This window comes from Cavia porcellus, unplaced genomic scaffold (assembly GCF_034190915.1).
Source record: "Cavia porcellus strain 051 isolate PalLab524CR breed Dunkin Hartley unplaced genomic scaffold, mCavPor4.1 scaffold_25, whole genome shotgun sequence".
Lineage (NCBI taxonomy): Eukaryota > Metazoa > Chordata > Mammalia > Rodentia > Caviidae > Cavia > Cavia porcellus.
The window spans coordinates 1,033,712-1,094,659 of record NW_026947508.1 but is presented as its reverse complement, the minus strand read 5'-3'; the positions used below and the strand labels follow the sequence as shown (position 1 = coordinate 1,094,659).

At 62.9% G+C, this 60,948-nt stretch overlaps 3 protein-coding genes across 4 annotated transcripts; 2 read left to right on the top strand and 1 right to left on the bottom strand.

Annotated features, from left to right (window-relative positions):
• Window positions 1–1,695: 1,695 nt before the first annotated feature.
• On the top strand, window positions 1,696–3,105 carry Hes5 (hes family bHLH transcription factor 5). Its single transcript, XM_003461501.5, has 3 exons — window positions 1,696–1,856; window positions 1,948–2,113; window positions 2,222–3,105. The coding sequence occupies exons 1-3, from the start codon at window positions 1,803–1,805 to the stop codon at window positions 2,494–2,496; spliced, it is 495 nt and encodes a 164-aa protein (XP_003461549.1). The 5' UTR covers window positions 1,696–1,802; the 3' UTR covers window positions 2,497–3,105.
• A 1,635-nt stretch (window positions 3,106–4,740) lies between these two features.
• On the top strand, window positions 4,741–16,585 carry Pank4 (pantothenate kinase 4 (inactive)). 2 transcript variants are annotated; one of them, XM_003461502.5, is made up of 19 exons: window positions 4,741–4,898; window positions 8,693–8,775; window positions 9,065–9,279; window positions 9,432–9,615; window positions 9,785–9,877; window positions 10,189–10,342; window positions 10,660–10,841; window positions 11,399–11,480; window positions 11,684–11,784; window positions 12,173–12,328; window positions 12,843–12,955; window positions 13,114–13,201; window positions 13,713–13,864; window positions 14,678–14,733; window positions 14,912–14,961; window positions 15,340–15,444; window positions 15,711–15,811; window positions 15,908–15,976; window positions 16,135–16,585. In XM_003461502.5, exons 1-19 carry the CDS (start codon window positions 4,775–4,777, stop codon window positions 16,346–16,348), a joined length of 2,322 nt encoding a protein of 773 aa, XP_003461550.1. In that variant the 5' UTR covers window positions 4,741–4,774; the 3' UTR covers window positions 16,349–16,585. The 2 variants fall into 2 exon arrangements, with proteins under 2 accessions (XP_003461550.1, XP_063091406.1); XM_063235336.1 differs by having other exon boundaries at window positions 16,118–16,585.
• Window positions 16,586–18,327: 1,742 nt separating this feature from the next.
• On the bottom strand, window positions 18,328–39,061 carry Plch2 (phospholipase C eta 2). The gene is made up of 22 exons (XM_063235337.1): window positions 38,923–39,061; window positions 37,522–37,668; window positions 35,894–36,136; window positions 35,624–35,754; window positions 32,954–33,124; window positions 31,428–31,521; window positions 31,120–31,323; window positions 30,894–31,014; window positions 29,552–29,723; window positions 29,356–29,463; window positions 28,143–28,301; window positions 26,993–27,085; window positions 26,676–26,758; window positions 25,691–25,788; window positions 25,421–25,603; window positions 24,978–25,085; window positions 24,507–24,631; window positions 24,335–24,419; window positions 24,022–24,168; window positions 23,684–23,763; window positions 21,372–21,669; window positions 18,328–19,942 (listed from the first exon to the last, which is right to left on the bottom strand). The coding sequence occupies exons 1-22, from the start codon at window positions 39,044–39,046 to the stop codon at window positions 18,627–18,629; spliced, it is 4,290 nt and encodes a 1,429-aa protein (XP_063091407.1). The 5' UTR covers window positions 39,047–39,061; the 3' UTR covers window positions 18,328–18,626.
• Between the last annotated feature and the right edge of the window lie 21,887 nt (window positions 39,062–60,948).

Here is a 60,948-nt window from a genome sequence, read left to right as displayed (position 1 = left end):
CAAGGCTCTGGGTTAGCAATGCCAGGCAACAGGCACTGGGGACCAGAGCACCCTGCTCACCCCACCCCAGCACAGCCCCAGGACACCCAAATGTGTGCTCACAACACACTATGAGAAGTGGCTTGGGTGACCAGAATATATCCCCCAAACATCTCAGGGCTACACATCATCAGGTGCCTGAAAGCCTGTAGGACTGGCCTGACCCCCAGCCCCGCAGTGCCAGCTGCAGCGGGTGTGCAGGGCTGAGGTGTGGGCATGTGCCTCCGTGCTGCCTCCTGGGTTTGCCAGCACCCTCTGCACCTCTGCACCCAACAAGGGCCAGAGGGCTGTGTGAGACTCCCTCCCCAGAGGGGAGTCCCCAGTCAGAGTGAGGGGTGGCAAGGAGAGTGGGCAGGCTGCCTTCCTGACAGTGACAAGCTGGCCAGTGGGAGGGTCATCCTGTGCTGTCCTGACCACCAACGGCTCCACGCATGAGGGATCCTGAGCCAGGCCTCGCGGGCTGCTCATCACACAGGCACTGCCACACCAGGCACAGTTCTTGGGGGACCTGCCCAGCCACACTGTGCATAGCTGCCAATCTCCCAGACAGCCTGGCTCCTGGGTCAGCCTGGCCAAGGTGCCCAGGACTGGGTGCCAACTGCCTCTGGGGAACAGCCGGGCCCCACAGACCCTCAGCCACCACAGGACATCTGGATTCCTCCTGGCTTCAGAGGATAAGAACAGAGTGCTCCGGGGCCTCTTCTAAGCTGCCCAAAGCCACTGCTGGCCCTCTGTGAAGCTGGCCAGGTACCCTCTGGGGCCTTTGCTCAAAGCCATCTGAGATGTCATACACTGGAGCAGGGCTCAGCTTGCTACCTGGTATCCCTCTCTGCCCCCTGAGGATGGCACCTTACAGGTGCCCAGGTTGCACAGAGGGCTAAGTGTGGCCATAGCTGCCCACAACCACACACAGTGACCACAAGAAGCATGCCAGCTCCTGCTCTGGGGATGCTGTCTGTGGCTGACCTCCAGGGACATCCACTGGTCCCAGAGCAGCCCTGATGCCACTGCACGGGTTTAGGGAGCCCTGGGCTGCCCAGATGCCAGGCCGATGCTGGGCATCTCATGTTACCCAGCTCCCAGAGCTATCCAGAACTGGCCGGGGAGCCCTGGAGAGGACAGAATCCCAGCTGACCAGCTGTGGATGGCAGGAGGGCTGAACTTAAGAGCCCAGCCCCGCTCTCCCCCTGCGGTCAGGACAACAGGAGCACCATTCAGAAAAAGTGTGGCCACCTCTGTCCCCTTTCCCCCGGGGCACCAGGTCTAGGTCAGGGAGGTTGTGGGTGCCCCCACTCCCACCTCCCTGGTGGCCACTGGGCTTGCTCAATCCAAGAATCCAAAGCTCTCCCTTCTGTGCACGTGAGCTGGCCTCCGCCAGCAGCCTGGGGAGTCGCGGAGAGGGGCGGGCGGGAACTCCTTCCTGCCCCCCGCCCGCAGCCTGGGAAAAGGCAGCATATTGAGGCGCGGGGCTCCCAGCACCAGGCCCCGGGATGCTAATGAGGGCGAGCGCGTTCCCACAGCCCGGACATTGTGCTGCGCGGCCCACCTGCTCCTCGGGGAGCGCCCATTGTGCCCGCGCCAATTCATAGGCAATTTAGCGTGCGCTAATGGGCCGGCGCCTTTGTGCGGCCCGAGCTGCCATTGGCCGCTGAGTGTGGGAACGGCCGCGGTGCCCGGACCCCAGGCGCCAGCCCGCCGCCTGCGCCTATATAGGGGCTGCACGGCCCACAGCACCACCGGGAGGGACGCTCGCCCACGCCAGCATGGCCCCCAGCACAGTGGCCGTGGAGCTGCTCAGCCCCAAGGAAAAGAACCGAGTAAGTGCATGGCGCGCCCGAGTCCCCGCGTAACGGGTCCCGGGGTCTCGGGGTTCCTGCGTCCAGCCGCTGACACCCACTCCTCCCGCAGCTGCGGAAGCCTGTGGTGGAGAAGATGCGCCGCGACCGCATCAACAGCAGCATCGAACAGCTGAAGCTGCTGCTGGAGCAGGAGTTTGCGCGGCACCAGCCCAACTCCAAGCTGGAGAAGGCGGACATCCTGGAGATGGCCGTGAGCTACCTGAAGCACAGCAAAGGTATGCATCGGCCGCGCCCGGCGCCCTGCGCCTCCTCGCACTCCAGCCCCTGCGACTCCCCCAGCCCACCCCTGTGTCCCACCTCATGCCACTCTGCTTGCCCCGCAGCCTTTGCCACGGCCGCTGGCCCCAAGAGCCTGCACCGAGACTACAGTGAGGGCTACTCCTGGTGCCTGCAGGAAGCCGTGCAGTTCCTGACCCTGCATGCCGCCAGCGACACCCAGATGAAGCTGCTCTGCCACTTCCAGCGGCCCCCCTCGGCCCCCACTGTGCCTGCTAAGGAGGGCCCCATGCCTGGCGCTGCACCCCTGCCTGCGCGCCCCTCCTCCAAAGTCTCCCCTGCTGCACGCCCTTCAGCCTGCGGCCTCTGGCGGCCCTGGTGACTTCCCTGCCACCCACTGCCACCACCACAGCTCAGGCCAAGCGGATGCACCCTTCTCTGGAAGCCCCTTCCCAGGCCAGCAGGCTGGAGAACGCACCGCCTGCAGAGCCGTGGCGTTTGAGGACAATCAGGGCCATCTCCTGCCCAGCGTCTGACCCCGTGGGGTTGTTCTGTGTTTGCATTTCAGCAAGTGACTTCTGGGAAGTCCCCAGCTGCGGGGTTCTATGATATTTGTAGGGCCAGGGGCTGGACCTGCCGGCACCCAGGCCTGTAGAGGACTTTCTTCAAGGCCCGTCACTGCTGGGCACGCACCTGCAGGCGGGCATGCGTGCCGTGGGCACATTGCCTTTTGTGAAGGCGGAACTCCAGGTGTATCTTCATAGGAAGGTACTCAACCTGGGTACCGGCCCAGAGGCCCACGTGGGCTACATGGGCGCTGGCTCGCTCTGGGCTGCTGGGGGAGGGTGGGACCTCCACTACGATCCTTAAAGGATTCCTCAGTGTGGGTGGGTGCGTGTGGGCACACTTTGTACTTAGAATTTGAGCTCTCTGTCACGTGGGTGCCCACGGACTATGAAGTCTTCTAATAAAATCCAACTGTCAACCCCTCCGCCGTCTGTGCCTCCCATCTGTCCTGGGCAGCCAAGGGCTGGCTCTACAGCACACAGTACTATGGTGTGGGCACCACAGAGTAGGCAGCCGTGGGTGGAAGGGGTGCTTGCCAGTGACCTCCAGGCAGGAGAAAGACCTGGGTTTTGGCTGAGGGAGAGAAGCAGTTTTGCTTCCAGTGCAGACCAGGTTTCTGCCCCCAGCTTTTCATCAGTTCTCCATGGATATTCAAGGGTGGGACAGCTCCAGGACCTCGGGCTCTACAAGGGAGGGATCCAGGCACCACAGTGGACCTGACCCTACGGCAGGAACAGGCTTAGCCAAGGCAAACAACAGGAGAAACTCCTGGTCTCCAGCCCCAGCTCCTGCCCCTGACTTGTAACATCTGTCCCCAGAGGTGCTCCCAAGGCACCTGCTGGGCTTGCCCACAGGGCTCTGGCCTGCTGAGTCAGGTGGCGCTGGTCATAAACCTGCCCAGGGCAAGCCCATGTCTGGGAAAGGGCATCTATTTTTAGACAGGCTGTGGCATGTTGGTTGAGTCTGCAGGAGCCTAGAACCACAGCTCCCACAGACAGAGTGGGAAGGAGCTGAGTATGTTGCATGTTTTCTGAATGACAGTCACAGACCAGGGCTACACCCTGCCTGCTTCCTGTCTCACCTCCTTCAAGCTCTGTCCCTTTCTGTCTACTCTACAGGAAATATCTCCATAGGCTATCCCTCTGGCCAGCCCAGAGCAGAGAACAGAGAGCATCCCCATTCAATCTGCATAGGTCTGGGTGTCCAGTGACAGGAGCGTCCCCCTGAACACAGCAGCCCAGCCACTCCCTCTCAGGAGAGGGCCTGCCTCCTTGGTGAAGGTTTACCCATCCTCTGTCCCCAAAGCACGTGCAAGGCTGATTCTCGCAGCAGTCTTGTCAGATGCTCTGAGCTTGTGCCTTCCGATGGGAGCTGGCCTCACAGCCAGGACACCTCGGCCTGCAGGCAGAGGCTGAAGACCAGAGACAAATCCACCTGCTTAGGCCCTGAAGCTGCCTTAGCATCGGTTGTGTCTGGTTCCAACCAGGCTCTTTTCCCAAAGTGCCCAGGGCTCCAGGGCTGCACCCTGGAACCCTGTCCTGCCCCTGCCCCAGCCTTTCGGAACTCCGGTCTCGCCAGAAAGTGGCTTTGTCCAGGCAGCCTTCCCCGCGGCACATCTCCAGCTACAGGTGCGGGAGCCACTCTGGCTGGGCAGGGTCCTGAACTTTTCCAGGGTGCGTGGGACTTCTGGCGCGGAAGGTCCCACCCCCCTGGGGAACCGGATAGTGAGTCACCCTAGCAGAGACTGGGGCCAAGCTCACAGCACGCACGCAGGCCCATGTGGCTCCCGAAAGCCGGCTCGGCAGGCTCAGAACACTGGAGTTAACATCTGGTCAGCTTGTTAAACAAGAACATCCAGATATTCTGTTCTAATACTGCAACTCTATGGAATAACGGCCGCCCCTCCGTTGCCTCGGCCCCTGGAACCTTGGTCCAGGATTAGCGCCGGCGTACCTGGGGGCGCGGGGGTGGGGGTGGGGGGGACTCGCAGGGCCCAGAGCCTCATTAGCATAATATATGCTCGGGTGCGCTTAGCAGTCAAATACATGCGCATATATCTCCATGGCTGATGAGGCTGGCCGGGCACTTTCAAAATGGCGGAGTGTGGAGCGAGCGGCGGCGGGAGCAGCGGAGACAGCCTGGACAAGAGCATCACGCTGCCCCCCGACGAAGTCTTCCGTAACCTGGAGAACGCCAAACGCTTCGCCATCGACATAGGTACCCGCAGGCCGGGTGCCTAAATCGGCGTCGCAGAGGCGGGCGCGGGCGCGAGGGACAAGCGGGGGTGGCGGGAAGGACGAAGGGCGGGGGTGCGGGCCGCGCGCACAACCTCACGGGCCGCTGCGCAGCCTCATGGGACTGGTAGTCCTCGGGGCGCTCGCGTGCACTTATGCAGCGGCGGCTGGACTGCAGTTCCCGGTAGGTATCACGCGGCGGACCAAGGCATTCCGGGACTTGTAGTCCACGTGCTGCCCCCCGCGGTTTAGGGTCGGGGCTTGTGGCCCGCGGCTTTTTCGGTTGTCTGATAGAGGACTCGTTCTCTGTCAGTTGACAGCTGGCAGGAGTCTGCCGGACGGGGATATGAGACCTGGGGACTCGCTTCCACGACTTCCCTGTGGCCCGGGGGGCCTGCACAGCGGTCCCGGACCCGTGGGCTGACCCCTCCTCCCGGCAGATAGCTGGCGCCCCTCGCACTGACCCTCCCTGGGCAGACCCACATCCCACCACTCTGGGCACCGCAGCACTACTGGCGAGCCGCACGAGCTGCTGACCTAGCCCCTGGTGGACTAACTTGGCCAGGGTCACCTGGTCAGTAAATGACATGGCCAGGAGAGGACCCAGCCCGACCCCTACCCACTCTGCCGCGCCATTTTGAGGTGTGGGAGCTCCCACGGGGAACAGCTGCTATCTGCTGCAGGTGCTTGATGCTGGAATGAATGGGGTGTGCAGCGGACTCCTGCTTCCTTGCAGAGGCCGAGTGCTTCTGGGTGCACAACTGCTTGCATCTGGAGTGTTGAGCATAGTTACTGCTGCCCTGTGGTCTGGTTGCTTGAGGCTAGGCTTGGTGTTTCACCATCTTCTGGAGGTGCCTCATCCTGGGAGGAGCGCTGAGAATAGAGGTTGACCCGTCTTTCCACCTTTTAGGGGGCTCCATTGGGGTGGTCTCTGGGCGAGGTCAGCCGGGTGGTGGTTGAGAGAATGTACGTGAGAAGCATTTGGAGGGACACTTGGTTGGAGTTGGTGATCAGCTGGACCCTCCACGATCAGCCCCTTCCAGAGGTTCTGAGGCAGAGGCCTTCAGGTTCTGAGACCTTCACTCCAGTGGGACGTGTGCCCTGAACGACCCTATGGCCCTACACTTGAGGGTTCTGTTCAGCAGGGACAAGTCGGGACTAAGTGTATCTGAAAGTCAATTGAAATTGCATGTCACTTGGGGCACAGCCAGGAAAATGGGGCTTGCCTTGGATTGTCCATGTGGCTACTGGCCAGCGAACAAGTGCAGAGCCAGAGTTATGGTGGGAGGGCTACCCTGGCCTTAGGGCCCGGAAGCACCCAAGGCCTGCTCTTTGGGGCCAGGCCCAGAGGAATTTCACGGCAGGGCACTGCAGAGGTATTTTTAACCATCAGTATTTATTTCCTGTCTTTAAAAGTTGCCCTGTGTGGGGTCCTACGTCTGATCGGAAGAGGACACACTTACTGTTTGTGGGAATAGACCTTTCGTACTGCAGCTGGTGAGCCGTCACAGCTCCCAGCGGTCCTAAGCCTAGGCATCCACAAGCAAATGTGCTTGTTAACAGTGTCCTTTAAAAACGGGTGTCTCCCGTTTCCTCTTCCCTCACTCAAGTCTTGGCATCCAGGAAACCTCAGCTGTTCTGTTCTTGGCAAGGGCTTCTCCTCTCTTGCTCTGGGACTCCAGGTCAGCGGAGTGCCTCACCTCTGGGTACATGGGGGTACTGTATTTATCAGCAGAGATGCAGAATTTGGACCTGACTCCAGGTTTCTGCAGGCCAGGGGAGGGTGGGTCTCTGAGAGGAAGGGCAGGTGTGGTGTGTGCTGGGCAGAAGGTAGCTGGACAGCCTGGGTCTAGGTGGACAGGGAGGTGTGGCTCAGGTGCTGAAAATCAGGCAGGTGACCTCTGGGAAGCTTCCTCCAGCCTTCAGGTCACGCTGTCAGCCTGGGCCCGGGCAGGTGCTGAACTGGGGACCCCACCCCATGCCCCAGGACATCAGTGTGCTCTTGCTTGGCTGCATACTAATTGCGGGGTCCCTGAGAATGGCCCACTGCACTGGGCTCTGAGCCGATTCTGGTTCAGGCTGACCTCCCTGTGAGCTGTGTCTCCACAGGCAGCTGACCCCATCTCTTCTTCCTGGCTGGGGAATTGGAAGCTCCTTTGGGAGGCCTTGGAGGTGGGGCTTTACGTGGAGTATGTATTTCCCAGAAACCTACCGCCGCCTCTGCTCCCATACACCCCGCATATCCTGTTTGGGGCATGAATTAAAACTAGCACCAAAGACGCAGGTTCCGTGACGGGGCTTTGCTAGTAGTAGCTTGATGAGTCCCTTGCCACGTCTTCCTTCCTTTGCAATCTGTTTTCACAAAGCAATTTATTCACAGGTGGATCGAGCCAGCCTTTTAATGAGACTCTGGGGCCCAGGTCGGATTGGGGCGGGGAGGAGGGATCAGGAGGCTTAGGATCACGGGCCAGGGGATGAAATTAAGCCCATGACAGTGTCCATGGAACCAAAGGCAGGTCTGGCCTGGGCTGGACAAAGCAAGGCTGTGGGGCTGTCACGCTTGAGTGAGGCAGGGGCAACAAAACTGTGACAGGTGACCGATCACTGCTGAATGGGAGGCTTTCAGATACTTCTGTGTGGGGGCCTGAATGTTTACCCTCACCTGTCCCTTACATGCTTTCCTGGGAAGCCACCGTTTGAGCCTCACTTAGCCTTCCTGCCATCAGTCAGTCGAGAGATGCTGGCTCTCCTCTATCAGGCACCACTAGAAGTGTCATTTGTTGAAGTGGTTTTGTAGAGCTGAGCTTTTGGTGTTTCCTTCTGGTCGTTGATTGTGATCCTTTGAGTCTGTGAACATGCTGTCACCTCTGCAGTGCCCATCTGTGTCTGGAAGGACTGCCAGAACATGTCTGTCCTTGACAGGGCCTTTCTTGACTTCACAGCGGCTTTCCCCGAAGTGGCCCCGGTGAATAGCGCCTGCTTCTTCCTGGAGTGGAGCTCAGTGTCTGGTTGTATGCAGCACCCTGGAGGATGACAGGGCTCTTGAGGACGCAGGTCCTCTGCCTGACTTCTTAGACTAATTTTTGTTTGTTTTTTGGCACCGGGTATGGAACTCAGGACTTTGCGTTTGCCAAGCAGGCACTTAGGTCACTGAGCTAAACCCCTGGCCCCCATTCTTAGGCTAATTTGGGGACCAGGACCACCTCTGGTGGCTCAGAACATCCCCAGGGCAGGAGCTTCTGCCCCCTGCTGCCTGCTGGCTGGCGAGCCCCACCTGTGGCCCTGTCCACCTGGGCAGATGCTCCTGTGTGGCCTGCCCCACTCATCCAGGCAGATGGCCCAGTGTATGTGTCCTTTCATGGAGACCTACTAATGCCTTATTTCTTTGGGTCACTCTCAGGATCAGAGCTTGAGCTGCGTTTACTCTAGCGACTGGTGGCAGCCAGATACACCCAGAGACCTGATGGTTCCCTTTCTGCTTTAGGACTTGAGGTGGGCAGGGGAATCTTGTTCTGGGGTTGGTTAGAGACCTGAAGGGGAGTAGGATTTCTAAGAAACAAGTTGCAGCTTGATAGTTCATTTTCCCCTTCTTCTGTTTTGCGCCCACAGGGATTTTAGGTGCAGGCAGCACCAAACGTCTTGTCCACAGAGATTCCCTCCTCAAAGGGGAGGCCGTGGCAGAAGCACCGAATGCCCCAGAGAGCTCCCGGGAGGACAGGCGTCCCGGTCTCCTGCATCGGGTGCTGAGTCTTGCTTGGTTTATGTCTTCCCCTCTAGGTGGATCACTAACCAAGCTGGCCTACTATTCAACAGTGCAGCACAAAGTGGCCAAAGTGAGGTCCTTTGACCACTCAGGAAAGGTGAGCCTTGCTTCGGGCGGCCACTCCCCTGTGGACTTGGACTTGGCACTGTCGCTTTTTGTTTGTTGGCCCTCTGCTGTTTGCAGACATCCACTGAGCTGTGCTGGAAGTGTCTGGATATTGGCAGCTTCTCTGTCCTCCCTTGGGTTCCCCTCCCACCAGCAGGGAGGCTGCCCTTGGCCTTCCACCTGGCCCCATGGATGTCAGTGCTGGTGCCGTGGGGCAGGGTGCTCAAGGACATGCGGGGGTGCTGCCCCTGCCCGTGCAGATGTTCTGCCTTACTTTACAGGACGCAGAGCAGGACCACGAACCACCCTATGAGATCTCAGTCCAGGAAGAGATCACGGCTCGTCTGCATTTCATCAAGTTCGAGAACACCTATATCGAGGCCTGCCTGGACTTCATCAAAGACCACCTGGTCAACACGGAGACCAAGGTCATCCCAGCCACAGGGGGCGGGGCCTACAAGTTCAAGGACCTCATTGAGGAGAAGCTACAGCTGAAGTAAGCGGAGGCCTGGGGCTGAGAAGGCAGGCGCACGGCCACAGTGGCTCGTGTGGGGATGGTGTGGTGGGAGCCACCAGGGCCAAACCCTGGGGGTGCACTCGACAAGTGCATCGTGGTTTGTCCCCTTTGGGTTACTGCTTCCTTTGCAGAGTGGACAAGGAGGATGTGATGACCTGCCTGATAAAGGGGTGCAACTTTGTGTTGAAGAACATCCCACATGAGGCCTTCGTGTATCAGAAAGACATGGAGCCCGAGTTCCGCTTCCAGACCAATCATGCCAATATATTCCCGTACCTCCTGGTCAACGTGGGCTCTGGCGTCTCCATTGTGAAGGTGAGGCCGCTTCCTGCGGCTGTGGGAGAGTGATCAGCAGGTGCTGTGAGGCCCCTGCTGCCCGAGCTAAGCATGTGTTCCACAGTGGCACTTGGGGTATGTCACAGCACAGCCCTGGCCACACATCCTGGTGGCTCTGGGCTGAGGTACCTGCCTGGCTCTGTCCTAGGTGGAGACAGAGGACATGTTTGAGTGGATTGGCGGCAGCTCCATTGGTGGTGGCACCTTCTGGGGACTCGGGGCGCTGCTCACCAAGACGAAGGTACCCCTGGGTCAGTGGAGGCCTGTATCTGGGTTGCTACAGAGAGGTCCTTCCTGTGGTCTTTGTTCTGACTGTTGCTGGGGCCCAGGACCCCCTAACTGAGTGGCTTATCTTCAGAAGGGTGGGGGCCCAAGCTACCAGGGAAACCTGGTGGGCAGCCTACCATGTCGGGCTTCCCTTACCAGCCCCCAGCCCAGTGACAGGGGAGGGTGTTTGTGCCCAGCCTGCCCTGCTTACCTTTAAGAACTTGGTTCCAGGAGGTGGGGACCCCCTAGCTGCCAGAAACCCCACCCTCTGCTCTGCCTCTGCAGAAGTTTGATGAGCTGCTACACCTGGCTTCCAAGGGCCAGCACGCCAACGTGGACATGCTGGTACAAGACATCTACGGGGGCGCCTACCAGACGCTGGGGTTGAGCGGCAACCTCATCGCCAGCAGCTTCGGGAAGTCGGCCACTGCTGACAAAGGTACCCCTGGGTCCTGTGCCCACCGGGGGGCACACTGATGTGAAGCTCAGTCCCAGAACCTCTCTCTGCCATGCTACCTCGGCCTGTGCTTGCTGCACGCCCGCTCCGGGCCCTAGCGCATCAGCAGAGGAGTCCCATCCGCCTTTGGTTCGGAGCAGACAGAGGAGAAAGAGTGCTTTGCACGCAGATCTTCTGCCTGTGGGACTGAGTCACGGGCCGGGTGCCCTTCAGAGTCCTCTGCTGTCCCCAGTCTCCCGCCCAGCACTGCTCTGGAACATCCTGGGGTCACCCCACCACGGCTGCCTGTGTCTCCCCAGAGTTCTCAAAAGAAGATATGGCCAAGAGCCTGCTGCACATGATCAGCAATGACATCGGGCAGCTTGCCTGCCTCTACGCGAAGCTCCACGGCCTGAACCGAGTGTACTTCGGGGGCTTCTTCATCCGGGGCCACCCCGTGACCATGCACACCATCACCTACAGCATTAACTTCTTCTCCAAGGTGACTGCGGTGTGGGGCGCGTTCTCTCCCGGGCCTGTTCTTCCCAGTCACTTTGCCAGGCCTGTCCACACTGCAGACATGGCAGCCTGCGGGCCAGATGGTGCCCAGGGAGTCAGGATGGGGGCTCCCTGGGAACATGTGTTCCAGGAAGTGGGGTGCCCCACTGCCTAGACCTGGCCCTCACCTGCCTCCCATCTGGTTAGTTGTGGGCATTCTTCACACTGTGTGTGAGGACATTCCCAGTGGCAAGCAGGTGGGGGACTGTTCCTTGCTGCCAGTGAGCATCACGCAGGCCCGAGGTGTATGGAACCTGTCCAGTGACCGCAGATTGTACGACAGGTTGGGCAGTGCCAGGTGCTGTCAAGGGCATAGCCCAGGCAGCCTGGCAGCTAGTGTGTGACTGTCAGCTGCCAGCACCCCCAAGGTCCCTCACATAGAAGTGGCCCGTGCACTTGGGCACAGCCTGTTGATGTTTGTGTGGTCAGCTCCCAGAGTGTGGCCAGTGGCGCAGCTGGGCCTGTGGACACTGACCGGCTTCCGGGGCCGGGGCGGGGCAGGGAGAAGTGCAGGCGCTCTTCCTGAGACACGAAGGCTACCTGGGGGCCATCGGTGCGTTCCTAAAAGGAGCCGAGCAAGACAGTGAGTATCGCCGTGGTGGCCGTGCAGTGGTCGGCAGCCGAGCCGCAGGGCAGGATGGGCTGGGGACCCCGAGGCCTGGGCGGCCACAGCAGTGCGTATTCTTAGTGTTCAGGGAGATGAGCGACTTCACCTGTTTTCCTCCCCACTTTCCGTCTTTCAGCCGAAGCGAGGCTAACTCGCCGGCCGGCCTCTTGCTTTTCCAGATCCAAACCAGTACAGCTGGGGCGAGAACTATGCGGGCAGCTCCGGGCTGATGAGCACGTCGCCCGAGCTGTGCCCCACCCAGCGGGCAAGGAGTGGCACGGTGAGTTGTGGGCGCTGCCTGAGTAGCCATGTGCCCTCCGCGTGTCCTCATGCTGTGCCTTTCACAGCAGACTGGCTTTTAACTCACCTGAGGCTAGGAGGAGGCACGGAGGCTGGCCCAGGCCCGCTCACAGTCAGGGAGGGCAAGGGCGTCTGCTCGGGCCTCATGTCCAGGCAGCCCTTCCCGGAGTGGTTGCTGCTTTTCTCTGGTCACTGCAGACCTGAGTATGTCGTGTGGGCAGTCGCTGAGGGCAGAAGAAGCCGGGGAGGTCATGTGGGGACACGGTGCCTGGCTGCCCACCACCACTGGTCGCAGCGGGGAGGGCCAGGGCACACCTGGGCGCCTTTCCGCTCTCTTGCTGGAAGCGCAGTCTCTGTTGTCCTCTCAGTTTGACCTGCTGGAGATGGACCGGCTGGAGAGGCCCCTGGTCAACCTGCCCCTTCTCCTGGACCCCTCCTCCTACGTCCCCGACACAGTGGACCTCACTGACGACGCCCTGGCCCGGGAGTACTGGCTCACCTGCTTCGAGGAAGCCCTGGACGGGGTACATGAGTGCAGGGGACAGAGGAGGCCCTCAGGAGAGGGGAGGGCAAAGGTGGGGGTGGGGGTTTGGTCTGTCTCGGGGGGTGAGAAGGGTGGCAGACTTGCCTCCAGGTGCATGGTGGGTTAGTGGTACAGATGGGTGGCAGGGGCATTTTCAGTTAGGGCACTCATTCCCTGACTGCCTTCGACATGGCACAGGCTCGTGAGTGGCTCTTGGGACTCCTAAGTGTCTCCAAGTGTGGCGTAAGCCCTACCCCATCCTGTGGGTGAGTTCTGGGAGGTGCCACCAAGGCTCAAGCCTTCTCTGCTTTTCTGAGGCTGGACCTGGGCCTGGTGACTGCCCAAAGGTCACCTGGACTCTGAGCTCAGGCTGGAGGACCACCTCGTGCTGTTCCCGGGGAGAGGAGGAGTGGGGGGGCTCTGGTCGTCATCAATGCCCAGGCCTGCAGTGCTCACTGTGGGAGCCAGCGGACCTGGCCTGGGGCAGCCTCATGCCCACTACCTGCTGTTGGCAGGTGGTGAAGCGTGCCGTGGCCAGCCAGCCTGAGTCGGCGGATGCGGCTGAGAGGGCTGCGAAGTTCCGGCAGAAGTACTGGAGCAAGCTGCAGACCCTGCGGCACCAGCCCTTGTGAGTGCCATCTGGTGCCCGCCCCCGCCCCGCCCCAGGGCCAGCGCCCTGCCATCAGCGTGGAGCCTGCGGCCCGGCGACCCTGTGGCATCGGCCCCTCCCGGGCTCTGGGTGCTCTGAGGCTGCCTGCTCAGGCTCTCTGCCTGTTTTGTCCCCAGTGCCTACGGGACGCTGACCGTGCGCAGCTTGCTGGACACACGCGAGCACTGTCTCAATGAGTTCAGCTTCCCTGACCCCTACTCCAAGGTGAGCCGCCCCGCCCAGCCGCACCAGTGCCCCGAGAAGCCCAGCACTGTCAGAGGCGTTGGCACAGGGGAGCATCAGCGCCCATGGTTTCGTGTGTGTGTACACATACCCCGGGCTCTTCACTGGAGGCTGAGCATGTCAGGGCCTCCCTCCCTGTCCCCATGGTACCTGGGCCATGTGGCCACTGCATGTCAGCCTTGCAACACCGCGCCTGTGCGGGGAGCCTCTACCTGGACCCACGTGGCTGCATCTGGGTGCCCAGGGCTCCCCGTGAGGGTCCCATGCTCTGCCCTTGGCACTGTCCAGGTGCTGCTTCAGTCTCTGGGCCCATCCTCGCCACAGTGCAGTAAAGCGCTGCCCGGGACAGACGCCACAGACACCTTCCACCACCACCCCCACCCCACCCCCGGCCCCACAGTGGGCCTTGCATCCCCGGCTGTCCTGGGGAGCTGGAGGGCTGGACCGGGGCAGCAGAGGCATCTGTGCTCAGTCATCGTCCTGCGTCTCACAGGTGAAGCAGAAGGAAAACGGCGTCGCACTCAAGTGCTTCCAGTGTGTGGTCCAGGCCCTGGACGCACTGGGCTGGGAGGAGAGGCAGCTGGCCCTGGCTAGGGGGCTGCTGGCAGGCAACGTCTTCGACTGGGGCGCCAAGGCCGTGTCCGAGTAGGTGTAGCGCTGTGCCCAGCTTGGCGCTCTGTTTGCTCTCACGGTGGCTCAGAACCCGTTCATTCTGTAGCTCAGGCGTCTCCATCCTGTCCCCAGGGTGCCCCCCTAACGTGTAGACACTTTGGGACCCTGGGGTGCAGTCTGGATCCGAGCTGACACTGGAATGCTCCGTCTACGCCATGGTTCCATGGCTAAGGTTTTGGGGGTGGTTCCCTCCGAGGTGAGGGGCGCTGTGCAGCTGGCTGCCCTGACGTGTGGGGATGCGCATTCTGAGGACTGTCTGAGGTCCTTGCCTGGACCTCTTGATCTGGGGTGAGCGGTGTCCGTGCTTTCCACAGTGGTTTACTTTAGCATATGGGCCTCACAGGCTGGCTGGTCCCCTCCTCCCACCCAGGGCTGCAGCCAGATGCCAGTTCCCCGTGGTAACCCCAGGGCTCCGCAGTTGGGCAGTCGGGTGGGGCCTCCCTGTCCCTCTTGGGCCCCTGTTGGCTGTCTGCACACAGATGTGACTAGGACTGGCTGCATCCCCACCACACCCTTCACAGCTGGCCACATGCCCCTTTCAGGGTGTTGTAGGGGATCTTCCCATGGGATGCGGTAGGCACCCCCAGTGCTGCCAGCCACAGAAGGCCCTGGCCCGGGCCCAGTCACCTTGGGACTTGATGCTCGGCCTGAGAACCTTGCTGCGGCTTCCGTGGCATCACTCAGTAAGCCAGTGGCCTGCAGCCACGTGGCAGGGGTAGCATACAGCCTGGCAGGAGAGGCCTCGCTGGGGGCCCATCTGATCTCCTCTTCTCCTCCTCCGCGCAGTGTCCTTGAGTCTGACCCCCAGTTCGGGTTTGAAGAAGCGAAGAGGAAGCTACAAGGTATGAGCATCTTCCATGGGACTGCTGCATGGGGGCGTTGTCCACAGGAGAGGACCGGTGGCTGGCTGGGGGCACAGCTGCTGGGCCCCTGACACCGCACTGCCTTCAGGGTCCCCAAGACCCAAGCAGCAAAGACGTGTCTCCTTCACTTGCCTCAATGCTGTCCCTCTCTTCACAGAGCGCCCCTGGCTCGTGGATTCCTACAGCAAGTGGCTTCAGAGGTTAAAGGTACGTAGAGGTGCCCTGCTCTGCCTGCGAGGGACATGGCACGGTGTGGGGGGGGCAGTGGGCCCAGATGGAGGTGGGCAGGGAAGTGGGCAAGGCGCTGCCTCAGGAACAGGCAGTGCACGGAGGGGTCTCAGTGTCCCAGCCAAGAGCATGACAGCCACTGTCCCTGTGCCCCACCTGCCCTTTCATAGTGGCCACTTGGCAGCCCAGCCAGCCTCAGTGCTGAAGTCTCTGGGGCACCATTGAGAAGGGGCAGAGCTCCTGCTGGCCACCCTGGGACCCTGAGCTCTGGTCAAGCCTGTGGGGGTGTGGGGGCGGCGGGGTCTGCAGCACTTGGATGCACCGTTCCCAACTGAACGTCCTGGTTTTGTCTTACAGGGACCCCCTCATAAATGTGCCTTAATTTTCGCAGATAACAGTGGAATAGACCTCATTTTGGGAGTCTTCCCCTTTGTCAGGGAGCTACTCCTTAGAGGGACGGAGGTGAGTGCAAAGGCCGTGTGGGGGACCCTTCCCCGGGCTCCTCCACTCTGGGGGGGCTGGCACTGCCTCGAGCTCCTGGCAGCAGGTAGGTGTGGGCAAGGCCAGGAGGGCTCAGGGCCACTCTGCCACAGCCTGGCTGACCCCACCCCTTGGAAAGGTTTTCACTGCAGGCCCCAGCCTTGACGCTGTGCCGGGGTCCAGCGGGGCCTGCCAGGGTCAGCCAGGGCAGTGCAGTGGCCAGGACTAAGCTGAAGCCTCCCCTGCAGGTCATCCTGGCGTGCAACTCGGGCCCTGCCCTGAACGACGTGACCTACAGCGAGTCTCTCCTCGTGGCCGAGCGCATCGCAGCCATGGATCCCGTCGTCCAGTAGGTGCTGGGCGAGGGGCAGCCTGGTGGGGCCTGGCTGTGGCAGGGGTGCCCAGGGCGCCCCTCACAAGGCGCTGACCATCTCTTGTCTCCCAGCTCTGCACTCCAGGAGGAGCAGCTGCTACTGGTGCAGACGGGCTCCAGCTCCCCATGCCTCGACCTCAGGTGAGTTGGTCCCTCTGTGCCCTGACTCCGGAGCCAGGTGGTACCTTTCCTTGGGACCCTCAGGTGGAAGGTGGCTCAGGAAGCGCTGTGGAGGCAGACGCTGAGGTCCCTGGTGTCCTGCTGGTCCTTGCCCAACCCCAGCCTCTTCCTTCCCAAAGCCGCCTGGACAAGGGGCTGGCCACGCTGGTGCGGGAGCGCAGCGCCGACCTGGTGGTCATCGAGGGCATGGGCCGTGCTGTGCACACCAACTACCACGCAGCGCTGCGCTGTGAGAGCCTCAAGCTGGCTGTGCTCAAGAACGCCTGGCTGGCCGAGCGGCTGGGCGGCCCGCTCTTCAGCGTCATCTTCAAGTACGAGGTGCCAGCCGAGTGAGGCCACCACCGCACCTGCGGTCCCTGTCAGGACTGGGTTTGTCCTTGGAGAGCAGCCTGCATCCACCCAAGCGTCTCCACCGTGCTGATGGCAGATTGTGTGTGCCGCCCAGCCCAGGGCTGCCCTATGAGACGCTTGTGTTGAAATGTATTTAACTGTTAAATAATGTTTTATACACACACACACAAAACACACGCCACATATATATATAAATATATAAGGACACATCTGCTGGCATGTGTGCCTGGGCTTCATGTTCGGTGCTAGAGGCCATGTCCCCATCAGTCACTGGCTTCAGGAGCCATCCACCTCTGGCAGGGTCCCAGAGAGGCCTGTGCGCCACCTCCCGTCTCTCTGTCCCCTTCCCCCATGCTCTGGGGAGGGCAAGACGCTGAGCAGCTCTTCTGGCTGAAGAGCCGTAGGGCAGAGGCTGAGGTGACGCGGACGGCCCTCGAGGACAGAGGCTGACGCGACGCGGATGGCCCTCGAGGACAGAGGCTGACGCGACGCGGATGGCCCTCGAGGACAGAGGCTGACGCGACGCGGATGGCCCTCGAGGGCTCTTGGAGCTAACACACACGGCTGCTGTAGGTTTTGCTACTGTGGCTTTGAGCCCGGCCTCAGAGAGCTGCAAGATCTGGGGGTCAGCCAGCCTTCCTGGGGTGGACCTGAGGTCCTGTTTGGTGCTCTGGGTCAGTGCCCGCCAGGGGCAGTGTGGGGGCCAACTGTGTGCGCACGGGACGGCACTGGGAGCTACCCACTCCGGGAGCAGGACGGCCCTGAGGCAGCCCGGCTGCAAGCTGAGAACTGCAGGGCCAGCAGGCGAAGCAAGGCTCACTGGGCTCTGCCTTTGCAGCAACAGCTGCCACTTTGCCCCCCCTCACCGCCATGCTCCTGGCACAAAGCTGTACAGGTTGCCTATAGCCCAACCCAGGGCACAACCCAAGGAGACAGGTCGGATGTCTTCCGAAGCCTCCTGTCTTGGACCAATACCTGTTGCCCCTGCGTCCAGTGCCATTGTATGCCCCACCGCCTCCCTCAGTGGCCTCCAGGGGACAGCAGGTACCGTGCTGGGTGGTCATAGTGGCGGCCTGGCATGTCTTAAGGTTCTTCCCTGCTGTGGCTCTAGGGCAAAGCCCCCTGCTTCCTTCTGGCCAGGGTCCTTGAGTGACCAAGCCACACTTCCTGTGCTCCCTGGGCCTGCATTGATGGAAGCTTTCGGGCTTAGTATGGCCTCCCGAACCCTGACTCCTGCAGCCAGGTCAGGGCTGAGCCTTGGAGCCCTCCCCCAGAGGAGACAGTGCCACTGCAGAGCCTCCCTGCCAGGCTCAAGTGGGCTGCAGGCCAGGTCACGTCGTGCAGTAGCTCTTGGGTGCCTACAGGACCCAGGCTGGGCCTGAGGAGATGGTGGTGGTGCAGAGGTCTGGGCACAGGGGCACATACAGCTGGGATAGGGGCTGCAGGCTTGGCAGGCCTGTGAACACCCTGGCTCTGTCTTCTGCCATTGGTGTAGGAGCCATGTGTCCTCCAGGCTACGGTAGCCTCTGCCCTCCTGCCTTCTTCCAGAAGGCACAGCAGTGTCCCCCGCCCGTGGCTGGCAGCAGCCCAACCCTCCCTGCGCACCTGCCCTAGGCGCCTGGGGGCTGAGCCTGGAGCTGGTGGTACTGGCCCTGTGGCTGCCCACGGCTGCTCTCCTGAGGCTACACAAATGTGCATGGGGTCCATGACTGCGTCCCAAGCTCCTGGCCCCAAGAGCAGTGCTTTTGCCTCGGTCCTGGTTAGTGGCAGGCTCTTAGATCCTTGCAGGCACCAAAGGACCGAGGCCTTGCAGGTCACTGGGGTGCTCCTGCCTGCTGTCCTAAGCGCTGGGGCAGGCAGAGGTCAGGTACAGCACAGCCTCCCAGAGCAGAGCTGGGGCCACCAAGCCCTCCAGGGACCGTGCTGGGACTGCCTGGGGAGCAGCCGGGGAGGCTGAGGGAGCAGGTGTGAGTACATTTATTGGAACTGTGTCCAGAAGTTTACAGTCTCGGGACACCCGGACGGAGGACCGTCATTCAGAAGGAGCAAGGCGTGGGGGGCAGGGACAGCCCAGCTCTGGGGCAGTGGACATCCTGGGGATAGGCTCACCACACACACAGGGCCTGGACACCAGGGAGGATGAGGAAGGGCTCCGTATCGCTTTAATGCTGAGTTCTGTCTTACACATCCCAGGCTCTTGCACGGCCAGACGTGGCCTCGCTTGCTCCCCAGGCTGGAGGAGGGGGGTGAGGAGGCCGGGTCAGAGCCTCAGCAGCAGCAGGCCATCGGCAGCACCAGGCACCTGCTCTGGGGTGCCCTTGGGGGGGCCCGCGGCATCCACACAGCCCTCCAGGCCTACAGAGCAGGCACCCTCCGGGGTGCCCCGCTCCTCCTCTGGGGGTGCTCGTGGGTCTAGGCCCCGGAGCCGCTGCTGCCGCTCCTGAGCCTGGCGGGCCCGGCTGGCGATGGCACGCACACGGCTCTGGCTGCGGGAGGAGGAGCGCCGCAGGAAGCCAGGGCCCCCCAGTGCCCCATCCCCAGCCGGGCCCAAGCTGGTGGGCGATGTGATGTCCCCGGCCTGCTGGAAGCCGGTGAGCCACCGCAGCTGCTCGGTCAGGGCGTCCCGCCGCGTCCCTCCTGGGGGGCCCAGGCCCCGGCCCAGGCTGCGAGAGCTCCCCTCAAAGCCGGAGCTGAAGTCATCTGCCGTCAGGTCTCCCAGGCTCTTGGACTTGGCAGCTACCGGGCAGTCCGGCAGGCCCAGCAGGGCAAGGCCCCCCCAGGAAGGCCGGGGCCGCGGGCCAGGCAGCCGTGGGGCCAGAGGCCGGGGCCGCAGCACGTCGGGCGCAGGCGGCAGCTGGCCCGCAGCCCGCAGGTTGGGGTTCGACTTGCTCTTGGTCACGGGAGGCAGGTCCGGGCGGACAGTGGAGGCTGAGCAGGGCCGTGGGGGCAGGCGGCCTAGAGGGGTCCCTGCCAGGCTCTCGCGGCTTCGGCCCAGGCCCAGGCTCAGGCTTGTCAAGGAGAGGTCGATGACAGTGTCGCTGGAGGACATACTGGAAGACGAGGACACGCTGTCTCGGTGGCTGCCTGGCTCCAGCCGCTGCCATATGCGGTCACTGCCTGTGGCGTCCGAGTAGATGGCAGGCGTCGGGGAGGGCCCGGCCAGCGGCCGCCACACACCTGGGGGCTCCGAGGGCACCTGGCCCTCACTCTTGGCCCTTCTGACCACAGGCAGGAGACCCAGGGCTCGAGGCTGGCTCCTGCTGTCTGTCTGGCTGCCAGCAGCCCCCTCGCATGCCCCACTAGGCCCCCCACCATTGAGCAGCTTTCTGGGAGAGTTTTCATTGTCCTCTTGGCCCCCAGTCCTGAGCTGGAGGGGCCCGGAAGGTCCCTGAGCTGTCCGTGGGGGACTGGCCGCTTTGGCCGCAGGCCCCGTGGAGCACGGGGGCCGCACCCTGGGAGGGCTGGTGGGGGTGGCTGCCTGTGCAGGGGCACCGGGGCCCAGGGCCGGCTCCTCCGCGATGGGCTCCAGGCTGCACAAGGGGGAGATGGGTCGCTGTGTAGAGAAGGGGCGGGGGTCTGGGGAGACAGGCAGAGACAGAGAGATGGGAGAGGAGGGGAAAATGAGTCAAAGGTGAGAGATGGGGAAGGAAAGCCATGTCAAAATGGGAACCCTCCAGCCCCTGCACAGCGGGCTAAGGGCCCCCCGACCCCCAGCAGCCAGGCCTATCCATTTGCACACAGCTAACATGGTATATTCAGTGTCTCCCTCCCTGCCGCCATTGGGGCTGGGGCGTAGACGGACAAGGTGCCTGGGCTCTGTGCCCACTCACAAGGTCTTTGGGGCCTGGGGCTACACGGGGCACACAGGGCCGGGCTGTTACCTGGCACTCACGGCTCTCAGTCCCTAACTACGAAGGCAGCCCGGGGTGCAGGGACAGAAAGGAGAACAAGGTCAGCCGGGTGGGGCCGGGCTAGGGGCAGACGCACAGCGAGGTGGGCAGGGTGCGGAGCAGAGTGAGGGGCCCAGCACATGTCCCTCCTGTCCACGCTGGGGTCTGGCGCCCCAGCTCCACCCTCCACCCACTGTCTGCCAGGATTGGCTGTGGCCTCCCACAGCTGCTCAGAGTCACAGGCCCAAGAGCAGGGGAAGCAGTCTCAGCCCTTTGCAGACTCAGGCGCCGCGGCCAGACCAGAGCACCAGCCCAGGATGCAGGACATCTGTGGGCGCCCTCTGGCTACACCACCGTCCTCCAGCATACTTCCAGCAGGGGGAGCTCTGGGCCCGGAGGAGGCTTGGCCGGGTCAGGCAGGGGCGTGACATAAACTCCCTTCATGCCACCCACAGAGTACCGGGGTTTCTTGGGCAGAGGGGCAGGAACCAGGGCAGACAGGGCTGCAGGAGCACACGGAAGCAGAGCCGAGCAGAGCGGGGGACACACAGCCCAGGCATGCCGGATATGCAGAGGACACGGTGCGGGGGAGCAGCTGGCCTTACCCGTGGAAAACATGGGGGAACTACTCCTCATCTCCTCCAGCTTTTGAGCGAACAAGGCATTCATCTCTCCCTGCAGCGCCCCCAGCTGCCTGTGGGCACCCTCAGGTGGGCAGGGGGCCCCTTGGGGGCTGCCCGGGCTGCCTGGGCTGCTGGAGTCCGAGGACATAGAGCCGCTGCCACCTGCACCCTGAGGCTGAGCCCTGGAACTCTTAGAGGCCGCTCTGCTTCTCCCTGGGGTGGCTCGAGGGCCCAGGCCACAGGGGCTCCCCGGCAGGTCCACCCAGGCCTGGGGCTGTTGGCTGATGGCTGTGAGCCTGCCCACAGGACCCGGGCTGGGCGGCTGCTCCCTCCACAGGCCCTCAGCGTCCACGCCGGTGCAGGAGCCCACCACACACTTCATGCATGTGGCGGCCATCCCAGCAGGCCCAGAGCCCTCAAGGCCACGTAGAGGTCGCACCTGCGTGGGGCTCCTGGGTTCAGCAGCCACTGCTGCCACCCCGGGTGCCTTACCTCGGGAGATGCTGCTGCCTGGCCCATCATGGGCTGGGGTCTCAGGAGTGGGGCCGGGGCTGGGGGGCACCACATCGTCAGCTGCCCCCTCGGAGCCCACGTCCCGTGTGCCCAGCACCAGCTCCGGGAAGCCCTTTCGGCCTGGCTTCTGGCTCTTGGTTGGGGCACTGGCCGTGCGCCGCAGGAGCCGCTGGCTAACGGAGGGCCGGGGTGGGGGCTGCCCAGCAGCATGACTGTCCAGGGAGCCGGGCTTTGCGCCGCGGAGGAAGAGGCCTTTTAGACCCAAGGCCTGCTTGGCCTGCAAAAGAAGGAGCTCACATAGCTAGCGCCAGGGACCCACAGCCCAGCTGTGGCTGCAGCTCGAGAGAGAGAGAGCCCTACTGGGATGGGCTAGGCACCACTGGGCTGGCCAGCCGGAGAGCATGAGGAATGCCAGCCACAGGGATTCTCCCAGCAGCCCCACCAGAGCTGACAGAACCCCTCTCAGACCAGCAACGTGCCCTTCGGAGGTCTGGGGGGAGGCAGGAACTGCTCTTCCATGAGCTCTCAAGGACCAACCTCAGCCCCAGCCCCAGTCCCAGCCCTGGCCACCACACCTGGCTCACTCTGCGGCATGCAGAGAAGCAGGGGTCTGCGGTCACTGTGGCTCACATCCCCAAGCCCTCAGCAGCAGCAGTCACGAAAGCAGACACAGCCAGGTGCACCGAGGCCTACACACCCAGCCCTGCCCCCTGCTCCTGGTGACCCTGCAGGGACACTGCTCCAGGAGCCTTTATGGACTCCACATGACCTCCTCCCACCTGGCCCTATGCTCTGCCTGCATCCCCAGCTGGCTCGGTGCTGGACCACTGCCTAGCTGGACGCAGCCTCCTGGCCTGCCAGGCCACAGCCATCTCCTGTCCAGCTGGGCGAGGAGATCCCTGCATAGGCTGCTCCTGCAGTCCCCGCCGGGGTCCCTGCTGGAGAGCACAGGGCAGCTGCAGCTCACAAGTGCAGAGCAGCGGTCCTCACATGCCAGGCACCCCTGCATCCCACAGAGACCCCACAGCACCCACCACTCCCCAGGACGGGCTGCTCTGTACCAAGTACAGGACCAGGGCCCTTCTGGCAGAGGCAGTAACATGGTCAGCACTTGAATCAGCACCCTGATTCAAGATCCCAAATCCAGTGCAATTTGGTCAATGTAGGCTGGGATGCCATTTAGAAGGAGATCCAGGATTCAGGCTTGGCGGGCCAGGCCCCATGTCGTCCCGCCCAAGCACTGGCAGACTAACAAGGGAATGGAAGAGGGCTGAGAAATGACAGCTCGGGGGACACAGAGGGAAGGGAGGAAGGGGAAGGGGAAGGGGCAGGGGCAGAGCTCACACCGGAGAAGCAGACGCCTGAGGGCAAGGAGGAGATGGACGAGGGACCTTGGGGAGGAGGCAGTGGCCTCGGCTAAATCCTGGATCTGCCTCATAAATGTCACTCTGGCTGAGAATGGCCCAGGGGACCCCGGAACCACGTCATGACCCATGTCAAATGAACTGACGGTCTCCAAAATGCTACCAGGAGTCACAGATGCTAATGAGTGGGGCCTGGCATGCAGGGGCGCCGGCTGCACTGGCCCGAGGCGCCCGGGTACCTTCGAGATTCCTAACAAGGCTGAGCTTCTAAAAGTAGACTTGGGACATACAGAAGCCCACTGCAAGACCAAAGAGACAGAGCAAAGGCCGGTGAGTGGCCCCAGAGGCCAGGGAGGGGGCCTGTGGCCCATGGAAACAGGCGGACACGACAGATGGACAGATGGACAGATGGACGGACGGACGGCAGCAGAGAGCAAGACCCTGCAGAGCCTCCGGGCCCGCAGGCACAGCAGAAGAGAGGTCAGCAGGGCCCAGACATCCCGCCTAGAATAGCCACTCAGGCTCCCAGGCTGAGACCCCAGCCCTGGCGTGGCCCGGGCTCGTGTGCTGGGGGCCGGTAGGTGCCAAATGTGCACCGCTCCGGAAGGGGAGGCAGCCAGGGAGGCTGGGGTGGGGGTGGTGGGGAGAAGGCCCTGGGAGCCCACGTGTGCCATCCCTGTCAGTCAGGCAGTCAGGGCTCCCGGGTGAGGCCACCAGGGTGACTGAACCAGGCACAGGTGGAGGGCATGGAGGGGGCACCAGGGGACTCCTTCCCAGGGCAGGGACTCAAAGGTCAGCATTGGCAGGCTCCTGGGCCAGCACCACTGTACCCACATGGGGTAGAGGAGGAAGCCTGGCGGGCTCCCTATGGGGGCTCCGTTTCCAGGGACGACCCCCAGGCACAGCCTGCTCCCACACGACACTCACCTTACCGCTGATGTCGCTGATGGCCACATGCACAAAGATGGAGGCTTCTTCCATCCCCTCGAGGTACACGTGCCGATAGCCTGGGGCACGGCATGTGGTCAGCAGGGCCTCCCCACCCTGTCCAGTGGCTCATGCTCTTCCCTCAGCCTGAGTGGGAATGGCGGCCCTGCCTGGGTGGCTCCACCCCCCAGCACACCCAGGGGCGCTGTGGAGCCTGCAGGGACCTCCTGGTGGGCTAACCCGCTTTGCTCCCCCACAAAGCCAGCAGGAGTAGGGCTTCTGTGTTTGGGGCCACTGCAGAAGTCCTGCCAGCACCAGCTGCCCACCTGGCCGCCCACCTGGCATCATGCTGCTGAAAGCCAGCGTCCTCTGGCCGATGAAGTCCCGCCCGATGGGGTCATGGTCCCAGACCAGGAAGCGCACCAGCGCCAGCTCAGGCATGTGCACCGTGAACACCAGCGTCTCTTCCCACATGGGGTTAAACCCTGAGCAGAAGGAGGCCAGTGACCGGGCTGCGGCATGGAACGAGACAGCCAGGGATCTGGGGGCTCAGAGGCCAGGGCACCTGCGGCATGCCATGTGCACTGGCCTGTTCTTGCCAGACTGGGCTGCTGCCCCAGCATGGGCACAGGCTGTCGTTGGGGTGCTCACCGTTGTCATCCACCACACGGGTCTGCTCCTTGCTGCAGTCCACCGGGAGCCCAATGACCTCCACCTCCACGAAGGGGTCGATGATCTGGGGACAGTGTGGGGATGGCATCGGACACCAGGACAAAGGTGGCAGGGGCTCACAGCACCCTCTGCTGGCACAGGTCCACCCTACCTCCCCTCGGTCACCCAGCATGGAGTCTCGTGGCTTGGGGAGCTGCTGCCCACTGATGATCCTCAAAGCCAGCTGCTTCCTGAGCTGCCCAGGCAGGGGGTCCTCGGAGTTGGGGTTGAAGACACCTGAGAGGACACAGGCGTGAGCAGAGCAGCCAGCACCCCAGAAACACTGCAGCTGGGCTCTGGGGCAGTGGCAGCCATCAGCCCCATCCAAGCATGGGGACTGCGTGGAGATGGGGCAGTCAGGAGCTTGCACAGGCTGAGGACTTTGAGGGCGCCCCAAGTGCCCACATGGCTCCATAGGACAGAGATGGGTTCCCCGATTCCTAACCCAAGGCCCTGGCAGAGCAGGGTCCATCACAGGCGGCCAGAGGTGGCTCAGCCCCCACCTTCCGTATCCTGGGAGCAGGTGATGGCCCAGCCTCCCCCCGGCCTTGTGCACCCAGTGGCCACGTGCCCTGTGCCTCACCCTGGCACATGCACGGGGGCTTCAGCACGTAGCCACAGTTGCCATTGGCACTAAACTTGGCCCGATTCAGCTGCAGCATCCGCCCCTCCGACTGGTAGTTCAGGGCAACTGCGGGTAAGGAAGGATGGTCCTGGGGTCAGCGACTGTCCTCACACCGTGCCCCAGGCCACTGTGTCCCCTGCCTGCAGCTCTCCCCCCCTCTGAGTGTGTGGGCCTGGAGCTCTCAGCTGAGAGGTTGAGCCCAATGTCCTGGCAGGGGGTCCCTGCGCCGGGCTCCATCAGACAGAACTGCACAAGGGCAGGGCCGTGGGGTTTCTCCCAGGCTGCTGGCCCAGGAGAGCCACACCTTGTATCTGTCCACACCTGGGGGGTGAGGACAGATACAAGGCTGCTGTCCCCAGCCGGCCACAGCCACGGACGCCCCACCCCCTGGCCTCACACACCCATCTGGCAGCCGGCATTCCAGAAGGGCTGCGGGTTGTAGTTGCTGGAGTCCACACGGTAGGACGAGGGGTAGATGCGCGAGAGCTGGTGCTGGTTGAAGCGCAGGTACTGCGCCGGCTTCTGCTGCAGGATCTGGTGGGCCTTGGTCTCGCTGAAGGATGATACCTGCCAGCTCGAGGCCACTGCGGCGCAGACCGTGTTGTGAGTCTCGGGCCTCGGGGATGCACAGCCCGGCTCTGGGCCCCCCTGTGCCCGCCCGCGGCCCTCACCCTCCATCTCCACGTCGTGCGAACCCACGGACTTGGTGTATTTCACCAGGTCCGAGAGGGCCCGGGAGAGCTTCACGGTCTTCTTCTGCCGGGCTGTCCTGCAGGCGTGGCAGAGGTGGTCGGGGCCCTGTGGTGCCCTCCCACTCAGAGCCGGCCAGGCAGGTACCCAGCTCCACTCTGGGGCTCCAGGGCTAGGCGGGTCCTTCTGTGCCCCCAGTGGATGGGCAGGGCATGCAGAGGCCACTTGACCTGGGGCACTATGCCAAGGCTGTGGCAGGTGCCAACCCCGTCAGGCTCAGGTCCAGGCCATGCGGGGCTGGGCAAAGGCCTCTTAGGGTGCCAGTCACTGCAAAGACCCCAGGCTTCTGAGCCTGGGGGGGACGAGGCTGCTGCCCAGCCAGGAGGGCCTCTGAGGATGTGGGCTCTGGAAGGCACTGAGCGGGGCAGTGAGCAGTGACCACAGGGTCCCAGCCATGTGCAGGGGCTGGAGAGGGAGTTGACAGTGGGAGGGACAGAGGACAGGGAGTGACACAGCTGGGAGACCCCAGGAGGGAAGGAGCAGATAGGGAGGGGAGAGACAGGTGTGGGCAGAGGCTGCCATGAACCCCGGAAGTGTCCCAGGGACCTGTGCCAGCCCCATGTGGCATGAGAACCCCTATCTCAAAGAACCCATCAACCACCAGGGACACATGGCACCGGGAAGGACAAGGGCTGGGGCCCTAAAGAAGGGGAGGGAGCACCGATGGGCCCAGGAACCCAGAACCCGTGGGGCCTCAGGATCGCACCGACCCGCCAGCCCTGTCCCAGTGTCCAGCCGCCAGGCTGCCCATGCCACCTGCACATCCCTCTGTGGCTGTCACTGGGACACTGGCTTCCTTCCCACAGCTGTCTGGGGAAGGCCCCAAGGGGGGCATGCAAAGAAGGGCGTGGGGCCACCGCCCCCAGGCCCCCAGGGTGACTCCCCTGCCTCTCGAAGGGCACTGACCCTCGGCTCTGGCTTCCTGGCGAGTCCGGGTCCTCGTCCCCCTCCTCCATGCTGGCCACCTTCTTTAGCTTGCTACCCTTTTTCTGTGCCAGAGGACAGAGCCGTGACCTGCGGGGCCCTCATTTGGCTGGGCCCTCTGCGTTCCTGGCAGTCACATAGGCTGCCAAGCCTTTCCCACCCAGCCACTCAGCTCCCCCGAGGCCCTGCAACTCGGGGCAGCCCCAGGTGTCTGAGCTCAGGCACTGGCCAGGCCAGAAGGGGCCATCAAGGCATCTGAGCCTGAGCCCACTAGCACCCAGCCCAGGAGCGGCCCGGACCTTGCGCTTGGAGAAGCTACTCATGAGAAGGCGGCTGTTGCGTCTGCTGACCCCGGCATCCTCCCCGGACTCCGTGTCCTCCTCAGCTTTGCTCTGCACGAGGGAGACAGAGGTAATGGTGAGAATGACGAGGCCCCGAGGCCTTCTTGGACAGTGTGGTCCAGCCCGGCTCCCTGGCCCTGCTCCCACTGCAGTGGCCCAGCCTGAGCCCCTCCTCCTGCTGCTGCTATTCCTGGAAGACCCCAGCAGCTGCTCAGACATGAGGCAGTCAAGCTCCCGAGTGTCCCTGCCAGGTGTCACCCAGCCAAGGAAAGCAGAGACTTAACGTCAGCATGCACCTGGCCGGGCAGAGCTTCAGGTGGGCCATGCTGTCCCACTTGGATGCCTGGGGACTGAAACAAAGCCAGGCCTATGTGTGCCTGCCAAGCACACTGGGCCGTGGGCGGAAAGGCAAACGTCTGCCTCCAAATGCACTGGTTGTGCAGGACACAGCCACAGCCAGGAAAGAGTCCTCCCGCCTCCTGCCTCCCACCTCCCTGAGGCCCTAGGAAGTGGCTAGGAACCAGCCTGAGGCCCCAGCCCAGTGGGCTCTCCAGCCACTGCCACACCCTAGATTTGCCACCTTGCACTGCCCACTGGCTTGGGCTCTTTGACAGATGTGCCCAACCTTCGAGGTATGGGCCTGATCTTGCATGTGCATTTGCACACACACAGACATACATGCATGAGCGCATACACAGTCCACAGTGTGTGCCATGACAGCCCCAGTCAGCCATTATCTCCGTGTGGACACTGCCCCTCAGCTGTGGCTGGTGGAGGCGGAGCAGCCATGCCCCACCTGCTGGACAGCTTCCAGCCCCAAGTCACTGAGACCCTGGCCACCCCAGCACTCATGAGACCCTCACCACCCTGGGTGAAGCCCATGTCCCCTCCAGCAAGGCGGGCAGCGCTTACATCCTCCAGGGCACATACAGAAGTTACACAGGCATGTGTACGGGTACGTGGGCACGCAGATGTGTGTGTGTGTGTGTGTGTGTGTGTGTGTGTGTGTGTGTCGATGTGCACGTGCGTGTCACCTCTGTGTCTGTAGAGGTGTGGCCGGGTGCAGGGCAGGCATGCGGTGTGTGGGCTGTGTCCTCGGGGCACTCACCTTGTTGGCATCTGCTCTGTGCCCAGGTCTGCCCGTTGGGGACATGGTAGAGATTGTGAAGTCATCAGGGTCTTCACAGTCTCGGGCCTTTGACTCCTTGATTAGAGAATCCAGTTTCTTCTTGGCCATGTTTTCCACGCGCTTCCGATTGGTGGAGGCCTGCGGGAGCCAGAGGCCAGCCCTCAGCACCTGTCCCCCGAGCAGCAGCAGCAGGTCACAGCCCCGGGACACGGCACACACACTGGCAGCTTGAAGCTCTCAAGGCTGCGATTCCCCCAGGGCAGCTGAGGCGACGAGCACACTTGGGTCCAGGCCCATCTGCCTGTTTGAGTGCTGCCCAGAGCAAGGGAGTGGAGAGCTGGCGGTGCCCAGCAGACAGCACAGGACAGAGGACCCATGCCGGCCACCACATACTCAAGAAGCCGGCGGAGGTGGGCCGAGCTGTGGAGGAGCCCCGGGCTGGGCTGTGGTGAGCGCTGGGCAGACATCAGGCTCACGGATTTGTGCCCAGGGGCCAGGCAGAGGCGGTGCGCCTGCACCCAGCACAGGCAGGATTCTGCTGTCTCAGTGCTTTTCTGAAACAATGAGCCACCCTAGCCAGGAAGCCTCCCGCACAACTATTTTCCCATCCAATGGCCCCTGGGGAAACAGGCTCCACTCTCCAGCAGCGGCTGTAGCTCAGAGCAGCACCGGAGGAGACCAGAAGCTAAAGATGGAGCCGCTGACCCCAGCCCCTGAACCCAGGGCCCTAGAGACTCCCTGGCCTTCCTCGCTCCACAGGGGCCAAGCCAGCCCTGGGGAGGCTGTAAGGACACCACACAGAGGCCGCCCCTGGGGCTAGGCCGGCTGGCCCTGCAGGAGCGCTTAGCTCTGGCGTTGGTGCAGCTGCAGTGTGGCTGATGCTGGGCCATGCCGGCTGGACAGGACCACCAGCCTCCCTGCGTGTGGCTGGGCCTGGCCCGGAAGTGGGAGGAGCCCGGGATATGCTGGGCAGAGGCCGGCAAAAGAAGGTGCAGTGGGAACTGCACAGGGCCAGAGCGCTCAGGGACTGAGGACAGGGCCAGGCGACGATCAGCACCGAGCCTGCTCAGGAATGGGCACTGAAGGGAGCCTGAGGGGGGGCAGGCGGAGGGCAGCCCCACCAACCCTGCCCCGCGAGTGCCCTGGAGGCAGCCCCCTGCACCACCCCGGGCCCTGCTGTGCCCCTACTCACATCCCCGTTGAGGAGCTTGCAGTCCTCGTCAATCTCGTCGGCACTGTCCTCGTCCGACACCTCACCTTCCTCCGCGTCCTCACTGATGTTAGCCGGAAGCTTCTTCCCCTGGGAGGAGCAGACACACAAGGGCAGCACTGGGCAGGAAGCAGGGAGACCCCGGCCAATCGGGGCCTAGCCAGCCCAGGGGCCTCACCTTGACCAGGATCTTGCCCCGGAGCATCTGGGGAGAAGGGAGCGTGGAGGCGTCTTCGCTGCTCACGGCTGACAGGTCCAGCTTGTCCCCAAGGATGTCAGTCAAGTACTGGGCCATCTTCTTCTGCTGGACGACGCAACAGTGGTTCTCGATGGACAGGATCACCGGGTACCTGGGCCCCAGGCCGAGAGCACAGGCAAGGTAAGCACAGGGGTGCAGACCACTGGTGTCCCCCAGGCCGGGAAAGTGAGGGGGCAGGAAAGGAGTGGGGCGTCTTAGGGATGAGGAAAGAAAGTACCGACATTTTTCCAGTTAAAAAAAAAAAAAGGCAATGAGAAAATCCAGGAAAACCAATGGGAACAGCTCCGGTTGAAAAGAGGCAACAGAGAGACAGAGAACGTAATCCTGGTGACCCAGATCCTGGATCCCGGCCTGGGGTCCCGGCACTGGCCGCACGGGCACACCCAAGCCCGGCATGCACCATCTGACCAGAAGGGCTGCGGCCCAGCCCACACGGCGGGAGCAGGGAGCGGGATCAGGAACAGTATAAGCACGTTGTGCTTTGACTTCTACCAAGAGGAAGCTTTGATCCTTTTAGAAAACGCGGGGGACCCATGCCAAGAGGGTACGAACCAGAGCAGAGATGGGCAACCGGGTGACGTGAGGGGCCAATGATGGGGCAAAGGCTCCCCACTCCCAGCGCTGGGGGAAGAGCCCCCTGCGGGCCTCTGCTCCTCAGTGACACCAGGGCACGAGAGCATCCAGCATCCCTGGTCCACGCCGCCCTGCAGCCCTGGCCCAGCCGACCACGGGCCTTGCGCCCTCCACACAGCTGGACACAGACACAGGTGGGTCTCTGGGCCCCTGTGCAGTTTCCTAAGTCAATTGCTCAAGAGCTCCCTCCTGGCTTGCGAGCCTCATTCAGCCAGGACACAGCACTAACACTAGCAGCAAGGAGGGGGCCTTCTGTTTCCAGAAACTAACTGGATTTTCCTCACTGGTATCTGCTGCTACAACCGGGCAATATCCCTTCAAGTCTGGACGCAGTGGCTTCCCAAGGCTAATTAACTTGGGGCCACCAAGGCCCTGGTGGCTGACACCACCACTGCCACCGCCTGCAAGGCCAGCTGTGGATGCTTATGCCCTGCAAGGACTCGGCCGGTCTATGCATCCACTCCAGCACGTGCTGCCTCCTCCTGCTGGCCATGTGGTCCCACCCTGCCTCACCTGCTCCTCCAAAGACCCCCTGACATAAAGCCCACTCCTTGTCCACCACAACCACTTCCCCCAGGAAGGACATAGGACGTGGGGCACAGACCCAAGGGCCTAGCCAGCCACTCACTCATTCTTGAGGAAGGCGTATTTGTTGATGGTCTCGATGACATCTCTGAAGAGGATCTTGGAGGTCAGTGTGTAGCCATGGTGGACGATGGGCTCCCCATCGGGCCCATCCCAGCAGTCCACTGCAGGCACAGACCCGGTCAGGCGGGGGCTTGGCCACCTGACCCGAAGACACCAGCGCGGCCGCCCCGCCCTGCCCCGTCCTGGGGCCTCCCCAGGAACCTCACCCTCCACGCATCTGCAGCCGGCCTGCAGCACCCAGGCGTACATGTCGGCCCGAGACTGTGAGGTCAGCTGGTCCCCCACCAGGTAGGTGTTGTGGGACGAGGTGATGAAGTAGTGGCTCAGGGGTCGCGTCATGTCCTGGTGCACGCCGTGGTGCTCGGGGTTGAAGATGTCGCCTGCAGGGCTCCGTGTGTAGTTGGTGAAGCCTGTGGGGCAGCGAGGGTCGGGAGCCAGCCCTGCTGAGGCTCGGAGCTCGGAGCCACCTGTCCCACCCCACGGGCTGTCCACCCGGCCTGTCCAACCTGCTCACCATCAATGCCCAGCACGCCCTTGCTCCTGTTCTCCGGGCAGGGCTCGAACTGCTGGATGATGTCTCGGCAGCGCTCCAGGGTCACGCCCTGCATCTGGGCCGGGTCGGGGGTGTGAGTGCGGGCTGGCCAGGGCAGCGAGGGTCACCCTTCCACAGCTCCCCATCTCACCAGCACATCTAACTGACCACAGCAGGGTGACATTTGAGGCCAGAGGCACAGACCACCCAGTGTCCCTGGCCTGGGGTTCTTCCAGCAGGGGTAGGGTCTCTGGACTCATCCGCTGGGCACCTTGTGCAGCGTGGAGGGAGGGTCCCACACCTGTATGCAGGGCTCCACATACCACTCCAAGGAGCCAGCAGGCACCAGAGCCACCTGCTATCACTGGGTCCCTGCTGGGTGACTCCTAGAGAACTGATCCCCAAAGCCAAGCAGCCCCCAGAGCCCTGCACCAGCCCTGAGGCAGAGCCATCGGGCCATCTGGGAGAGTGGGAGGCAACAGGTGGGAGGTGACAGTCCAGGGAGCGGACACATGTGTCAGAGCCCAGACCTAGCTATGACCGATTAGGTCCTGAAGTACAGGAGGTTGGTTGGGCCTGGGCTCAGGCCACCACAGGAAGAGGCTTCCAAGAGCCGGGCACAAAGGTCAGGAAGAAAGGGTCAGCTCTACCTGTCCTCATCCAGCCCCCATGCCCAGCCCTGCCTCCCATGCCAGTGCCAGTGCCAGGACAGCGCCCCTGCCCAGGGCCATACCCCCACCCCCTGCCCAGTGCCACAAGGGCAGTGGGATCCGGCCATGAGGGTGCCCGCCTTCTCCCCAGGGACACCACCAGGCCAGCAGAGAGGTAGCCATGGCTGCCAGGGGTCAGGACCTGCCACACAGCCCCTGGGGAGGGGCAGGCCCTCAGGCCCGGCTTGGGCAGCCCCAGGAGGATCTCCGTGGTGCCCCTCCTGCTGTCCTGCACCCAGCACCACCCACCTGGTGGTGACATGGCCTTCACAAGAGGCTGACTCTGAGCCAGAGGCTGGTGGGGCAGGGCCCCAGGAAGTCCCAGGCAGGGCTGGGCCCCACAGCCTGCCTCAGGGAAGGCAGGTCCACGCTGTAGCGCAGAACACCAGAGCCTGGTCAGCAGCGCAGTGCCCAGGAGCACTCAGCCTTGGCATGGCCACCAAGAGTGGACAGGCTTCCTGGGCAGTACTGGGGAAACCGGGGTGCATGTCAGGCACTTGGATGAATGCAGCCAGCCATTCTGGAGCTGGCCAGCCATGTGGCTGGAACAGAGTTGATGGGGCAGGCTGGGGCCACTCTCACAGCCAGGGCCACAGAGCCCTGGCCTACATCAGAGCTTAAGGTGTCCTTGGTCTGAACAGAGCCACACAGAGGCCTTTAGAGAGAAACACTGGCCTCCCCACCTGCTGGCAGTCCCCACGGCCCATGCTGGGGAAGGGAGACTAGAAGCCAACTCAGGGCCTTCTCTGCCTGCCATGACCCCCTGGTCCCCGGGCCCCAAGCCACCTCCAGCCTCACCTTCTGCTCCACCTCCAGGAAGCGCTGCAGGTCGGCAGCGTCCAGGTGGTCCTTGTGGTTGCTGTAGGTGAGCAGCAGCAGGTAAAGGTCCCGGCGCGTGGACATCATCTTGTAGAAGGCACAGAACTCCTCGAAGCCCAGCGTCCCCTGCCGGTCATCTGTGTCTGCCTCCTGCAGGATGAGGCTACTGGTCACCATCAGGTCCTTGGGGCCCACCACCTGGCAGCCTCCCTCCTCTACCACTGCCTATGCCACCACCGCAGATGCTGGTGGGCACACGGAGCCCCCTGCCTCTTCTGTCAAGTCACCAGGTGACCCTAAGAAGCACAATATGACCTACCTTCCCCGACTCCTCACATGGCACAGACCCCACCATCGCCCCCACCAGAGCCACCAACACTCTGTCCCTCACACACACGCACACCCTCACCAGATCCAGATGGCACTGCTGCAGTACAGCTCAGTCAGCAGGGTCCCTGCCCTTTGCAGAATGGCACTGCTCAGGACATGGGCTGGGGCCTGACCGCGGACACACAGCTGCCCGGGGCTTAGGACCTTGGCAGAGCTGCTGGGGACCCTGCCCTGGCTCTGGGGGGCTCAGTCTTCACCTCTGCTGACCGTGAGCCTTAAGGGCAGGTCCTGTGCCCTGTCTTGTCCCCAGAGGCCTTGTCTACAGACATCGCCCGAGCCCTTGGTGCGTAACAGCTGCAGACCCCACATCCGTGCAGGGAAAAATGTCTCTGAGGAGGACCAGAGGGCCTCTTCCCAGCCCCCAGTGGGGCCTCAGGGCTCTGTCACCACCCGGAGCCTCCCAAGGAGCTAGGGGAGCCCAGCTCGGTGCTGGGAAACAGGACAGTCCAGAGCAGCGGCAGCCCAGAGGGCAGGCTGCAGGCCACTGCCAGCCGCACAGCAGCCCCCTCCCCACATGGCCGTGCAGTCTGTGGCGTCCACAGGATGGCACCACAGAATCACCGGGACACAGGCAACGCTGCCCTCAACCAGAGGGGACTCAGAGGGGAGGTCTGGTCTGGAGTCGGACATGCAGCAGACCTTGGGCACACACCAGGCACCCATGCAACAGCTGGGATGGCCCAGAGCCACTCGCACAGGGTTTAGCTGCCACCAGCTGGGACCATGGTGTCTGACGTGAGCCTAGAGGGACAGCCTCACCTGCAGGAGCTGACCACCCCTCCCGGGCCAGCCAGGCCAGTGCACACTGCAAGTCAAAGAGCACCCTGGTGACAAGGGCACTTGCCGGTCACTCTCCAGAGACAATGCCCTCCCCTATGGGCAGCAGGGGCAGGGGCCTGGGGCGGGGTCTCCGCCTGCTCTGGGCTGGAGGGAAAGTGCCACGCAGGTGGGGCCCACAGGGCCTGAGCAGCCCAGCCTCGATCCTAGACTCAGCACACGGCAGCCTGACGCTGTCTCTCCTATGCCCTCTGCCAAGCCAGCCTTCAGGGCTCCAAGGTGCTCTGGGCTGGTCAGGCCCGAGGGCAAGGGCACTCGGCCCATGTTCCGTGTTATCAGATTTGATGCAATTATGTTAAAGGCACTCCATCTGCCGCGCGGCTCTGCGCTCTGATTAGGAGTTCCAGGCTGCCTCAAGCAGTATTGAGATTCCACTACAGTCCCGTAGACGCCAATTATCGGGGAGGCCGGAGCTGGCTGCAGGCCCATCACACCGGGCGCAGGATGCACAGCAGGACCTCAGGGACCTACGGGGCAGGCAAGAGCTACCACCACACAGGGCGCTCACCAAGCTGAGCCCTGGAGCTGCGATTGTAGCTCACGCTCTGACCCGGAAGGCGTTGGTCCTCTGCTCCAGGGCTGCTCCAGCCCTGCATCCTGGGTCACCTGTTGCTTGGCCCCTGCAGCAGCCTCACCCTGAGGAAGGGCCTGGTAGCCCAGGGCTGCCCCTGCAGGTGCAACGGTGTGAGGGGCAGCCCCAGGCAGGCAGGGGAAAGGGGTCTGACATCAGACACCAGCTGTCTGCCACCTCTGCACCCAGGCACTGTCCCCACCAGGGCTCTCGGGAGGGGCCCACAAGGCACCCCACACTCCACCTCCTCCCAGAGCCACGGTGCACAGCCAGCTGCCCTCCTCCCTCCAGCTGGGCATGACGGCCATTCGGCATGAGCAGTGGGCAGGAGATGTCAGACAGGAGACAGCAGAGATGTCAGGCCAGGAGTGTGAGTGCCTGTGCATGAGTGTACGTGTGTGTCTGTGTGTGCTTCTGCTCATAGAATTCCTGCCAGGCTCCAGCCAAGCAAGGAGGCCGAAGGGCCGGGATTGCTGGCTCAGCCCATTCCCGCCCCTCAGTGTACCCTGGCTCTGCAGAGAGAGAGCTAATTACAGACAATGAAGGCTGCAGTACAGCTGAAGGACGCACTTTCATAACCTCTGACACCAGGGTTGCTGGCGAGAGCCGCTGCCAGTCACGCCCCTGCCCGGGCACTGACACCCTTGCTAAGAGCATGGAGTCGGGGGTCCAGGAATCCAGGCCCTTTCCTGGGTCCTGCCCACCCACCAGACAGACCCTGTGCCCAATGCTCAGCCCCTGCTATGCAATGGGCATGCATAGTCCCAGGCCCGGCTCCCCCCCACAAAAGGCTCAGGCCAACGCCCCCGAGGACCACCCGCCCACCCCCAGCCATGCGTCCCCATGCTCACCCTGAACATCTGCTTCACGCGCTGCCGGGGCAGCTTCACGTTCAGCTTATGCAGCAGCTGCAGGACCTCGCCCATGCTCAGACTTCCGTCCCCGTTCTTGTCGGCCTCATCGAACGTCTGCTTCAGCCACTTTGGGGCCGAGTTAGGGGCCAACTCAAGTCCACAGCACAGCCCACCTGCAGCCAAGGCTGCCCATACATCCTTCCCCAGGGTGAGAGGGGAGGACTGAGCACCCCTCTGTTTGTTCCCACCCTTGGTGTTGAGGATATTGGTCCCTGGTGCGCTGGCGTCGGGCCAGGCTGTCCTCATCGCTGATGCCGGCCATGAGGTAGCGCAGGCCGGTGACCCAGGTCCGAGCCTCATCCCCGCTGGGCGAGACCAGGTCCAGCGACTCGCGGTGGCTGCCGTGGTAGATGCTGAAGCAGCAGTTGGGGTCGAAGCTGCCGTCCGGGTAGCGCTGGAAGATCTCAGACTGCCGCCCCTCGCTCACCTCCTGGATGGAGTCGATGGAGACTGCGGGCGGTGGGAGGGCAGTGCGTCACAGTGTCTGGTGGCTGCCCAGAGTCCCAGGGCCAGGGACTGAGCAGCCTGGAGCTGTGTGCTCGCAGGTGACACCCCACCAAGCCTTCTACACAGCACCCACTGGCTCTGAGCAAATGCGGACCCCTCCCCTGATTGTTTTGGCCCGTAGATCCCATGCACCCCCCACAAGAGGGAGGGGCTCGGCCTGCCTGCAGGAGGCCAGTCTCGCCAGCACCAGCGCCAGTGCCAGTGCCAGCGTGGGGCTCAGTGAGCAGGGAGCCTGCAGGAGGCAGCTGCACAGCCACCTCCGCCACCAGGTCCAGCCCACGCATCTCTGCTCCATCAAATGCAGCGGCTGCCCAGGTGTGGGGGGACTTCACAGTCACCTTCAGGGAAGCCTGGCACAGTGGATCTGGGAGCCGTGGTGTAGCAGGCAGCTAACAGCTCCCACCAAGGAGCTGCGGAGTTGGGGCTCCGCAGAGCACCCCACCTTTAAAAGCTAACTCCACAGGTGAATGAGCCAGAGGTGCTCCAAACATGTTTCCCTGACCCCTCCCATGTGCCTAGGGTCTTCTCCAGGCTCAGCCTGGACCCCAGCCGGGACCTCAGCACTGGCACATGTGGCAGTGGGGAGCACAGAGCCCAGATTTGGCCCAGACAAAAGCCACCCCACAGGACGCCCCCCAAGGCTGGGAGGGCTCCTGGCACCAAACTGGGCCTCAGGAGTGTCCGGGCCCAGCTGGACTGATGTCCTGCCCCACAACCTGCCCCTGGAAACCAGTTCTGTGTCAAAGTTCCCCGAGGGTCCTCGACTGGGCACTAGGGCTTCTCCACCTCCCCCAGTCCGGGGAATGGTCACTCTGGGGCAGACAGATGAGATGAGCGGGCCAATGCCACCCAGTGAGCAGAGCCCTATCCAGTGCACCTGCCGTGGGGACCCTCCTCCGGGCCTCCTGGGCTCCGCAGCTCAGCCCTCTCCTGGGGCCTGTGGCAGCACCCTGGGCAACTGTTGGGCTGGGGCCCTGCTTGGGACACTGGTCCTGTCACAGGCATAGCCAGAAGATGCTAGAAATGCCCTTCTTGCAGCCTGCCAGAATTTCATGCCAGAACTTTCCCTGCCTGGGCCTGCTCCAATCCCCCCAATCTGCCCCTGCCCTATACCATCCAGCTCAGTGCCCCCTGCAGGCCCCCTGGTTGTCCCCCATGGCTGCCCAGGGAAGCACTCAGCACCCAGGCCCATCCCAATGTGGCCAGCTGGGTCTTTCTCTGAAGGTTCTTGCCTCCTTCACCCCACCATGTGACCCAGGGCCACCGTCTTCTTGCAGACCCAGTGTCCCTGGGTCCCAGAGCCCCCGGGTCCCCGAGTGACCACTCACTCTTGGCCTTCTCGTTCTTCCTCGAGGGCCTCCAGCGCAGACAGGAGCGGTGCTCGTCCAGGTAGTAGAAGCGGACCAGGCCCTTGGAGCTGCCCCGGAGCTTCACCATCTGCGTCCCCTCCTGCATGGCGCTCATGCAGCGCTCCACTGGACACAGGGAAGACGGAGCCTTGAGCAAGCTGGACCCAGCATGCCCAAGGGGCAGAGACCACCCCTCCCCACCCACTGAGGCCAGGGGTCATCACCCAGAGTCACTCGACACTCCTGAGGCCCGTCATCCTTCCACCCCTGACTCCCAGGGGACTGCAACCCAGACTTCCCAGGCTCTGGATGCCCACAGCCCAGGATGAAGCAGTGGCCCAGCTGCCTTGTGGGAGCCACAGAGCAGAGGCCACCATGCAGAGCACATGCAGGCGCCAGCCCAGTGCCCAGCCTGGCTGCCAGCCCAGTGCCCAGCCCAGTGTGGGCTGCTCCTGAGGGTCTAAGCCTTTCCTGCTGCCTCCCCAGGAAAGTCACTGTCTCATTACATGGCACTATTGGTCCTGGGTGTGCTCTGCAGGGCCACTAGGCAGGCTGTCATGGAGCGGGGCTCAGATTGGGAGCTGAGCGCTCACCTGCCCCTCATCTAAGACACTGCCCCTCCATCCACTCATGTTGCAGGGAAGGGCTCAGGGTGTTCAGTCAGGGTCAGGTGATCCCAGCCAGAGACCTGTCAGGTCCACTCAGGCTCACATGCCTGCTTCTAGGAAACCCAGGACCCAAGAAGTCTTGTGCCAAAGTTCAGAGAAATTCAACCCACGAGGTCCACACAATGGGGTAGGCAACAGGGACCATGGGCAGGGGCAGCCCAGGGTCTTCTTGAAAGAGGCTGCTGCTACATGAGCAGAGGGAGCTGCAGACCCAGAGGGGGGTGGGGACAGGAGGCTGAGCTCCCCAGGGGACGCACAGGTGGGGACACGGGTGTGGGGGACAGGCTCAATGGAGAGGCAGAGACAGGCCCTTGTGGCCCGAGGCAGGGATCCCGGAGCGACCCCTCTGCCAGCAAGAGCGGGAGCTGGTGCACAGAGAGGCCCGAGCAGCCACACTTGGAACCCTCAGCAAGCCACCCGAGGGTAGCCTCAGCCGCCTCTGGGGCCACCGCATGGGCGCTGGCCCTACCCGGCAGCCCAGGACCCACTCTCACAGCCTGGCCTGCTAAAGTTCGGCCTCCAGGCCCTTCTTTAGGGGTAGGGGGAATTGGGGGCTTCTGAGTGGCTGACGGGTGCAGCAGCCAACACCGGGGAACCCCCATGACCCACAGAGGGAAGCCCAAGGGAGCAAGTGTGAGCGGGAAGGTGACTCCAGCCGCGGCACGGATGGTCCCCCACCCCACGGGGCCTCGTGCATCCCTGCTGCCCTTACCTAGCAGGCCAAGCTGCCACTCTGGTGACACCGCCACACTCCCTCCAACCCAGAGCAGCACCTCGGCCAGGCCCGTCACCGCTCCTGTGCCCCGGCTGGCGGTGGACAGCTGGGGGCCGGGCATCCCCAAATGGTGGCCAAGCGCCGGCTCTTGGAGCCCACAGAGGGCCCTCGCTGGCACAGATGGCAGTGGTGGTGCTGGGTGCAGAGGCTCCTGGGGCTCCCCTGCTCTCCTCTGCCTTGTCTTCCTCCCCCTCAGAGCCCCCCAAAAACCCCCTGGGTTGTCCGCAGGCCCTGCTGGCATTGGCCCGACCACTACCCACAGCCACAAGCCAGCCTACCAGCCCTCAGGGTCCTTGGGGCACCGGAAGAGCTGCATGGGGGGCGGGGGCTGCCGGCCCCACCCTGCCCACCCTCCACCAATCCCCGTACTAATCCTGCCCGCCAGCTCCAGCCCAGCTGCCAAAGGATTTGGGCCAGAGGAATGCCCAGCTGCCAGGAGAGCAGTCAGTCACCCCAGGAAATCCCAGGCCACCAGACCCACGTCCAGCAGGACAGCTGGGGGACCTCCCAGGACCCAGGGATGCAGCTGCAAGGCCTCGGGGATGGGCCCCGTGGTTCACTCTGGCAGGGCGGCAATTGGAGCCCATCCCGCACACTACCCATGCTAGGAGCCTGTCCCTCTCTGTCCTGGGCCCCCTACCCAATCCCTAACACTTACAGGGATCTCCAAGTGGATCCCAGCTGTCTCGGGGGAGCAAGAGGGCCTGGAGGTGGAGCAGAAGCAGCAACATGTGCCCAAAGCCCAGGCCCGGGCCAGGCTCTCCTGTGCCACAGGCCTCAGCGCAGGACACTTGTCCTGTAGGATAGAAAGGGCTCCGTTCCACCTCGACCCCTCACACAGGCAGGATGGTCTCCTTCACCTCCTTCCAGGCTCAGCACTGGGCCGCTCCACCCCATGGCACAGCCCCAGGCTGACTTTCATCTCACGTGTCTCCCCAGAGCCCTGCAGGCAGCTTCCACCCTGGACACATCTGTCGTGGCACTATGTTCTGAGGCTGGCGAGCCGGCAGGCTGCCCACCCCATGAGGGCCACCGACCTGGGCAGGTGAATGGGCGGAAAAGAGCCCCCATCTACCTACCAGCGAGGGTCCCAGACCTCCAGGCAGGCTGCAGGCAGCTGGGCTTCCCTGGGTGACAGGAGAGGACACCAAAGTTCCACCCCAGTAGCCTTGCTGACCTGGCCCTGCCACTGGCCACACCCAACCAGCCAAGCACCGCTGGGACATGTACATCCAGTCATCCCGCCCAAGCCCACCCTGTATCCCAGGTCTGCCATCCCTGTGTCCCTGGCAACAGGAACCCTGGGCAGAGAACCAGAACCCACCAGGCATATTGGATGTAATCAGCTCAGAGCCCAACCCAGAGACCAGTTAGGGACCCCGGCTGGAGGCCCTGCCTCATTTTCTGGCTGGGGGCCAGCAGGAGCCTGCCCCGCTGCCCGGATGGGATTAGGGATGCATTCTCCTCTGAGACAGAAGGGGCTGTGGTCCTGGAAGTCCCCCAGATCCCCAGGAAGCCCTGTGTGGGGACCTCAGAGGCCCCAGGGAGCCAGGCTGGACACAGGTCCAAGTACCAGGAGGCACTGCTGCCACCGGTGTCCCCAAGGCTGAGTGAGATGCTCAGCCCCCTCCCTGTACTCATGTGTCAGCTGTCCCTCACATCCTGCTCTCAGCCCACGAAAAAGGGGTCAGGCAATCTCAGTCCTCCTCTGTCCTCACGGTGAGGGTGCTGCCCCCACCTCCATGAAGCCCCCCAGGGAAACCATCCTTGGCCATCTCTCACTATTCACTCTGGAGGGGCGGATGCCTGGGCCCAGTATCTTGGGAGGAGGCATGGGGGAGCCCCTACCCTCAGATCTCCTGACCCCTCCTCAGCAGTCCCAAGCCATAATCCTCCACTGACCGTGACCCAGCTAATCTGCCCTAGGCAGGGCTCGGCCAGGAAGGTCCTTCCATGGCCCTGGGGACCAAGGTAACCCTGACCCACTCTGACACTCAGGGACAGGCGGATATAGACCTGCGGCCACAGCCAAGTGAGCCCACAGCCCAGACAGGGACATCACAGGGGAGTTCCCAGCCCCAGGCAGCTGTGCCACCTGAACCCAGCATGGCCAAAGTCACTGCCCAGCACAGCCCAGTCACTGCCCCTGAGACAGCTCTGGGCTGGACCACTCAGAGCAGGGCCCCACCTCAGCCCACCCCACTCCCAGAATGGTCACATATGTGACGAGGGCTGGGCCTAGAGCTCCCCTTGCTGGCCTGGGACCTGGTGTCCGCTGCTTTGGGCACCCACAAGCACCCTGCTCAGCCATGGTCCACACCTAGGCAGCCCAGGCTCCCCCAAGCCTGGGCCAGGAAATCAGGACTGACACCCAACCGGGGCTCCCACCCTGGCCAGGGAGAGGCAGTGCCCGCTGCCGCCTAGGTGGAGGCCCCTCTCTCGGTGGCACCCAGGAGGGGATCTGAGCCTGGAATCCTTGAGAACCTACTCCCAGCACCTGCTGGACACCAGGGCACGGTGGGGAGCCAAGGGCACATGGATGCTGTGTGGTGGCCCACAGTCACTGGTACCCTCAAGTCCAGGATGGTCAGACAGACAGCACTGGAGTAGGGAGAGGACACGGAGGGCTCATGGGCTCCCCCCAGCCTGGTCCAGGGGGCCGCTGGAGAGCACAACTCCACCTCCTGTGCCTCAGTTTCCCCATGTCGCAAAGGCTCACCCTTGTCTCTGGCCACACTCTTTCCTCCCCAAGCCTGCACAGGACACTGAGACACCACACACCAGAGGGGGCACCGGAGGGCTGTGGTGGTGTCAAGGGTGTGTGTGGCTGCGTGGCAGTGAGGGTCGATATTGCTCTGTGTGGCGGTCTAAACTGCAAGAGGCCAGCGGCAGCTCGGCGTGTCTCCCCAGGAAAAGCTGGGAAATCAATGTAATCCTCCAGCGAAACTCACAAACTGACACCTGGGCTTGCCGGTGCACACACACTCACAGGGGTGCAGCCTCCTCCTGGGGGCGCGGTTGGGGAAGCGCACAGACCAACACAGTGAGGCTGTGCGGCCCACATGGGGACTTCCCCACCCCTCAGCCGGCCACCACTGCGCGGTCCCCGGGGCTGGCTCCCCCCAACCCGCCTCTCTGCCCTCCTCCTCTCCTTCCCAAGGGCCTTCCAGTGCCCGCTCCTCTGAGAGCAGAAAGGGGGAGCTGGGCTCCGGGCACGCCCTGGCCCTGCCTGCTGGGATCCAGCTCTGCATACAGCCAGCCCTCAGTCCATGCATAGGGTGGACAGCATGGGGCCTCAGGCCCCAGTCCTACGGCAGGCAGCAGCGGCGGCCACTGGGAGGAGCCCGGCCCCTGGCCACCGCCGCCTTAGGGAGGGAGGGAGGGATGGGCCCACACACATATGGCCGAGATTATTTAAACGGCTGGGAGAAGCGACGAGTCCCCCCGCACGTCTGGGCGCCTCCTCCCCAACTATTTTTACTTTATCAGGGAGCGTGAGTCGGCTCCCTCCAGCCCTCCCCCTTCAGGACCCTGGGGTGGTGCCGCCAGGGCGCCAGAGCCAGGGCCTTAGGGTCAGAGCAAGGGCAGTGAGACAGAAGCCACTGCTGAGCCCAGGGTCAGCGACTGGTCCGCAGGACCCAGCAGCGTCAGGAACTCTGTCACCAGACGGTGCACTTGGCTGGCAGCAGGAGCAAAACGACATTCTCTAAGGCCAGGCGGTGCCCTGCCCAGCACCTATTCTGGGGAAGCCCCTTCTCACGCTGGGGTCCAGCTTCCTGCCCACACAGGACCCCCACTCATGCTGTCTTTCCAGGGGCCTCGATGGCAGGGTGTGTGTGCCTTCTGCTCAGCAGCCGCCAACACTGGGCCTTCCTCTGCCCCCCAGCAGAGCCCATCTCCAGGAGGACCCCAGTGGGTCCCTTTCTGCCCCTCAGCATCCCCTCAGTCCCCAGCTGGTGGCACACAGCAGCTCAGCTCCAGCGGTGGCATTAATCATGTCCGACAGCCCCGCCGGGAGGAGGACTCTATTAATAGCCCATTTCACAGCTTCCAGCTCCCGCAGGTGCCCTGCATCCCTGGTCCCTGGGGCTCCTATCCCCCTACTGGCCACACTTCCCTGAGGCCTTGCCTGCCTTGTGTTCTCCCCAGGGCCTGGCCGTGAAGGCAGCACCCACCTGGCCTGGCTCCCTGAGGCAGGGGCCCAGCTGGGACAGGTTCCGGCCCCAGAGCCATTGCCTGCCTGCCCAGGAGAGCTGCAGGGGTGCAGCTTCCTGGAGAGCAGGGCCAGTCTGGAGCCTGGGGATGGAGGGTATGGCCAGCAGAGCCCCTAGCGGCCAGACCCCAGCCCTAGGACTCAAGCCAGCCAGGCAATGGCCAGGGAGGCTCTGCAGAGCATGCTCTAGAACTGACTGGGCCTCCAAGTTTGATGTCCTAACATTTCCCGGCACCTCGTCACCAGCCCTGTCCAGGCCCCTACCTGCTCTTGCCAGCCCTGATAGTTGGCTGCTGCCCCACCCCTGTACCCCAGCCTGTGGGGGACAGGTGAGGGTCTCCCTGCTCTGTCCCCACCAGCACCTCATCCCATGCTGAACCAGGGTGGTTCAGGCCACCTCTGAGCGCAAGGTGCCCTCCACACCAGGCATCGGCAGCTTCAGGAGGGAACAGATGCCACAGTCCATGCCAACTTCCTCAGGGGCCCCTAGACCGCTGCTCCTGAGCAGGGTAAGAGGACTGTCCCTCATGACAAGTGCCCCACTGCGAGACAGGGCTTTGCCACAACTCAGGCCTGCCCGGCTCCTCCGGGAGCCTGCTCTGTTCTTCGGCCAGTGGCCGTGCGAGCCCAGCATCAACACTGCTTGGCTGGTGTGGGACTGGCACCCTAGGTGCTGCCTGGAGCAACTTCCCAGGAGCGCCCACCCCTCTCCCACACCGGCCTGACGGCTGGGCGCCCATGTGCGCTATGCTGGAAGCAAACTCCAGGAAGAACAGGCGCGTAGATTACTCATTCCTCCCGCCCTCCCCCAGCGGCCTCATTGATATCAGGGCTGCCAGGCTCTGGTCCCCAAGAGTCCCCCCGCTCAGCACCCTGCACCTGCTCCGGGGAAGGGCACTGCCCAGCTATCCAGGGGAAGATGCCAGGCTCTGGGAAACTTCGTCATCAGCTCATTAGTGGTGCAGATGGAGGACCGGACCCAGGACGCCGGCCCATCTGCTGCATCCTCACTGCACATTGCCACTGCGAGGACCACGCTCTTGCATCTTGCCCCCAGGATGGCCAGTGCTGCCCATCAGGAAGCAGACATCTGGAGCCCAGGGGTAGGGGCTGTGGTCAGAGCAGGGTGCACCCAACTGCACAGCCTGTCCTTCCACAAGGGCCAATGAGTGTCCACACCCAACTCACTGTCTCCCATTCATAAAGGGCCTCTTGGCTGGGAAGGAAGGTGTGGGTACCGGCAGGGGACCACAGGACACTCTGCAGACATCTGAGCTTTGCACGCTCACATACCACCCAAGACACCACCCCCACACTGTCCCTCCGGTCCACGGGGCTCTCAGAGGGCGGGTACCCCGAGCGAGGTCATGTGGCCCTTGAGGCTCCCAAGGCATCCCCAACACCTGTGTTGGTCAGCAGCAGAACAGGCTTCGTCCCAAGCAACCAGCATCCAGACAAACAGCCAGAGGCAGGTGTGTCCTCCTGGGCACCCAGCCCTCAACCAGGAAGTTCTCTCTGCATTCTGCCCAAGTCACCCCTGCTGGTCTAGACCCCTTCCTTTCTGGCATCTCCTGCCCCAGCCCAGAGCTGGCACTGTGTCGGGCCAATGGAGACCCTGCCTGAGAAGCTCTGCTCACCCAGGGAAGAAGGTGCCCGCACACATGCCTGTGAACAGTCCCCTCACACCCCGAGCAGCCCCTGGTGCCTGAACCCCAGCTGTCCTACTGCCTGCCCACCCAGTGCATGGCTCCTCCCAGGTCAGGAAAGTGGGGCAGAGCTGAACCAGAACCTGGAGGGCCACAACAGAGGACAGCTCCCAGAGAGGGAGGTGGCTGCCCTGTCCATGGTGCTGACCGGAGCCAGAGCCAGGGTTTCGGGGTCAGGCCAGGAGAACCCTGGAGCCCCAGAGTCAGAGTCCATGCCCTGCACCTCTAGACTGCCCACAGGCACTGGCATCCCCTGGGGCAGCTGGGAGTCAGGAAGGCTCGGTCATGCTGTCCCCGGGACTCTTGTGCCCTCTGCATGGTCTCTCACGGCAAGGTGCCAGCCCAGGGCCGGAGGGGCTGAGCAGCTGTGGCAGTGGGTAGGAATGGGGTCACTGCCCTCGGGAGGGGACACGCACTGCCCTTAACAGCTCTATGCACAGCTCTGGCCCCAAGGTCCCCACCTCGGGGGCGTAGCCCCCTTCTCGGGACCCTCCTGCTCCCTTACCTTGGTCCTGGCTGAGCCCACCGGGGGGGCCAGGCTCTTCCATGGCCCCTGGGCACCAATCCAGTTACCAGCACGGCCCCAGGGGGCCAGGACCCTGTTCCGGACCCCAGCGTCCCCCAAACCCCAGCCTGAGCCGGGGCGCCTGGCGCTCAGAGCCCATGCCGGTTCAAAGCCCGCTGCTGCCCGCCGTTCCACCACCGCCCGCGAAGGCAGAGCGGGGAGGGGAAGGGGAGGAGCCGAGGCCCGGGGACCGCCCCTCCCGCGGGAGCCCCGCCTGTCCTTAACCCTTGGCGGCCCTGTTTCTGCTGCCAGCTGCTGTGGGCGAACCTGCAAAAGCCCGGAAGGGGTCCCAGGCGGCACCCAGACTGCAGCTCAGAGGCTGTGGGGGAGGGAGGGGGACACCCACCCCCCCCCCCGCCGGATGCTTCCTCCCACTCAGCTCCAGCGACCTCTGCTGTCCACTTGCCCCCCTCACATCCCAAGGAGCAGCTCTGTGCCTCCCTGAGGCAGCCTGGGGGCCCCTTCTGACACCCCCTGCTGATCCTCACAGCACCCCCAGACACAGGTGGGGACCCAGGACGTTCTCACCCCAGCAGAGCCCCAGAGCCCCAGAGGGCTGAGCCTTTGAGAGGTGGCCAAGGTAGCCTGGTCAGGGGAAGCTGAGCCCCAGGTCAGCTCCTGGGGGGAGTTCCAACCCTGTGGACATCCAGACAGCTCCTGGTCGCCCCAGGTGTCCTCCTGTGAGCACCTGGCACCTGACGACAGGTGTATGGGTCTCAAGAGTGGTGGGGGCTGCTGGGAATGCTGTGTGCAGCCCAAAGAGCAGTTATTTTGGGGGGTCCTGTCCAGCATGCAGAGGCAGTGTCCACCTTGATAGGCTCTGCCCACAGCCCTCAGCAGGACCTTTGGGGCCTGACCTGCTGTGCCCAGCACCAGCCTGAGGCACCATCTCCCACACCATCCCCCTGCCGGTGTGTGATGACCGTCCACCCACAGTCCATCCAACGGTGCCTCGACCTTCTGCCCCAGCAGGGTGTGGGTGCCAGGGGGACTTCTGGAGCTAGGGTCTGGAAGATCAAGCCAAAGGAGGACAAAGCCACCTCTGTGCTCTCAGGGCAACCACCACCTCCCTGTGTGATGGCCTCATGCCTGGCCAGGGCCCCAGAGCAGAGGGCAGGGAGAACCTAGGAAAACCTAGGCCCCTGCCTGATGTCCAGGAGGGCAGCACCTGCTGCTCATGGTGCCCTGGGTCCCGGGACCTGCTCCAACGTGCCACTCAGTGCAGCATGGAGTTGCCCACCAGGCTCAGCAAGGCCCCATGGGCCACAGTGGGACAGTCAAGGTACATCCGCCAGGCCAAGAAGGGGCAGTTGTGTCCCAAAGGTGGGTGTGATGTTGGCTGTCCCGGGCACCTCACACCTGGGCTTGTTCCCTTGGTCCTAAATCCTCTAAAAGGAGAAACTGAGGCAGAACGAGACAGGAGAAAGGAAAGAAGACCACATACACCAAAGACAGAGTGAGAGTGGGAATCAGGGTGGGAGGAAAGGGTCTGGGGCCGCTGCCATTGGCCCCAGTATGGGCCGAGACCCGGGCCTCCCCTAGACCTTGGCGAACCCAAGTTCAGGTCCTGGCGAATAATCCATCCATACGCTGGCGCTGCCCCCACACCCAGCCAGGAGACCATTTCTGCCAGGACTGTTGGGATTAAAGGCGGTGATTAAACCCTGCTGCCACACGTGTTAATTGCTGAGATTCTGATCTCCTCGGCCTCCTTTCTGGGCATTTAAGCAGAGTTCCGACCTCATCCTCCAGCGTGGGCCTGGCTGGTGGCGGGTGGGAGGCGCCATAGTGAGGAAGAGCCTGCAGGGCCCAGGCTTCTAATCTGCTTCTCCTTAAAGAGGGCAACAGGAATAAACCTCAGGTGCCAGGTACCGGACCCCCGAGCCCCATCCTCTCTGAGGGCGTCTCCAGAGCAGGCACAGTCCCGCCCTACCCTACTAGTCCCTGACTGACTGCAGGCTCTGTTCAGAGGTTTTGTCTGGAGAGGGGAGGGAGACAATGGATGGACAGAGCCCATCCTTGCCCTGTGCCTCAGTCTCCTCACTGTCCAGTGGCAACATCACATGCACGGTCACAGCTCCCAGTGCTGCACCAGGCAGCAGCCACCTCCTCCCCACTGAGCCTGGGTGTCTGGCCCACCTTCCCTTGATTCTCCAGGAGCTGCAGTCCCCCTGGCTGGCCACACTGCCCGCTCTGGGCCCCTCAGGGTCTCCTTCTGATCTCCTTCAGCTGGGGGTGCTTCTGGGCCTGCACCATGCAGGGGATCCTAAGAGGGCCAGAGACGGACCTGGGATCCCTCGGTGGGCAGCAGCACAGCCCAGCAGAAGCTGGAGCCCAACACCCCTAGAGCTGCTCCCCACAGAGCGGCGAGAGGGCACCCTTTTTGCCCAGCACCCTGCACAGAAGCCCCCACCTTTGAACACCTCCAAGAGGGCTCTGGGCCCAGATAGGGACACATGGGCCGAGTAAGGCACAGCTCCAGAGCCAGCAGCAGAGTCCCCTCCCCCCAGGATGGTGGGGTGCCCAGAGCCCTCTGCTGGCCAGCAGGAAGCACTGTGGGGACAGCTGCTGGGCAGCCAAGTCCATGAGCCTAGCACAGAGTCCTTCGGGGCTCACAGCCAGCCGGTGTGACCTGGCACATCCCAGGAAAGGCCCCCAGAAGGGAAGTGCCAGCACCAGAGGTCAGAAATCCCAGTGTGATCCTGGCTCTCACTGCCTCCGGCTACTGTGGTAACTCACAGCCCCTTGGCCCTCAGTTTCCCCATCTGTCAACAGGGAGGACCAGCAGTTTGGGGCTTGGCCACTCACCGCAGCCCTAGGAGGAAGAGAGGCCAGGGAAGCTCAGGGGCTCTCTGCTGGGGCAGATGCTGGAGCTCCAAGGGTAATGGCCGGGAGGGGTCCCCAAGACACTGGCTCTGCTGTTCTTAGGGTCCCCGGGCACCTATGGCTACTTCCCAACAGGCCCCAGGAGCAGAAGTCCTAGCAGGGAACCAGGCTGGTCCACACCCTCAGCTCCTTTGCAGGGACCTTGGATTTGGGCTCCCAGCTTCCATCCTGCCCCCGAAAAGATGCTCCCTATGGCCACTGCCGTGGACACAGTCACAGCTGTCCCAGGGCCAGTACCATACAGTGGGCAGCGCCACTGCAGCCACCAACCAGCAGCATGCCAAGCACGGGCTTCGACTGCACAAGCCAGGAGACACCAGAGGCCATGCTCCGAGCCCTGTGCTTTCAAGAATGGGAAACTGAGGCAGGCCAGAGGCAGAGCCAACAGCCACAGGTGCCTTCCCAGGTGCCTGATCCCTAAGAGAACCGCTGGCCCTGCCCCAGAACGTGAGCACCGGGTCCACTGGAGCTGCGCAGTAATTACTTCTCATGAAGGTGTGAGCTTTGTGGGAAGCGACAGACCAGTCCTGAAGACAGGCCAGCCGCCGGGCCTGAGACACACACGTCATTCATTATTCAACAGCAGAGCCGCAGGGTGTTGCTGCTGCCTGCTTCAAGGGTTCTGTCAATGTTACGGCCTCTGTCAGGAAACCGAGCCGCTCCAGCAGGCCTGGCGGGAGGCCGGATACATGCCACATGGCGGCTGCCCCCACGTCCCAGCACATCCTCCAGCCCTCGGCCCCCTGCGTCCACACAGAAGCACAGGCTGAGCTGTCTCTGGCCCTGGGAAGTGGCAGGGTGGTGGAAGAGGCGAGCGGCCCCAGGGCAAGGAGGAAAAGCCGGTCTCCGGAGACGCCCCTCGCTGGGCCCAGTGTGTCCCCAGTACAGAAGTCCCCGCTGCCTCAGATTCCCCAAGTGGAGCCATCCCCAGTGACATCTCGGTTCTGAAGGCTAACGGTTGCAGGGGGCACGTGGCCTGGAGAGGAGGACAGAACAAGAACTGGCCTGGCCACAGCTGTCCCAACTGCCCAAGTAGGGCCCTGCAGCCCCGCACTGCCCCCGTCCTGCTTCTGTGCCTGGAAGACAGGTCCAGAAAGAAGGACACTCAAACCCAAGACAGTCAACCAAAGACAGCAACGGGACAGTACAGAAACAGCCGGCGGGTAGGGGCCACTGAGGCGGGGGCAGCCGGCGAGGAGGGGCTCTTCCGATTGGGTCATCACGATCCTGCTGCATCCCTGGGGTGCTGGGGCAGGAGGGCAGCGAGGGCCTCAGGATGGGTGACCAGCTCCAATCCCAGGGCCCATGATGGCAGTCAGGGGGTGACAGCCACAGGCTGGAGAAGGAACAATCAGGTGGCCCTAAACTGCAGAGGTGCCGGGGCGGGGGGTGTCAGGGAGTGGAGCCTGAACCATTGCAGCCACACCTGGTCCCAGCACCCCAGGCCCGGTCCCACACTGGACGACAGCTGACAGCAGCCGCAACCACGGCCCGCACCCACTCACCAGCTGCCTGCTCGGGTGCGGCTGGAGACACTGACCTAGGTCAGTGGGTCAGGGTCCTGCCCTGGGCTTTGGCGGGCACTGGAGCAGAGGGAGCTGGTGCTGCCCGCCCTGCCTCCCTGCACCAGGCTGACCTAGATTCTATGCCCACGTGTGGCAGCCATGCAGAGCCTCAGCCGGCCTGGCAGCGAGACAGGTGGGCAGGGCTCCAGGCCACCGCAGCCACCCTCACGGCCGAGGACAGCTGCCATAGGTCCACCCCTCCCCATCACTCTGGATGGCCCTGAGAGCCCCTCACAGGGGTACCGAGAGGAGAGGAGGATGAGGAAGGAAGTCCCTCCTCTCACGGCCCACTCGGTCCCTGGGCTCAGCTCCAGCAGCTCCATGTGGGCAGTTCTACCCTGTGGGCAGTGCCGTCCTGCACCCAGGGGCCCAAGTCTCCACAGGCTGTGAGATGCTGCAGCCACTTGTGCTGTCATGGGGAAGCATCTGCCCAGGTTGGCTCTGTGGGCCTGGTGCTGCCCAAGACCCCCAGCCTTGGCCCCTACGCAGCAGGTGACCTCCAGGACAGGCTCCCTCCAGCCTTCCAGCCTTTACTGTGGCACCATGCACCCAGGAAGCTGGTCATCACCCCCAATGCCACACAAAGCCTCTTGGCCATTTGCACAGATTAAAGATGTGAAAATCTTTGAGAACAGAAGCATGCACACCTGCATGCCAATAGTGCCCTAAGCCAGAGGGGGCCCTTAGGCCCACACAGCCTTACCCAGGGCCAGGCCTGCCTTTCCCCCGCCTGTTCCCTTCCCACCAGCTGTCAAGAGTTGTGATAAGCACCTGCCATGGGTCAGGCATGGCCCTGGGCCAGGGAGGCTGAAATAGGCAGAAGAAAAGCAGTCCCCACCCCAGGGGGCTGCTAGGCTGGGGCCCCAGCTCCCAGCTCCAGTTAGGGGCTTCAGAGTGACCATGTTTGGAAAGCCCAAGAAAGAACAGGAATCTTCCCTGGACAGGAACACTGGGAGGCTGGGGCGCCAAGGGCTGCATGCAGGCAGCCAACCCTGAGCTCATCAGACACGGCCCAGGCCCAGAGATGAGGAGGTTCTGGCAGGGAGTGGCCTGGGTAGTTGCTGGACCATGCCACTGGGGACCCATTCACCAGTGCTGCTCACTGTGCCCCCAGTGACATCCATCGCTGTGGCCTGAGAATGGTCCTCCAAATGCTGCCTGCCCTGGGCTGCCACAGATCCTACCCCATGCATTATCTCTAAATGTGCTCAAACCCCAGGGTATTTTCAGAAACTGCTTACTCGATGTTCCCTGATAGAACAAGAGCCATTTAAAAACTTGAGTCGGAGCTCACCGGTCTCCAGCGATGCAGCTGGAGCAGGCGCCGTGGAGCTGGTCACCACATCCACAGAGTGGCCTAAAACCAGTGGGTTATGGACAAGCAGCAACAGCTATGCTGACTGTTGGGAACATTCAGGACCACCGCTGCCCCAGGGATGGGGCAGCGGAGACAGAGATCAGGGCTGGCTCTTCGAGAACGGAGGTCAGGCTGTGAGGAGGCAGAGAGGTTCAGGGCACCTAGAAAACCCAGGCGTCCTCAGATCCTTGCACTGCCCGGAAAGTCACCACACGACACCATCACATAACAGCACTGAGATTACAAGCCAGTGAGACCCCGGGAACCGAGGCTGAGGGGAGGCTTCCCTGGAGGGCAGGACAAGCACTATGCACTGAGTGACCATTCTTCCAACCTGCTCCTGACAAGTGTTTATGGAAGGCAGATGTGAGTGTCCCAGCAGCTGAGGCCTGAGTGCAGGGCACAGTCCTAGTGGCACCCACCCCACCAACATCTTTCCCCAAGAGACGCCCCTGGAGCTTTCCCAAGAGAGTCCAGAGGGCAGATGCCTCATAGTGTAAATGGTCTTAGGAGAGCTCTGGTCAGCACCAGTGCAAGGTAACTGTCCCTGGGAGGTGTGAACACACAGCCGAGGGAGGAGTATGAACCTAGTACTCAGCCAAGGTGTGAGCACAGCTCCGAAGGAGGGTGTGATGTGAGGGAGAGTGTGAACACAGCACTCAGGGAGGGTGTGAATACAGGTGTGAGGCAGGGGTAAACACAGCACTCAAGAAGCGTATGCATGTAGGTCTGAGGCAGGGTGTGAACACAGCACTCAGGGAGGATGTCAACACAGATTTGAGAAAGCATAGGAACACAGCTGAGGGAGGGTGTGAACACACCGCGGGGAAGCTAAGGAACCCAGAAGGTGCATGTTTCCCTACTCTTTCCTGGGAGCACCCACCCACAGCCAGGCCTGGGTCAGACACAGGGGAAGGCGCCCCTCCGGCCTGATGCAGCCCTCAGGCCAGTGGCTCTGTGCGTGCAGCAGCTGCCCCAAGCAGCCTGCTTGCTGCTGCTGTCTCTGCTGGCCGAGCCTGCAGTCCCCTGGCCTCCAGCACATTGGGTGGCCCTGTCTCCTGCCCTGTGTCCAATGTCACCTGCCAACCCACAGCAGCCACACACTGGAACATGGCCCTGGGTCCCACACAGAACTCTGCAAGGTGTCTGGGTGGCAGAGAGACCCCTTTCAGCTCTCAACCTCATGGGGTCACCAGCGCCAACTGTGACAAGGGATCCCATATTCTCATGGCAGCCCCAAGTGCTGCAGGCAACCTGGTGCCCCTGTCTGAGGCCCACAGCCCAGCCTGTCATCTCTGCTTTGCTATTAGCGCTCCCAGGATGGGCCTGGGTAGAAGTCATGCTGTGTACCTCATGGCAACTGTCACCCCCACAGTCCCGCACCATGACCTCGGCTGTCTGCCCTTGGCACCAGTTCTGCTCCCCACCCTCTGCCGCAGCCCGTGCCACCTGCAGAGTGCGTGGGCCCACAGCCACAAAGTGCTACACACACAGGGGTTTATTTTATCCTTAGGGCAAGACAGAAAAGGAAAAGAGGCAGGTGAGTCACTGGGGGAGTTCAGCAGGAAGGTGGGGGCAGCACAACCCCGGGCTGGGACCGGAACTGTCCCTGCCCCCAGGGCCATGGAGTGGGTGTAGCTGTGATGGGGTCGAGGAGCCAGCACTCAGCCTTTGGCTTCAAGGATGAGGTCACTCACCTCTAGTAGATGTCCCATCTGAGGACACTGCAACTTTGGGGTGTCCTCCCTGGCTGCCCCGCAGGTCCTCCTGCACCCGAGAGGCCAGGTCACCCTATGGGCTGCACCTCTCAGGTGAGTCTGGTGCACTGCCCTTTCCCATAGCGGTTGATGTCAGAGCTGAGGGACACCAGGAGGACGGGGACACCAGTGAACAGCCTGCAGCAGCCTGGTGAAGCTGCTGGTGCAGGAACTGAAGCAGAGGGGTCTTTCGCCTGTCAGCCCCAGCCCCAGCCCCAGCCACTCACGGGTCTCTGTCCACCCACTCCAGTCCCCACCACCTGGCCACTGCATCCTGAGGCCCAGAAAACAGAGGGGAAGGAGGAGCCCCAAAAGTAGGCCCAGGAGCTGGGATGGCTCAGGCCAGAATTCACTCTTGCCCCATGGGGGTAAGGCCACCAGCCACCGGTCAATCCAGGCAGCTGAATTCCAGGAGGCCCTGGAGCCAGGCCAGCCAGTGTGGGCTGAGCACCAGGGCAGGACCCCAAGGCCCAGCAGCCACTGCTGGGCACCTGAGAACCTGGCCAGCCAGAGCCTGGGACAGGGGACACACCTGCCCTTTAGGAAAGGGGCTGACAGGGAGGGCCCAGGCTGGACAGAGAGAAGCTGACACAAAGGTCCAGGGAGAGGCACAGGGACCCTCACAGAGCTGGAGGCTCGGCACAAATCCTGGGGTTCCCTCCTGCCCCAGTACAGCCCACTGAGGCCCCAGAGAAAGTCTCAGGGAGTCTAACCACACTGAGAGCCCTGGGCAAACCAAAATCAAAGGAAGCCAGCTCTCCACCTGAGGTAGGGAACTGAGCCCAGGGAGGTCACCTGCGGTCCCAGTCATGGTGTGGAGACCAAGTCTCCACATGGTGTGACACTTCTGCCCGTGGCTCCCAGGGCTGGAGTGGGGGGGGGGCTGCAGAGGTCCCCAGTCTTCAGGGCTGCTGGGCCCAGGCACCCCGTGAGCTCATGTGTCCTGAGGGGCAGAGGCAGTGGTGGTAGCTGACACGTTCCCAGCTTTTTAAGGCACAGCACAGCATGAGTGCTGTTCTGGTCTGACGCATGGGGTGGAGGATGCGGGCAGGCATCAGCCAGGGCTGCTGACCTCCAGGTGACACTGCAGGAGCCAACCCAGACCCTGTGGCCACGGCCTGTGCTCACTGGCCTGTGGGGACCCTGCTGCTGTGGGACGGCGACGTCCCCGCGGGGGCCAGGCCCTTAGGGGACTGCCCAAGAGGATGCTCTGCCCCTGCCCACACCTGTCCTCTGGGGTATCAGCCAGGGGGATCCCCAAATCAGAGAAAGGCCCCCAAAAGGATGTTCAGGGCTCAGGGAAGGAGCCCAACTTGCACAAGACCTGGTTCTGGTGGCCCAGGGACCCCAACCCCAGCAAAAGACCTGGGGCTCAGGCGTACTACACTCCAGGCCCCGCTCCTAAAATCACACCAAGCCCCCAGCCTCAGCTCAAGGGTCCCAGGCACTACCGTTCCCTCACGGATGCAGTTATAATAACTCCCAATAATGCCAAGCCCAAAATAACACAGGGTGCCTGCTGCTGCTCATAGGGCTCCTCACGGAGAGCGAGACCGACTCAAACACAGCTGCAAGCCGCTTTAAAAAGACACTGAGACACACAAACAAGCACACAAGCACACACCCAGGCATGCACAGCCACCCACACACACTCAACAGGTACGCAAGGGGGAAGCTGGGGACACGGGACAACTGGAGGATGACACCTCCACCCCAGGCTGCAGCAGGGTTCAGGCCAAGGTGGGGTCCTGCTCCTCTCAGCACCCAGCACATGCATAGATGCCCTGCTTAGCCTGCGTCCTCCGCCACCCCGGAGCCCCCTCAGGTCACTCCTCACCACCAGCTTCAACTTCCTCATCTTTAAAATGGGACCGACTGAAAACAGGTGCCTTGAGAGGTCTCCATCTCCTGGGCTCCCATCACGTGAGGCTGCACAGAAAGGGAGTGCCAGCCAGAAGCCATGTCCTGGGAACTGAAGGGTCTGATGCTGTGCGAGTGGCCAAAGGGGGGGCACCTGACTGGAGGCTGTTGCACACTGGTGCACAGAGCACACTGGTACACAGGCTTGAGACCCCATGGAGGCGCCTCCCCGCAAGGACGGCACTGAGCGGGAGGGGTAGGACGAGGTGGCAGCAGGGCTCACCCCCATGCTGCCCTTGAACCTCCCCTTCCTGAGCGAAGCTGCTCTGGGCTCAGCTAACTCAGCACAGGGCCACTTCTGCCGAGTTCCTACTGCACACAGGGCCCGGCCCGGGAGCAGAGACCAGCTGGGAACACCTCGGCAAACACCAGGCCTCGGCCCCAGGATAGAAGGGCCAGGCCTGGGCAGGGCCGCCCAGGAAGGAAGTCCTGGCCCTGCTGCACTGTGATCCGATCCATCAGTTGGAGCAGCCCCAGCAGCCCCCTTCTGTCCCTGTGAATTATTTAAGTACTGTGGGGCCTACCTGCCGTGCCTTGGCGGCTCTGGAGGGGTGAGGCCCACGAGCACCCCGCCCTGGTCTCCTGCCACTCCTGGTGGCCACTCCAAAGACCCCACGCGCTAGGAGCTGGGAGTGGAGAAGGCGAGGAGGTGGGGGAGGCAGGGCAGGATCAAGGGCTCCGTCCCTGCCACACCAGCCCTCTCCTCAGGGCTCGCTGCAGGCCTCAGCAGCTGCCTTTGAACTGAGACACAGGACTTCCGCAGGGCAGCTCTCCCAGCAGGCCGGCCAGCTGTGGGCAGCAGGGCCCGGCCGTGGCTCCTTGGGAAGCTCCGGTTCGCTCCCTGAGGGCCTGGGGTCCTCAGTCTAGCTCCACCCCAAGCTGCGAGCCTTCCCAGCAAGACCTCGAGGCCACTGGAGCTAGAAGGCCACCACCAGGCTCAGCGCCCAGACCAAGGCTCCACTCCACCTTGGCCCATGATTGGACACAAGCCACGCTCTCCAGGACTGGCACTGCTGAAGGGTGGCGAAAATCTGGGGCTCAGATTCGGCTTCCGTGCCAGCACACGGAGGACATGGGACCTCCTGTGCAGTTCACGCCTGAATCACTGCCTCTCCCCTGGCAGCTGCCACGCAGCCCCGGAGCATGTCACGGCCCAGGGCCGGCAGGATGCCCATCAATCTGCCCGCAGGGAGGGCCGACAGCACACCCACCTCACAGACCCCAAGGGGCTGCCTGACCCACAGCGCTGGCCCTAGGGCCAGGTCCCAGGGCTGGAGGAGACTAAGGACCGCGCAAGCACAGAGCCAGGGAGGCCACTGCAGAGTGACCGGGCTTCCCGAGGCCAGCATTGATCTACACAGCCCTGACATCGATCTTCATTAGCTACACTCTTGGCTGCAATTTCTCACCTGTCACCATGGGCTGTGTCCCCCAGGAGCTACCGAGAGTCCTGTGCAGGCACAGGAGCCTGCTGGCTCTGCACGGGACACACGGGCCCCGGGGTGCTCCCTCGGCACCTTGCCGACGTGTGGCTCCTCCCTCCGGAAGTGCCGAGCTGTCTGTCACCTCTGCCTTGGGCTCCGCTCTAACCTGAGCCCCAAGTCTTACTTCCTGGAGACAAACGTGTGCACCAATGGCCAAGACATGCACTGGAAGGAAGCTACAATCCAGTCAAGGCCACCTCCGCTGAGCAACCTTTCCTCCCAGGTGCAGGAAGCTGGCCAGGGCCCACCGTGTCCAGTGCAGTGACCGCACCTCCTGGCAGACTCCTCACCTTCTCCACTAACAGCCATCTCCGCAATGCCCTGCATACCAATGGGGAAACTGAGGCTCGGAGCCACAAAAATCTCACCCAGGAGGTGGCACATGTGGGGCACGGGCCCTTCAAAGCCTGGGGTCCAGGGAGTGGGGTCAAGCAGAAGGCTGGGCAGAACTAGGCTGTTCATCAGCTTCTCTCCCAATGAGCGGAAGGCTGCAGGAAGCATCCCAGAAAGCCCCGCACAGATGCAGGCTGGGGAGACAATCAGAAGCTCTGAAAAAGTGTGGCATTTCCTGATTCCTTAATGATGTGCCCAGAGGGCCGGTCGCCCCATGGAGAGGGCTGGCAGCAAGAGGGGAGGCAGCTGAACACATCTCAGGAAGACTCCTCTGAGCTTCTCCCCACCAAAGCCAGAGCCCCTCAGGAGGGCTCCTCAGCACCTGCCGCCAACAGGCAGGGGACACTGTGGGCACGGCCACCCCTGCCAGGCCAGCCTGTGCCTGCACAGGCCTGAAGCACAGGGTTCCCCAAGATGTCTGGGGAGCCCCACACTGTGTGCAGAGGCATTGCCTTGCTCACCCATTCCCTGAGAAACGATGGCCTCCAAGGACAAGGCTTAGGGAAACCGAGGCAGTCCCAGCTCGGTGGCAGTCTCCTCTTTCCATGTCAACTCTGAGAAGTGTCAGGGAGCAGGGCTGGGCTGGGGCCGGGGCCTTCACTCCAGGACCTGGGTTCTTGTCATCTAGGCAGAGCCTCTGTCTAGCGTGGATGACCCATCTGGGAAGCAGCAGCCTGGTGAGAGCCAGTCCCTGCCCTGCCTGCCCTGGCACCTGCATGCCCTCCAAGCAGAAGCCTGAGTGCCTGCCTGTTCAGCACTGCCATCTCCTCGGGAGTAGCCCTGGCTTCTGCAGAGCGGGGACCCAATCTGCCTTGACCTTGCCTGGAAGCAGTGCATAAAGTGGCCACCACAGGGGCAGAGCTGGGCCAGGCACCCCAGAGGGACTCAGTCCGTGTGAGCCCTGTCTGGAAGCCCACAGGGCCCCGGAGGCCATCAAGGCTGCTGGAAGCCAGGTACACTGGAGAGAGCTGCCCACTGCCCTCCTCCCCCACCCCAAACCACACAGGGGTCATCAGCCTCTGCGTGTTTGATGAGAGGAACCTCAGGAGACCCAGGGCCTCTTCACCATCCCAGTTCCCCATGGAGACCATGCTGGACCCAGGCTGAGACCAGGATGGCAGGAACCCAGGAGCTCTGCTCATCCTGCCAAGTGTCCCGCCCTGTGGGGAACGAGGCACTCACAGGCCCTGCTTCTAGGTCCCCAGGCTCAGGCAGGGGAGCAGCAAGTGGACCAGGGAGGCCTGGCAGTGGGGTGAGTGACCCAACGTATGTCCACATCCTAGAAGCTGCCAACGTGACCTGATTTGGAACAACTGTCTCTGCAGATGTAATTAAGCCCCTGCGATGAGGAGGCCATCAGAAGTCACCTTGGGGAGCCCTACATCCCAGCACAAGTGGCTTCCAAGAGAAAAGAGACAAGCACGGAGACAGGAGGGGGGACAGAGAAGGCCACCCAAGGAGAGGAAGAGCAGGAAGGGTGCAGCCGCTCACCATGAGGCACTGTGGACAGCACAGCACCTGGCACTCATCCGGGCAGCAGGAGCCTCCCACACAGTGCCGCTGCCAGCACGAGCCCCTTGGGAACAAGCCACGAGAGGCCACAGACCCTCTCAAGGGCTGGCAGCAGCACGGGCTCACTGCTTGCTCCGAAGGACCAGGCAAGACCTGCAGCTGCTCGGACACTGTCTCGCAGAGAAGGAAAGAGACGGACGCTGCCAGTCGGGGACAAGAGCCTGTGGGGACCCCAGAGCCTCATGCGCAGGACACGTGTCTTCAGATGCACCTTTGAGGACCATCAGGATATCCACAAAAATGAAGGGGCTGCCCAGAAGGGATACTGCTAATCCTGGAGGGGCATGTGTCTCCCCAAACCCTGCCCAGGTCCAGGCTGGGCGCACCCCAGCTAAGGAGCCAACTTGGGGCACTGGTGTGGAGTGGGTGCAAGGCCTCCCCAGGGCTTCCCAGAGGCAGGCGAGGAATATCAGCCTTGGTGCTCCTGGTCCTCTCGGCCTTCTGGCCTCTCTGGACAGCAGCTCGGTCATAATCGTGGACCATAAGCTGAGCCTCAGGTCAGCAGGCGGGAGCCACAGGGCCCTAGTGCAACCCCTCCTCCTCCAGGTCTCTCCTTATGAGCACACCACTCAGCTGCCAGACCCCACCAGCCAGCCAGGGACAGGGAGTCCCGCTGCACATAGCAGTCTTGGGGGAATCCCGGAACCCTGGGGATGCCAGCCCGCTTACCCCTCCCCAGGCTGCCTGGGTGCTTGTCTTGGTGCACACATGTGCAGGTGAGTGCCCACACAGCTGAGTGCACACATGTCTCCTTAGGTCCAGGGCTGGGAAGGAGGAGATGGGGGATTATGCTGCGGGGTGCAGCGGGTGAGACCCCAGCAGGAGCGAATGCCAGCCTGGAAGACTCCTCAGCCCTGGCTCCCCCGGGTCCCTCTTGTTTGCCATCAAGCCTGGCTCCTCCTGGCGCTGCCCGCCCACAGGGGTCTGATACATCACAGGAGCTCAGAAAACAGGTGTGAGGAGCCTGCTCGGATCTGTGGGGGTGGAGACCCCAGAATCTGCGCCCAAAGCTTGCTGGGAGCACAGAAGGGGGCAGGAAAGGAAGGCAAGAAGAAGCACCCACAGGGTGCAGCTCAGAGCCAGGGTGGGCATCCCCTCCAAGCCCTCGGGCCACTGCTCTCCTAAACTAGCCAGGGAGAAGGGCACCAGCATGTGCAAACACATGCTACACATGCGTGCACACGTATGTGCGTGCACACATGCAGCTGCAGAGGCCAGAGGCTGCGGGAACTCGGCCGGGGTCAGCCTTCGCCTCAGGGAGCCCCAGCAGGTGACGGAGCCCAGATCCTGCTGCCCCAGCCAGGCCCCAGCCCCTGTTGGGGCTGGCCTGTGCCTGCTGGCCTGGATGGCCAGAAAGCCGCCTTTGTCCCCTCACTGGGCGGATGGGAAGGACAAAAGCTGGCTCCTGGCTGGCTTGCGGCTGCCGCTGGAGACGTCTTTCGGAGCCCTTCCTCCCTCTGCCTCCGATGCTGCCTGTTACACAACAGACCTAAGAATAATCTGGAGGGCGGTCGCGGAGGAGCCGCCTCACCCCGGGACCCCTCTAGCTGGGGCAGGGGGAGGGACTTCCTGGTCTGGGGTCCTGTTTCTTTTTGGGGTCTGCAGGCCACGGTGCCCCCCAAGGCCTCCGCACCCCAGCACTGGACAGCTTCTGCAGAGTACTGGCTCCCACCCCAGCCAGGCTCACAAGATGAGCAGGGAGTTGTGGCAATGGCAAGTGGCATCCCAGAGAATTTGGGTCCCCTGGCCTTGGGGTCAAGAGTCCCAGCCAGGGCTGCGATGGCCTGAAAGCAGCAGGGGCAGGGCAGCGGGGTCTTTCATGAGTGTGCTATGCCTGGGCCCTTGGCAGCCCCCTCCTGCCGGCAAACAGGGGCAGCCCGGGCCCACAGCAGGCAGGCAGGGCGAGGTGGGGTGGGTGGGTGTGGGAGCAGGCCGGCTGGGCAGCAAGGAGGCACCCTCTGCCCACCCCCCTGTCCAAGCCACCCTGTCGGTATCCCCTTCACCGGAGCAGGTGGCAAGCAGCCTGCGGGTCCCTGGCACAGGCTGGGCTGGCACCCTTCTTTGCAGCAGGCAGCAGGGCGGGCGCGACAGTTAGCAGCAAATGAAGTAGCCTACCGGGCGCAGAGTAACAGAGTATATACAAATTGGCCCGTAGCCCTTCATCTATAGCAGACATTAAAAATTAAAATCCAATTACAACTTGTATTGTCAAACCTGGCTGCTGCCGCTTACAGCAACCCGTGTGTAGGGTGGGGGATTATGTAACCTGAGCTCTTGGGGGGGCAGCAAGTGAGAGTCTCCAACGATGGCCTCCCAGTCCCCCAGCAGGACTTGTAGTGGTCTCTCCTGCCTACAGGTCCCCCTGGCCCCTAGGGGAGGTGACCAGACCTGCAGGGGGACCCCAGGCCCATAAACCTGGCCAAGGGTGCTTGGGGCTGGGCAACTCTGAGGGCAGAGGGTCTCTACCTGGTCACTGACAAGAGGGATCACTGCCCAACCCACTTCCGGGCACTTCTGAGCTGTCCCCAAGAGCAGCATGTCAACT

Coding starts and splice junctions, on each gene's coding strand:
- Hes5 (XM_003461501.5), top strand. CDS start 1,803: ATGGCCCCCAGCACAGTGGCCGTGGAGCTGCTCAGCCCCAAGGAAAAG. Junction 1,857..1,947: donor GCCCCAAGGAAAAGAACCGA/GTAAGTGCATGG, acceptor CTCCTCCCGCAG/CTGCGGAAGCCTGTGGTGGA. Junction 2,114..2,221: donor CTACCTGAAGCACAGCAAAG/GTATGCATCGGC, acceptor CTTGCCCCGCAG/CCTTTGCCACGGCCGCTGGC.
- Pank4 (XM_063235336.1), top strand. CDS start 4,775: ATGGCGGAGTGTGGAGCGAGCGGCGGCGGGAGCAGCGGAGACAGCCTG. Junction 4,899..8,692: donor ACGCTTCGCCATCGACATAG/GTACCCGCAGGC, acceptor CTTCCCCTCTAG/GTGGATCACTAACCAAGCTG. Junction 9,878..10,188: donor CGCTGCTCACCAAGACGAAG/GTACCCCTGGGT, acceptor CTGCCTCTGCAG/AAGTTTGATGAGCTGCTACA.
- Plch2 (XM_063235337.1), bottom strand. CDS start 39,046: ATGCCCGGCCCCCAGCTGTCCACCGCCAGCCGGGGCACAGGAGCGGTG. Junction 25,789..26,675: donor CCAGGAAGCCAGAGCCGAGG/GTCAGTGCCCTT, acceptor CCACGCCTGCAG/GACAGCCCGGCAGAAGAAGA. Junction 24,420..24,506: donor TGCTGGGTGACCGAGGGGAG/GTAGGGTGGACC, acceptor CACTGTCCCCAG/ATCATCGACCCCTTCGTGGA.